Source organism: Rutidosis leptorrhynchoides, chromosome 4 (assembly GCF_046630445.1).
Source record: "Rutidosis leptorrhynchoides isolate AG116_Rl617_1_P2 chromosome 4, CSIRO_AGI_Rlap_v1, whole genome shotgun sequence".
NCBI classification, from domain to species: domain Eukaryota; kingdom Viridiplantae; phylum Streptophyta; class Magnoliopsida; order Asterales; family Asteraceae; genus Rutidosis; species Rutidosis leptorrhynchoides.
This window is the reverse complement of record NC_092336.1, coordinates 425391554-425463642: the sequence shown is the minus strand read 5'-3', so window position 1 is coordinate 425463642 and position 72089 is coordinate 425391554. Positions and strand designations below refer to the sequence as shown.

General features: G+C 33.7%; 2 protein-coding genes across 2 annotated transcripts; both read left to right on the top strand.

The window, feature by feature from the left end:
• Nucleotides 1-46363: 46363 nt before the first annotated feature.
• LOC139839415 (disease resistance protein RPS4B-like) lies at nucleotides 46364-56004 on the top strand. The gene is made up of 10 exons (XM_071829475.1): nucleotides 46364-46523; nucleotides 47001-47079; nucleotides 47371-47475; nucleotides 47588-47689; nucleotides 48355-48904; nucleotides 49723-50827; nucleotides 50967-51248; nucleotides 51489-52400; nucleotides 52547-52916; nucleotides 53519-56004. Exons 5-10 carry the CDS (start codon nucleotides 48384-48386, stop codon nucleotides 55816-55818), a joined length of 5490 nt encoding a protein of 1829 aa, XP_071685576.1. The 5' UTR covers nucleotides 46364-46523; nucleotides 47001-47079; nucleotides 47371-47475; nucleotides 47588-47689; nucleotides 48355-48383; the 3' UTR covers nucleotides 55819-56004.
• A 3171-nt stretch (nucleotides 56005-59175) lies between these two features.
• On the top strand, nucleotides 59176-63994 carry LOC139844260 (thylakoid membrane protein TERC, chloroplastic-like). Its single transcript, XM_071834478.1, has 14 exons — nucleotides 59176-59441; nucleotides 59514-59594; nucleotides 59940-60076; nucleotides 60166-60242; nucleotides 61075-61162; nucleotides 61301-61381; nucleotides 61850-61906; nucleotides 62114-62198; nucleotides 62365-62414; nucleotides 62695-62751; nucleotides 62872-62950; nucleotides 63038-63096; nucleotides 63201-63258; nucleotides 63676-63994. The coding sequence occupies exons 1-14, from the start codon at nucleotides 59288-59290 to the stop codon at nucleotides 63765-63767; spliced, it is 1155 nt and encodes a 384-aa protein (XP_071690579.1). The 5' UTR covers nucleotides 59176-59287; the 3' UTR covers nucleotides 63768-63994.
• Nucleotides 63995-72089: the final 8095 nt, after the last annotated feature.

Here is a 72089-nt window from a genome sequence, read left to right as displayed (position 1 = left end):
AACAAATATATAATTAATAAACTTGTTTGATTATTATTTGGTATTAATAGATATACAAATGATTTAGGTTCGTGAATCCGAGGCCAACCTTACGTGTTCAAGGATGTTATATGTATTTTTACTACAAAATACATTAGGTGAGTATATAGTCCCACTTTTAAACTCTAAATATTTCGGGATGAGAATACATGTATTTTATGTTTTACGATATGGACACAAGTAACTGAAAAATATATTCTACGTTGAGTTGTACCACTGGCATACTTCCCTGTAGCTTGGTAACTAATATTTACAGCGGTATTGTAAACGCGAATCCTGTTGATAGATCTATCGGGCCTGACAACCCCAACCGGACTGGACGACCAGTATTCAACGGTTGCACAGTACTTCGTTTCGTGACTACACTTGGTACGGTGTAGTAAGATTTCATAATAAAGGGAATATGCGACGTGATTAAATGTTAAGTATGGTTACCAAGTGCTCAACCACTTAGAATTTATTTTTATTAAAATGTTTACATATGAAATCTTGTGGTCCATAGTTATAACGCTGCTAGCATCAAACCTATATCTCACCAACTTTATGTTGACTTTTTAAAGCATGTTATTCTCAGGTATGAATTAAGTCTTCCGCTGTGCATTAGCTCATATTAAGGACATTACTTGGAGTCGATCATCGCGATGGGACCAACTGTTGATGATATCGTCCGGGAGGATAAGGACGGGTCTTTACAAAAGGCGTTGTTCGATTTGGTAAACGAGGGAAATTAAATCCAAGGTATATTGGACCATTCAAGATTATTGATCGTGTCGGACCAGTAGCTTACCGACTTGAGTTACCTCAACAACTCGCGGCTGTACATAACACTTTCCACGTCTCGAATTTGAAGAAATGTTTTGCTAAAGAAGATCGCACTATTCCGTTAGATGAAATCCAAATCAACGAAAAACTCCAATTCATCGAAGAACCCGTTGAAATAATGGATCGTGAGGTTAAAAGACTTAAGCAAAACAAGATACCAATTGTTAAGGTTCGATGGAATGCTCGTAGAGGACCCGAGTTCACCTGGGAGCGTGAAGATCAGATGAAGAAGAAATACCCGCATCTATTTCCAGAAGATTCGTCAACACCTTCAACAGCTTAAAATTTCGGGACGAAATTTATTTAACGGGTAGGTACTGTAGTGACCCGAACTTTTCCATGTTTATATATATTAATTGAGATTGATGTTTACATGATTAAATGTTTCCAACATGTTAAGCAATCAAACTTGTTAAGACTTGATTAATTGAAATAGGTTTCATATAGACAATTGACCACCCAAGTTGACCGGTGATTCACGAACGTTAAAACTTGTAAAAAAAAAAACTATATGATGACATATATATGGTTATATATATAGTTAACATGATATTATGATAAGTAAACATATCATTAATTATATTAACAATGAACTACATATGTAAAAACAAGACTACTAACTTAATGATTTTGAAACGAGACATATATGTAACGTTTATCGTTGTAACGACATTTAATGTATATATATCATATTAAGAGATATTCGTACATCATAATATCATGATAATATAATAATTTAAAATCTCTTTTGATATTATAAACATTGGGTTAACAACATTTAACAAGATCGTTAACCTAAAGGTTTCAAAACAACACTTACATGTAACGACTAACGATGACTTAACGACTCAGTTAAAATGTATATACATGTAGTGTTTTAATATGTATTTATACACTTTTGAAAGACTTCAATACACTTATCAAAATACTTCTACTTAACAAAAATGCTTACAATTACATTCTCGTTCAGTTTCATCAACAATTCTACTCGTATGCACCCGTATTCGTACTCGTACAATACACAGCTTTTAGATGTATGTACTATTGGTATATACACTCCAATGATCAGCTCTTAGCAGCCCATGTGAGTCACCTAACACATGTGGGAACCATCATTTGGCAACTAGCATGAAATATCTCATAAGATTACAAAAATATGAGTAATCATTCATGACTTATTTACATGAAAACAAAATTACATATCCTTTATATCTAATCCATACACCAACGACCAAAAACACCTACAAACACTTTCATTCTTCAATTTTCTTCATCTAATTGAACTCTCTCAAGTTCTATCTTCAAGTTCTAAGTGTTCTTCATAAATTCCAAAAGTTCTAGTTTCATAAAATCAAGAATACTTTCAAGTTTGCTAGCTCACTTCCAATCTTGTAAGGTGATCATCCAACCTCAAGAAATCTTTGTTTCTTACAGTAGGTTATCATTCTAATACAAGGTAATAATCATATTCAAACTTTGGTTCAATTTCTATAACTATAACAATCTTATTTCAAGTGATGATCTTACTTGAACTTGTTTTCGTGTCATGATTTTGCTTCAAGAACTTTGAGCCATCCAAGGATCCATTGAAGCTAGATCCATTTTTCTCTTTTCCAGTAGGTTCATCCAAGGAACTTAAGGTAGTAATGATGTTCATAACATCATTCGATTCATACATATAAAGCTATCTTATTCGAAGGTTTAAACTTGTAATCACTAGAACATAGTTTAGTTAATTCTAAACTTGTTCGCAAACAAAAGTTAATCCTTCTAACTTGACTTTTAAAATCAACTAAACACATGTTCTATATCTATATGATATGCTAACTTAATGATTTAAAACCTGGAAACACGAAAAACACCGTAAAACCGGATTTACGCCGTCGTAGTAACACCGCGGGCTGTTTTGGGTTAGTTAATTAAAAACTATGATAAACTTTGATTTAAAAGTTGTTATTCTGAGAAAATGATTTTTATTATGAACATGAAACTATATCCAAAAATTATGGTTAAACTCAAAGTGGAAGTATGTTTTCTAAAATGGTCATCTAGACGTCGTTCTTTCGACTGAAATGACTACCTTTACAAAAACGACTTGTAACTTATTTTTCCGACTATAAACCTATACTTTTTCTGTTTAGATTCATAAAATAGAGTTCAATATGAAACCATAGCAATTTGATTCACTCAAAACGGATTTAAAATGAAGAAGTTATGGGTAAAACAAGATTGGATAATTTTTCTCATTTTAGCTACGTGAAAATTGGTAACAAATCTATTCCAACCATAACTTAATCAACTTGTATTGTATATTATGTAATCTTGAGATACCATAGACACGTATACAATGTTTTGACCTATCATGTCGACACATCTATATATATTTCGGAACAACCATAGACACTCTATATGTGAATGTTGGAGTTAGCTATACAGGGTCGAGGTTGATTCCAAAATATATATAGTTTGAGTTGTGATCAATACTGAGATACGTATACACTGGGTCGTGGATTGATTCAAGATAATATTTATCAATTTATTTCTGTACATCTAACTGTGGACAACTAGTTGTAGGTTACTAACGAGGACAGCTGACTTAATAAACTTAAAACATCAAAATATATTAAAAGTATTGTAAATATATTTTGAACATACTTTGATATATATATGTATATATTGTTATAGGTTCGTGAATCAACCAGTGGCCAAGTCTTACTTCCCGACGAAGTAAAAATCTGTGAAAGTGAGTTATAGTCCCACTTTTAAAATCTAATATTTTTGGGATGAGAATACATGCAGGTTTTATAAATGATTTACAAAATAGACACAAGTACGTGAAACTACATTCTATGGTTGAATTATCGAAATCGAATATGCCCCTTTTTATTAAGTTTGGTAATCTAAGAATTAGGGAACAGACACCCTAATTGACGCGAATCCTAAAGATAGATCTATTGGGCCTAACAAACCCCATCCAAAGTACCGGATGCTTTAGTTCTTCGAAATTTATATCATATCCGAAGGGTGTCCCGGAATGATGGGGATATTCTTATATATGCATCTTGTTATTGTCGGTTACCAGGTGTTCACCATATGAATGATTTTTATCTCTATGTATGGGATGTGTATTGAAATATGAAATCTTGTGGTCTATTGTTACGATTTGATATATATAGGTTAAACCTATAACTCACCAACATTTTTGTTGACGTTTTAAGCATGTTTATTCTCAGGTGATTATTAAGAGCTTCCGCTGTCGCATACTTAAATAAGGACAAGATTTGGAGTCCATGCTTGTATGATATTGTGTAAAAACTGCATTCAAGAAACTTATTTTGTTGTAACATATTTGTATTGTAAACCATTATGTAATGGTCGTGTGTAAACAGGATATTTTAGATTATCATTATTTGATAATCTACGTAAAGCTTTTTAAACCTTTATTGATGAAATAAAGGTTATGGTTTGTTTAAAAATGAATGCAGTCTTTGAAAAACGTCTCATATAGAGGTCAAAACCTCGCAACGAAATCAATTAATATGGAACGTTTTTAATCAATAAGAACGGGACATTTCAGTTGGTATCAGAGCGTTGGTCTTAGAGAACCAGAAAATTTGCATTAGTGTGTCTTATCAAGTTTGTTAGGATGCATTAGTGAGTCTGGACTTCGACCGTGTTTTCTTTAAAAATGATTGCTTAACAATTTTGTTGGAAACTATATATTTTTAACATATGAATATTATGTGATATATTAATCTCTTAACGTGTTTGATATTATGTGATAGATGTCTACCTCTAGAACAAGTCCCATTGACTCACCTAATAATAATGAAGAGTCAAATGTAAATTGGAATGATTTGTGGACTGATTCACAAGTTCCCGAAGAGGAACCGGAAGAAGAGTCGGAACCGGAAGAAGAATCGGAACCGGAAGAAGAATCGGAACCGGATGAAGAAATAGAACCGGTGGGGGAAATAATAAAACGGTTAAGTAAAAGAAAATCCTCAACCAACCGACCAAAGTTAATTATGGTCAATGGTGTTTCCGCCAAGGAAGCAAAATATTGGGAGGATTACCAATTCTCCGATGAATCGGATTCCGACGAGAATTCCGATGATGTTATAGAAATTACCCCAACTGATTTTAAAAAGGCAAAAGAAAATAATAAGGGAAAGGGCATAAAAATAGAGAAATCTAATTCCAACCCCGATGAACTTTATATGTATCGTCAACCCCCGAAGTCCTTAAGTTGTAACAATGACCCGGGAACCTCTAAACCACCAGGTTTTTCTAAACCAATGTGGACAACGACGGCTCGTATTAGGGGAACATCATATATCCCTAGAAACTTGGCAAAACGAACCAAAACCGAAGAAGAAGAAAAGAGCGAGTCGGAATAAGATAGTTGTATTCGTGTGGTGTAATATATGGAATATAGTGTTCTTATGCTTTATGATATATGTAAAAATCGCTTGTATTAATAAGTATTTTTTTATGAATCTAACTCTTGTCTATTTTACAGTTTAAAAACACAAAATGGATAGACAACCCAATATTTTAAGAGACCTACCCGGAGACATGATTGATGAAATCTTGTCTAGAGTCGGCCAGAATTCTTCGGCACAACTATTTAAGGCGAGATCAGTTTGTAAGACATTCGAAGAACGTTCCAAGAATGTCTTGGTTTATAAGAGACTTTCATTTGAAAGATGGGGGATATCACATTGGGAAACCCATAAGTTACGATGTGTTTACTTTGACGCATATATTGCGGGGAACCCAAATGCTATTTTACGCAACGGGTTAAGAAATTATTTTGACTCAATATATCCGAATATTGGACTTCGTGATTTAGAAAAAGCGGCTAACATGCAACATAAAGAAGCATGTTATGCTTACGGATTAGTAATGTTCGCTTCTCACCAAAGTGAGAACAAGAACATCGGGCTACAACTATTAAACAAAACGTTTCCACAAGTGACGGAGTCGGTAATTGGGGTAAGAAATGAGGTTTTTAGATTATTACGGGACTGTTGGACATTACGTAACCCTCGTCCCTTTGATGACGTTACAACACGCTGTCTTATCAACGGCCATAACGGTTATGTTGCACAAGACCAAGGATGGGAAGTAGTCCTAGTAAAACCAGAATGCATGACTTGTTTCTGGACGTATGAATTACGTGTCTTTATTGCCTTTGCTGAACGACTTGTGTACTAGCTAGAATTGTCTTCACAACTATCTTGTATCAAAGTTATTGTGTGCTATATTTCATGCTTTATGTAAAATAAGCGGTATTGTAAGTTTGTAAAATATTGTATAAAAGTTTGAACGCGAAATATTATTATAATCAGTTTTTCATATAGAATTGTAGTAGTTGAATTGTATATTAGCTACTAAGTATGAACTTAACGGGTAGGTACTACCCGAATTTAAACTTATAAAACGCTAATATGAAGAAAAAGCTTTTATAAATGAGTTCATATTATGCTACGAAATACTATTAACTACTCTTAATATTCTGTATGATTAACTTGTTCCATTTAACTATTTTGAAGGAAATGGCACCGACTACTCGACACACCGTGAATATGAATGAAGAGGAATTCCGTACTTTTCTAGCTTCAAACATAGCCGCAGTACAGGCTGCGCTACATACCAACAATAACCTTGGATCTAGCAGTACAGGAAATCGTGTAGGATGCACCTACAAAGAATTCACTGCCTGCAAACCTTTGGAATTTGATGGAACCGAAGGACCGATCGGATTGAAACGGTGGACCAAGAAGGTTGAATCGGTGTTTGCCATAAGTAAGTGTACTGAAGAGGACAAAGTGAAGTACGCTACGCATACCTTCACAGGTTCTGCGTTAACATGGTGGAATACCTATCTAGAGCAAGTGGGACAAGATGATGCGTACGCACTACCGTGGTCAGCATTCAAGCACTTGATGAACGAGAAGTACCGTCCCAGAACCGAGGTCAATAAGCTCAAGACAGAACTTAGAGGGTTACGAACCCAAGGATTTGATATTACCACGTACGAAAGACGATTCACAGAATTGTGCCTATTGTGTCCGGGAGCATTCGAAGATGAGGAAGAGAAGATCGACGCGTTTGTGAAAGGATTACCGGAAAGAATCCAAGAAGATATAAGTTCACACGAGCCCGCCTCCATACAACAGGCATGTAGAATGGCTCACAAACTAGTGAACCAGATTGAAGAAAGAATTAAAGAACAGACTGCTGAAGAGGCCAATGTGAAGCAAGTCAAAAGAAAGTGGGAGGAAAACGGTGATAAGAATCACCAATACAACAACAACAGCAATTACAACAATAATCGCAACAATTATCCCAACAATCGCAACATCAATCGCAACTACAACAAACGGCCCAACAACAACAACAACAACAACAACAACAACAACAACAACAGCAACTACAACAATCATCCCAACAACAATAATAACCGCAACAACAACAACAATCAGAAGCAACTATGCCAAAGGTGTGAAAAGAATCACTCGGGGTTCTGCACCAAATTTTGCAACAAGTGTAAAAGAAATGGTCATAGCGCGGCGAAGTGTGAGGTCTACGGACCAGGGGTTAATAGAACGAAAGGAACAAATGGTGTCGGAACGAGTAATGGCGGAGCAAGTAGTGTCGGAGCAAGTTATGCCAATGTAGTTTGTTATAAATGTGGAAAACCAGGCCACATTATTAGAAATTGCCCGAACCAGGAGAACACGAATGGACAAGGCCGTGGAAGAGTTTTCAATATTAATGCGGTAGAGGCACAGGAAGACCCGGAGCTTGTTACGGGTACGTTTCTTATTGACAATAAATCTGCTTACGTTTTATTTGATTCGGGTGCGGATAGAAGCTATATGAGTAGAGATTTTTGTGCTAAATTAAGTTGTCCATTGACGCCTTTGGATAGTAAATTTTTACTCGAATTAGCAAATGGTAAATTAATTTCAGCAGATAATATATGTCGGAATCGAGAAATTAAACTGGTTAGCGAAACATTTAAGATTGATTTGATACCAGTAGAGTTAGGGAGTTTTGATGTGATAATCGGTATGGACTGGTTGAAAGAAGTGAAAGCGGAGATCGTTTGTTACAAAAATGCAATTCGCATTATACGAGAAAAAGGAAAACCCTTAATGGTGTACGGAGAAAAGGGCAACATGAAGCTACATCTTATTAGTAATTTGAAGGCACAAAAACTAATAAGAAAAGGTTGCTATGCTGTTCTAGCACACGTCGAGAAAGTACAAACTGAAGAAAAGAGCATCAATGATGTTCCCATTGCAAAAGAATTTCCCGATGTATTTCCGAAAGAATTACCGGGATTACCCCCACATCGATCCGTTGAATTTCAAATAGATCTTGTACCAGGAGCTGCACCAATAGCTCGTGCTCCTTACAGACTCGCACCCAGCGAGATGAAAGAACTGCAAAGCCAATTACAAGAACTTTTAGAGCGTGGTTTCATTCGACCAAGCACATCACCGTGGGGAGCTCCTGTTTTGTTTGTCAAGAAGAAAGATGGTACATTCAGGTTGTGTATCGACTACCGAGAGTTGAACAAACTTACCATCAAGAACCGCTACCCACTACCGAGAATCGACGACTTATTTGATCAACTACAAGGCTCGTCTGTTTATTCAAAGATTGACTTACGTTCCGGGTATCATCAAATGCGGGTGAAAGAAGATGATATTCCAAAGACTGCTTTCAGAACACGTTACGGTCATTACGAGTTTATGGTCATGCCGTTTGGTTTAACTAATGCACCAGCTGTGTTCATGGACCTTATGAACCGAGTGTGTGGACCATACCTTGACAAGTTTGTCATTGTTTTCATTGATGACATACTTATTTACTCAAAGAATGACCAAGAACACGGTGAACATTTGAGAAAGGTGTTAGAAGTATTGAGGAAGCAAGAATTGTACGCTAAGTTTTCAAAGTGTGCATTTTGGTTGGAAGAAGTTCAATTCCTCGGTCACATAGTGAACAAAGAAGGTATTAAGGTGGATCCGGCAAAGATAGAAACTGTTGAAAAGTGGGAAACCCCGAAAACTCCGAAACACATACGCCAGTTTTTAGGACTAGCTGGTTACTACAGAAGGTTCATCCAAGACTTTTCCAGAATAGCAAAACCCTTGACTGCATTAACGCATAAAGGGAAGAAATTTGAATGGAATGATGAACAAGAGAAAGCGTTTCAGTTATTGAAGAAAAAGCTAACTACGGCACCTATATTGTCATTGCCTGAAGGGAATGATGATTTTGTGATTTATTGTGACGCATCAAAGCAAGGTCTCGGTTGTGTATTAATGCAACGAACGAAGGTGATTGCTTATGCGTCTAGACAATTGAAGATTCACGAACAAAATTATACGACGCATGATTTGGAATTAGGCGCGGTTGTTTTTGCATTAAAGACTTGGAGGCACTACTTATATGGGGTCAAAAGTATTATATATACCGACCACAAAAGTCTTCAACACATATTTAATCAGAAACAACTGAATATGAGGCAGCGTAGGTGGATTGAATTATTGAATGATTAGGATTTTGAGATTCGTTACCACCCGGGGAAGGCAAATGTGGTAGCCGATGCCTTGAGCAGGAAGGATAGAGAACCCATTCGAGTAAAATCTATGAATATAATGATTCATAATAACATTACTACTCAAATAAAGGAGGCGCAACAAGGAGTTTTAAAAGAGGGAAATTTAAAGGATGAAATACCCAAAGGATCGGAGAAGCATCTTAATATTCGGGAAGACGGAACCCGGTATAGGGCTGAAAGGATTTGGGTACCAAAATTTGGAGATATGAGAGAAATGGTACTTAGAGAAGCTCATAAAACCAGATACTCAATACATCCTGGAACGGGGAAGATGTACAAGGATCTCAAGAAACATTTTTGGTGGCCGGGTATGAAAGCCGATGTTGCTAAATACGTAGGAGAATGTTTGACGTGTTCTAAGGTCAAAGCTGAACATCAGAAACCATCAGGTCTACTTCAACAACCCGAAATCCCGGAATGGAAATGGGAAAACATTACCATGGATTTCATCACTAAATTGCCAAGGACTGCAAGTGGTTTTGATACTATTTGGGTAATAGTTGATCGTCTCACCAAATCAGCACACTTCCTACCAATAAGAGAAGATGACAAGATGGAGAAGTTAGCACGACTGTATTTGAAGGAAGTCGTCTCCAGACATGGAATACCAATCTCTATTATCTCTGATAGGGATGGCAGATTTATTTCAAGATTCTGGCAGACATTACAGCAAGCATTAGGAACTCGTCTAGACATGAGTACTGCCTATCATCCACAAACTGATGGGCAGAGTGAAAGGACGATACAAACGCTTGAAGACATGCTACGAGCATGTGTTATTGATTTCGGAAACAGTTGGGATCGACATCTACCGTTAGCAGAATTTTCCTACAACAACAGCTACCATTCAAGCATTGAGATGGCGCCGTTTGAAGCACTTTATGGTAGAAAGTGCAGGTCTCCGATTTGTTGGAGTGAGGTGGGGGATAGACAGATTACGGGTCCGGAGATTATACAAGAAACTACCGAGAAGATCATCCAAATTCAACAACGGTTGAAAACCGCCCAAAGTCGACAAAAGAGCTACGCTGACATTAAAAGAAAAGATATAGAATTTGAAATTGGAGAGATGGTCATGCTTAAAGTTTCACCTTGGAAAGGCGTTGTTCGATTTGGTAAACGAGGGAAATTAAATCCAAGGTATATTGGACCATTCAAGATTATTGATCGTGTCGGACCAGTAGCTTACCGACTTGAGTTACCTCAACAACTCGCGGCTGTACATAACACTTTCCACGTCTCGAATTTGAAGAAATGTTTTGCTAAAGAAGATCTCACTATTCCGTTAGATGAAATCCAAATCAACGAAAAACTCCAATTCATCGAAGAACCCGTTGAAATAATGGATCGTGAGGTTAAAAGACTTAAGCAAAACAAGATACCAATTGTTAAGGTTCGATGGAATGCTCGTAGAGGACCCGAGTTCACCTGGGAGCGTGAAGATCAGATGAAGAAGAAATACCCGCATCTATTTCCAGAAGATTCGTCAACACCTTCAACAGCTTAAAATTTCGGGACGAAATTTATTTAACGGGTAGGTACTGTAGTGACCCGAACTTTTCCATGTTTATATATATTAATTGAGATTGATGTTTACATGATTAAATGTTTCCAACATGTTAAGCAATCAAACTTGTTAAGACTTGATTAATTGAAATAGGTTTCATATAGACAATTGACCACCCAAGTTGACCGGTGATTCACGAACGTTAAAACTTGTAAAAAAAAAAACTATATGATGACATATATATGGTTATATATATAGTTAACATGATATTATGATAAGTAAACATATCATTAATTATATTAACAATGAACTACATATGTAAAAACAAGACTACTAACTTAATGATTTTGAAACGAGACATATATGTAACGTTTATCGTTGTAACGACATTTAATGTATATATATCATATTAAGAGATATTCGTACATCATAATATCATGATAATATAATAATTTAAAATCTCTTTTGATATTATAAACATTGGTTTAACAACATTTAACAAGATCGTTAACCTAAAGGTTTCAAAACAACACTTACATGTAACGACTAACGATGACTTAACGACTCAGTTAAAATGTATATACATGTAGTGTTTTAATATGTATTTATACACTTTTGAAAGACTTCAATACACTTATCAAAATACTTCTACTTAACAAAAATGATTACAATTACATTCTCGTTCAGTTTCATCAACAATTCTACTCGTATGCACCCGTATTCGTACTCGTACAATACACAGCTTTTAGATGTATGTACTATTGGTATATACACTCCAATGATCAGCTCTTAGCAGCCCATGTGAGTCACCTAACACATGTGGGAACCATCATTTGGCAACTAGCATGAAATATCTCATAAGATTACAAAAATATGAGTAATCATTCATGACTTATTTACATGAAAACAAAATTACATATCCTTTATATCTAATCCATACACCAACGACCAAAAACACCTACAAACACTTTCATTCTTCAATTTTCTTCATCTAATTGAACTCTCTCAAGTTCTATCTTCAAGTTCTAAGTGTTCTTCATAAATTCCAAAAGTTCTAGTTTCATAAAATCAAGAATACTTTCAAGTTTGCTAGCTCACTTCCAATCTTGTAAGGTGATCATCCAACCTCAAGAAATCTTTGTTTCTTACAGTAGGTTATCATTCTAATACAAGGTAATAATCATATTCAAACTTTGGTTCAATTTCTATAACTATAACAATCTTATTTCAAGTGATGATCTTACTTGAACTTGTTTTCGTGTCATGATTTTGCTTCAAGAACTTTGAGCCATCCAAGGATCCATTGAAGCTAGATCCATTTTTCTCTTTTCCAGTAGGTTCATCCAAGGAACTTAAGGTAGTAATGATGTTCATAACATCATTCGATTCATACATATAAAGCTATCTTATTCGAAGGTTTAAACTTGTAATCACTAGAACATAGTTTAGTTAATTCTAAACTTGTTCGCAAACAAAAGTTAATCCTTCTAACTTGACTTTTAAAATCAACTAAACACATGTTCTATATCTATATGATATGCTAACTTAATGATTTAAAACCTGGAAACACGAAAAACACCGTAAAACCGGATTTACGCCGTCGTAGTAACACCGCGGGCTGTTTTGGGTTAGTTAATTAAAAACTATGATAAACTTTGATTTAAAAGTTGTTATTCTGAGAAAATGATTTTTATTATGAACATGAAACTATATCCAAAAATTATGGTTAAACTCAAAGTGGAAGTATGTTTTCTAAAATGGTCATCTAGACGTCGTTCTTTCGACTGAAATGACTACCTTTACAAAAACGACTTGTAACTTATTTTTCCGACTATAAACCTATACTTTTTCTGTTTAGATTCATAAAATAGAGTTCAATATGAAACCATAGCAATTTGATTCACTCAAAACGGATTTAAAATGAAGAAGTTATGGGTAAAACAAGATTGGATAATTTTTCTCATTTTAGCTACGTGAAAATTGGTAACAAATCTATTCCAACCATAACTTAATCAACTTGTATTGTATATTATGTAATCTTGAGATACCATAGACACGTATACAATGTTTTGACCTATCATGTCGACACATCTATATATATTTCGGAACAACCATAGACACTCTATATGTGAATGTTGGAGTTAGCTATACAGGGTCGAGGTTGATTCCAAAATATATATAGTTTGAGTTGTGATCAATACTGAGATACGTATACACTGGGTCGTGGATTGATTCAAGATAATATTTATCAATTTATTTCTGTACATCTAACTGTGGACAACTAGTTGTAGGTTACTAACGAGGACAGCTGACTTAATAAACTTAAAACATCAAAATATATTAAAAGTATTGTAAATATATTTTGAACATACTTTGATATATATATGTATATATTGTTATAGGTTCGTGAATCAACCAGTGGCCAAGTCTTACTTCCCGACGAAGTAAAAATCTGTGAAAGTGAGTTATAGTCCCACTTTTAAAATCTAATATTTTTGGGATGAGAATACATGCAGGTTTTATAAATGATTTACAAAATAGACACAAGTACGTGAAACTACATTCTATGGTTGAATTATCGAAATCGAATATGCCCCTTTTTATTAAGTCTGGTAATCTAAGAATTAGGGAACAGACACCCTAATTGACGCGAATCCTAAAGATAGATCTATTGGGCCTAACAAACCCCATCCAAAGTACCGGATGCTTTAGTACTTCGAAATTTATATCATATCCGAAGGGTGTCCCGGAATGATGGGGATATTCTTATATATGCATCTTGTTATTGTCGGTTACCAGGTGTTCACCATATGAATGATTTTTATCTCTATGTATGGGATGTGTATTGAAATATGAAATCTTGTGGTCTATTGTTACGATTTGATATATATAGGTTAAACCTATAACTCACCAACATTTTTGTTGACGTTTTAAGCATGTTTATTCTCAGGTGATTATTAAGAGCTTCCGCTGTCGCATACTTAAATAAGGACAAGATTTGGAGTCCATGCTTGTATGATATTGTGTAAAAACTGCATTCAAGAAACTTATTTTGTTGTAACATATTTGTATTGTAAACCATTATGTAATGGTCGTGTGTAAACAGGATATTTTAGATTATCATTATTTGATAATCTACGTAAAGCTTTTTAAACCTTTATTGATGAAATAAAGGTTATGGTTTGTTTAAAAATGAATGCAGTCTTTGAAAAACGTCTCATATAGAGGTCAAAACCTCGCAACGAAATCAATTAATATGGAACGTTTTTAATCAATAAGAACGGGACATTTCATAAAATTCGTCCTGAGTTGAAGACTAGGTCGTTGAATCGAAATTGCTTTACCCAAGGGAGGGACGAGAAATTTTGTTATCATTATTTTTAATCTTATTGAATTAAAGTATGCCAAAAACATTAAAAAAAACCAAAAATCTTTGCTTTTAAAACGATGTTTAAAAAGTGACAAATTTTAAAATTTTGTCGAGAGACGGATTAGGACAACGATCCGAAATGCCCTCATTCTTAAAAGAAACAAATTTTTAAAATTTATTAATTTATGTTTTATTAGTTAAAGGTTTTTATTAAAAAAAAAATACCTGACCCCATGCGATCGCATGGGGTTTGAACTGTCAAGCCATGCGATCGCATGGTGATAACAAACTGGGCAGGATAAAATTTCACAGCTCGCTGTTCTGTCTCACACAACACACATACACAAACACGAACACACACACTAAAACACTCCTTAAATCACCATTTTTCAACCAAATTTCACCAAATTTGTCACAATAATCCGCTACAATCATGTCTTTCTTCAGATGGGGAAGCAGAAAGGTAAAGATTTCACCCCTAAACTCATAAAATTCCTAATTTTTATGATAATTACAAATATTTGTCCTAATTTGATTTTGTTAATTTTTAGTGTAATTAGAGTTAAATTGTTAGTATATTATGCATGTATAACCTAGATTGATGCTATTTAACATGATTTGAAGCCAAAAACTTCAAAAAATTTAGAAATATAGGGTTTGTGTTCTTGAGCAATTTGGGGCTTTTTGATATAAACAGGTTATGGCCGATTTTTTCATGAATTATTGCTAAATTAAGTAGTGTAACATGTTTAGGTAGCTAAATGATCCAAACTTTGATCCTAAACATGATTTTTGAGAATTAAAGTGGACTTTTTAAGTCTAAAATTCATGAACTTGATTAATTTGATATAAATGCCATTTGAAACTTGTTCAATTGCTAGTAATGGTTATTTTAACATGTTATTTGAGTTGAATGCTTATAAACTTTGTAAACATTTTCATATATGCTTATTTGAAAAAGTGTAGAATTGATAAAAATATGAAAATGAGTATAAGTTTAATATGAATTAAACATGTTATTGTAATTGTTTTAATTTGTTATTTTGCTAACACTAATACATATATGGATGCACAAATTTTGTGTTTAATGTGTTTTGCAGAAATATACCGAATCTGGGGGTGCATCATCATCATCCAGACAACCTGAAAATGAACCACAGCCAGAAATGCAATATGAGCCACAATATGAACCAGAACCTGAACAAGAACAACCACGGGAACCACAACAACAACCTGATCAACACATACCATACTATGATCCGCAACAAGAATATGTTAATGCCTACGTACAATTTCCGATTCATCCAATAATAGAACACCCAACGATTCATGAAGAACAATTGCATCCCAATTTGAGATTTGATAGAAGCTGGAGAGATTGCCTGACGTACCAAAGTAACAAATTTAAATTGGTACCGAAAAATGTAGAAGTACCGAGGGTAATCGATTGGGAGCCTTTGGAAAGGGTCTAACTAGTTAACTCAGTTAGGCAGCATCTGATCTAAAGGTATGGGAACTCTTCTTTTCTCGATTGGGAACGTTTATTCACCATTCGTAGGCCTGTATATAAAGAGTGGTGTGTTGAGCTTATGAGTACTATATCACTTGATGCGGATGTAGTTAGGTTAGACGATAGGAATTTTCTTAGATTTTTACTTGGCCGTAGGATGTATAGGATGTCCATGCTGGACATGGTCAGGGCTTTACAGATTTACACTCCTGGTGAATTACTACTACCTAATTGTACAAATTTGATTTATCATGGTGAAAGGGTAGATAGGAATTTTGACGCTGATGCCATCTGGAGGCGTATGTCAAATTATAATGTTTTTACGCGGGGAGGAAGACACTCCTATTTAGATATTAACAAAGCAGAGCTTCGTATTATACATAGATTTTTAGCTAATTCGATTACACAAAGAGGTAACAACAAGGAGAAAATGACTCTACACGATTTATTTTACCTTAAGTGTATTCGAAACACTAGAAGCTTTGTTAATATTCCCTACTGGGTTGGTTTTTATCTGTCTAAAATGGTGGAAGGAATACAGGACGGGGGAATAATAGGAGGAGGTATTTTTGTTACTCTCATTGGAGAGTATTTAGGTGTAGATAGGGATCAAGGGGGTCCACTGATGGTATGTAGGGAACATGTTGAGACTTTAGAATTGCGGGTCTATCAGGGTGCAAAGGTATTAAAGAGCAGACGCAATCAGGCAGTACCATATGAGGGTCGTCATCCACAGGTAGAGAGAGGTTCAGATGAGGAAATGAAGGAACTGGATGACATTAGGGATGCCATTAGGGAGGCTGTTACTGACGTTTACCAGCGTATAGATGAGGTAGAATTGACAAACGAGGCTAGACATAGTCAGTACGAGCAGTGGCATGCCGAGAATGTGTACGAGCATTCCAGGCAACGACAGCATGATAGATGACACTATCATCAGTATCAGATCATGAGCCAGCTATCACCTCAGGTACCAAATAACTGCGTACCGACCCGACCTGCTTACTATCGGCCACATCAGCCCGATATGCGACCACCATTTACTCTCTACGACCCTAACCAGACCTATCAGTACACCTATAACCAACCGTGGAACCACCGACGACATGAACTGGAACCCCTATCCAGATTGATACAGTCCCCGTTGGTGATTTTTATCTTTTATTATTTTTATTTACTTATGTTTAAAACATATAATATTGTGATACTTTTATGTAAGTTTTAACATTTTTATTATGTTGTACTAATATTTCATATTTGATTTGAAAGTGAGATGTTAAGTTCCATTTCAAATTACCATGCATGTTATTATTTGTATTTATGTATATTGTCAATTGTACACAACAGGGTAAAACAGCGAACTTTCAAAGACTGACATTAAGTTCAGCAAAAGCTATTAATTTTGACGACAAAATGAAAAACAAATGTGATGTAACAACAAGACGGAATGAACAAATGATGTGCACTATTTATCATTCAACAAACAAACGCCAATATGTTTGGAAACTTTGGTAAAATTTAATCATTTTTCTACGCTAATCACCCTCAATAATTTAAATTGTTACTGATTTCTTGCAAATTAGGGCATTGCAAGATCTTAAGTGTGGGAAGGGGTTAAATTCTTTCGGATTTTTAAAATTTTAATTTAAACACTTGGTTACCATTAAAAATACTAATAACGCAGTAGTTGTATTAGAATCTAGTGTTCTCTGATAATAAAGAACAGCCCTAGTCTTATATACTGACTACCCAATTCTAGTAAAAATTTTCAAAATTTTCAACTAAATGAACTCAAAATCATGTTTATACATATTTATGAACGATAAAACTAGGTGTTAACACCGAAATTATTGCTATCTCGAAAAAGACATAAATTGAGAAACAACCTAAAATGTTAGAATTCATTTAAAATGGAATAGAGGAAACTAAAAAGGCAAAGAAAGGAAAATAAAAGCCAAGTGTGGAAAAAATTTACCAAGTTATTTAGAACATATATCACATATTTTTGTACAAATAATTGAAGATACTTTTGTTTTGGACGATTTTAATCAAGTTTTACCCAGTTTATTGTAATATAAATGAAATTTAAAAGGAAGTAAAGTCTTCTGAGAAAAAGACACGCGCTTCTTGATTTAGGTCAGGAAGTTGTCGTCCAGAACAGTTGTAGAGACTACGAAAAATCTTGAAAAGTTTTCTCGAAAATCAGCTGGAAATCCACGGACCTCAGCATCAAACAGGGTCGCCAAGTGGTCAGACTTATCTTAACCATGAGAGGATATGTCTCGTAAAATGGGGGGCACCGTGCAAATTAGCTTATAAGACTAATGAATCAGATCTCCAAAAAGGATAATCTCATTAAAGATCAAAAATCGGCTTTTAAGCCTGATATTACTCAATCCTTGAGATTGACCTTAAAGATTGAGAATTACAAACTCATGGAATTCAATGATATCTAAACTCGAGCTTGAACGAGAAAATATTTTGATCAAAATTACAAACCGATTTGTTTTCTGAAAACCCATTTTCAATGCGTTCGTTACCATTGAACGTAAAATCCTAAGAATTCACCGAAATTCATTAGGTTACTTGAACCAAATCGGGTGTCAACCGTAAGAACGATGGTTGCATAGCATGGTCGAAGACAGGACCTTGTGCCAGACTGAAAAACTATAGGGTGATTTTTACTATTGCTCCTACAAAGGATAGTAATTGCATCCGACACGATATAGACCATAATCAAAAGCATGTCACGAGACATTGCCTCAACAGTTGCTTGTTCAACGCTTTCCTTTACAACCGGACGGTAGTTTACTAAAAGGTAATATACGGAGCAAGTATACTGGACGAGTTGCTTTCCCAATACAAGGTTAGCAAGTGGGTGACACAAAACCGCAAGTTTTAAGCTAAAATTTTCAAATCTGAAACCCACAAAACCCACAAAAATAATTTCGCAAACACCGGTGAAGGGTTATTCTGGAAAACTTATCTAGGGTAAAAGCTAGATTGAATTTTTAAAAGATCAAATGTTTTCATAAAGATCCAATTTTCTAAAGGATCTAAATTTTCATAGTCATGTCGGACTGTAAACCACAACGTTACTATCATTGTTCATACCGCCAAATCGAAATCACTGATGTACAAAGTGTGAAGAATAAAGAAGTGATTCTTGTATTTTTTATTTCAAGACTATATTGCTTGAGGACAAGCAACGCTCAAGTGTGGGAATATTTGATAATGCTAAAAACGAACATATATTTCATAGCATTATCTGTAGAGACCCGTCCTAATCCATCCGGACGAAGTCCATATCGATTACAAACGATTCACAACAGTTGATTACATCGCGAGGTAATTGACCTCTATATGATAAATTTTACAAACATTGCATTCGTTTTTAAAAGACAAACTTTCGTTACATCGACAGTTGACAGGCATGTAAAGCATTTCATAATATATCCAAATATAATTGACTTAATAATAATCTTGATGAACTCAACGACTCGAATGCAACATCTTTTGAAATATGTCATGAATGACTCCAAGTAATATCTCTAATATGAGCAAATGCACAGCGGAAGATTTCTTTCGTACCTGAGAATAAACATGCTTTAAAGTGTCAACCAAAAGGTTGGTGAGTTAATTAGTTTATCATAAAGAATCATTTCATAATTTTAATAGACCACAAGATTTCATACTTCCATTTCTCATAATCATACGTCCCATGCATAGAGACAAAAATATCATTCATATGGATTGAACACCTGGTAACCGACATTCACAATATGCATATAAGAATATCCCCATCATTCCGGGATCCTCCTTCGGACATGATATAAATTTCGAAGTACTAAAGCATCCAGTACTTTGGATGGGGCTTGTTGGGCCTGATAGATCTATCTTTAGAGTTCGCGTCAATTAGGATGTCTGTTCCCTAATTCTTAGATTACCAGACTTAATAAAAAGGGGCATATTCAGTTTTGATCATTCAACCATAGAACGTAATTTCGATTACTTGTGTCTATTTCGTAAAACAGTTATAAAAGTTGCGCATGTATTCTCAGCCCAAAAATATAAAGGGTAAAAAGGTAAATGAAACTCATAATACTGTATTTTGTAGTAAAAATACATATGACGACATTGAACAATGCAGGGTTGACCTCGGATTCACGAACCTATATCAAGTATTAACACATTATAGTATAAATCAATTAAGTTTATATATTTGTTATGTATTAATTATTCTTATAATATATTATGATACTTATTTGATATTTAATTAATGTTATATCAATAATATTAGTTGAAACATAATTTTATGTAATAATATATTTACATATATATCTTTTGTTTTGTAAAATTAATAATTGTAGAAATTGTAGTGACCCGAACTTTTCCATGTTTATATATATTAATTGAGATTGATATTTACATGATTAAATGTTTCCAACATGTTAAGCAATCAAACTTGTTAAGACTTGATTAATTGAAATATGTTTCATATAGACAATTGACCACCCAGGTTGACCGGTGATTCACGAACGTTAAAACTTGTAAAAACTATATGATGACATATATATGGATATATATATATAGTTAACATGATACTATGATAAGTAAACATATCATTAAGTATATTAACAATGAACTACATATGTAAAAACAAGACTACTAACTTAATGAATTTTAAACGAGACATATATGTAACGATTATCGTTGTAAAGACATTTAATGTATGTATATCATATTAAGAGATATTCATACATGATAATATCATGATAATATAATAATTTAAAATCTCATTTGATATTATAAACATTGGGTTAACAACATTTAACAAGATCGTTAACCTAAAGGTTTCAAAACAACACTTACATGTAACGACTAACGATGACTTAACGACTCAGTTAAAATGTATATACATGTAGTGTTTTAATATGTATTTATACACTTTTGAAAGACTTCAATACACTTATCAAAATACTTCTACTTAACAAAAATGCTTACAATTACATCCTCGTTCAGTTTCATCAACAATTCTACTCGTATGCACCCGTATTCGTACTCGTACAATACACAGCTTTTAGATGTATGTACTATTGGTATATACACTCCAATGATCAGCTCTTAGCAGACCATGTGAGTCACCTAACACATGTGGGAACCATCATTTGGCAACTAGCATGAAATATCTCATAAAATTACAAAAATATGAGTAATCATTCATGACTTATTTACATGAAAACAAAATTACATATCCTTTATATCTAATCCATACACCAACGACCAAAAACACCTACAAACACTTTCATTCTTCAATTTTCTTCATCTAATTGATCTCTCTCAAGTTCTATCTTCAAGTTCTAAGTGTTCTTCATATATTCTACAAGTTCTAGTTACATAAAATCAAGAATACTTTCAAGTTTGCTAGCTCACATTCAATCTTGTACGGTGATCATCCAACCTCAAGAAATCTTTGTTTCTTACAGTAGGTTATCATTCTAATATAAGGTAATAATCATATTCAAACTTTGGTTCAATTTCTATAACTATAACAATCTTATTTCAAGTGATGATCTTACTTGAACTTGTTTTCGTGTCATGATTCTGCTTCAAGAACTTCGAGCCATCCAAGGATCCGTTGAAGCTAGATCCATTTTTCTCTTTTCCAGTAGGTTTATCCAAGGAACTTAAGGTAGTAATGATGTTCATAACATCATTCGATTCATACATATAAAGCTATCTTATTCGAAGGTTTAAACTTGTAATCACTAGAACATAGTTTAGTTAATTCTAAACTTGTTCGCAAACAAAAGTTAATCCTTCTAACTTGACTTTTAAAATTAACTAAACACATGTTCTATATCTATATGATATGCTAACTTAATGATTTAAAACCTGGAAACACGAAAAACACCGTAAAACCGGAATTACGCCGTCGTAGTAACACCGCGGGCTGTTTTGGGTTAGTTAATTAAAAACTATGATAAACTTTGATTTAAAAGTTGTTATTCTGAGAAGATGATTTTTATTATGAACATGAAACTATATCCAAAAATTATGGTTAAACTCAAAGTGGAAGTATGTTTTCTAAAATGGTCATCTAGATGTCGTTCTTTCGACTGAAATGACTACCTTTACAAAAATGACTTGTAACTTATTTTTCCGACTATAAACCTATACTTTTTCTGTTTAGATTCATAAAATAGAGTTCAATATGAAACCATAGCAATTGGATTCACTCAAAACGGATTTAAAATGAAGAAGTTATGGGTAAAACAAGATTGGATAATTTTTCTCATTTTAGCTACGTGAAAATTGGTAACAAATCTATTCCAACCATAACTTAATCAACTTGTATTGTATATTATGTAATCTTGAGATACCATAGACACGTATACAATATTTCGACCTATCATGTCGACACATCTATATATATTTCAGAACAACCATAGACACTCTATATGTGAATGTTGGAGTTAGCTATACAGGGTTGAGGTTGATTCCAAAATATATATAGTTTGAGTTGTGATCAATACTGAGATACGTATACACTGGGTCGTGGATTGATTCAAGATAATATTTATCGATTTATTTCTGTACATCTAATTGTGGACAACTAGTTGTAGGTTACTAACGAGGACAGCTGACTTAATAAACTTAAAACATCAAAATATATTAAAAGTGTTGTAAATATATTTTGAACATACTTTGATATATATGTATATATTGTTATAGGTTCGTGAATCAACCAGTGGCCAAGTCTTACTTCCTGACGAAGTAAAAATCTGTGAAAGTGAGTTATAGTCCCACTTTTAAAATCTAATATTTTTGGGATGAGAATACATGCAGGTTTTATAAATGATTTACAAAATAGACACAAGTACGTGAAACTACATTCTATGGTTGAATTATCGAAATCGAATATGCCCCTTTATATTAAGTCTGGTAATCTAAGAATTAGGGAACAGACACCCTAATTGACGCGAATCCTAAAGATAGATCTATCGGGTCCAACAAGCCCCATCCAAAGTACCGGATGCTTTAGTACTTCGAAATTTATATCATATCCGAAGGGTGTCCCGGAATGATGGGGATATTCTTATATATGCATCTTGTTAATGTCGGTTACCAGGTGTTCACCATATGAATGATTTTTATCTCTATGTATGGGATGTGTATTGAAATATGAAATCTTGTGGTCTATTGTTACGATTTGATATATATAGGTTAAACCTATAACTCACCAACATTTTTGTTGACGTTTAAAGCATGTTTATTCTCAGGTGAATATTAAGAGCTTCCGCTGTTGCATACTAAAATAAGGACAAGATTTGGAGTCCATGTTTGTATGATATTGTGTAAAAACTGCATTCAAGAAACTAATTTCGATGTAACATATTTGTATTGTAAACCATTATGTAATGGTCGTGTGTAAACAGGATATTTTAGATTATCATTATTTGATAATCTACGTAAAGCTTTTTAAATCTTTATTTATGAAATAAAGGTTATGGTTTGTTTTAAAAATGAATGCAGTCTTTGAAAAACGTCTCATATAGAGGTCAAAACCTCGCAACGAAATCAATTAATATGGAACGTTTTTAATCAATAAGAACGGGACATATCAGTTGGTATCCGAGCGTTGGTCTTAGAGAACCAGAATTTTGCATTAGTGTGTCTTATCGAGTTTGTTAGGATGCATTAGTGAGTCTGGACTTCGACCGTGTTTACTTGAAAAATGATTGCTTAACAAATTTTGTTGGAAACTATATATTTTTAACATGTGAATATTATGTGATATATTAATCTCTTAACGCGTTTGATATTATGTGATAGATGTCTACCTCTAAAACAAGTCCCATTGACTTACCTAATAATAATGAAGAGTCAAATGTAAATTGGAATGATTCGTGGACTGATTCACAAGTTCCCGAAGAGGAACCGGAAGAAGAGTCGGAACCGGAAGAAGAATCGGAACCGGAAGAAGAATCGGAACCGGATGAAGAAGTAGAACCGGTGGGGGAAATAATAAAACGGTTAAGTAAAAGAAAATCCTCAACCAACCGACCAAGGTTAATTATGGTCAATGGTGTTTCCGCCAAGGAAGCAAAATATTGGGAGGATTACCAATTCTCCGATGAATCGGATTCCGACGAGAATTCCGATGATGTTATAGAAATTACCCCAACTGAATTTAAAAAGGCAAAAGAAAATAATAAGGGAAAGGGCATAAAAATAGAGAAATCTAATTCCAACCCCGATGAACTTTATATGTATCGTCAACCCCCAAAGTCCTTAAGTTGTAACAATGACCCGGGAACCTCTAAACCACCAGGTTTTTCTAAACCGTTGTGGAAAACGACAGTTAGTATTAGGGGAACATCATATATCCCTAGAAACTTGGCAAAACGAACCAAAACCGAAGAAGAAGAAACGAGCGAGTCGGAATAAGATAGTTGTATTCGTGTGGTGTAATATATGTAATATAGTGTTCTTATGCTTTATGATATATGTAAAAATTGCTTGTATTAATAAGTATTTTTTTTATGAATCTAACTCTTGTCTATTTTACAGTTTAAAAACACAAAATGGATAGACAACCCAATATTTTAAGAGACCTACCCGGAGACATGATTGATGAAATCTTGTCTAGAGTCGGTCAGAATTCTTTGGCACAACTATTTAAGGCGAGATCAGTTTGTAAGACATTCGAAGAACGTTCCAAGAATGCCTTGGTTTATAAAAGGCTTTCGTTTGAAAGATGGGGGATATCACATTGGGAAACCCATAAGTTACGATGTGTTTACTTTGACGCATATATTGCGGGGAACCCAAATGCTATTTTACGCAACGGGTTAAGAAATTATTTTGACGCAATGTATCCGAATATAGGACTTCATGATTTAGAAAAAGTGGCTAACATGCAACATAAAGAAGCATGTTATGCTTACGGGTTAGTAATGTTCGCTTCTCACCAAAGTGAGAAAAAGAACATCGGGCTACAACTATTAAACAAAACGTTCCCACAAGTGACGGAGTCGGTAATTGGGGTAAGAAATGAGGTTTTTAGATTGTTACGGGACTGTTGGACATTACGTAACCCTCGTCCCTTTGACGACGTTACAACGCGATGTCTTATCAACGGCCATAACGGTTATGTTCCACAAGACCAAGGATGGGAAGTAGTCCTAGTAAAACCAGAATGCATGACTTGTTTCTGGACGTATGAATTACGTGTTTTTATTGCCTTTGCTGAACGACTTGTGTACTAGCTAGAATTATCTTCACAACTATCTTGTATCAAAGTTATTGTGTGCTATATTTCATGCTTTATGTAAAATAAGCGGTATTGTAAGTTTGTAAAATATTGTATAAAAGTTTGAACGCGAAATATTATTATAATCAGTTTTTCATATAGAATTGTAGTAGTTGAATTGTATATTAGCTACTAAGTATGAACTTAACGGGTAGGTACTACCCGAATTTAAACTTATAAAACGCTAATATGAAGAAAAAGCTTTTATAAATGAGTTCATATTATGCTACAAAATACTATTAACTACTCTTAATATTCTGTATGATTAACTTGTTCCATTTGACTATTTTGAAGGAAATGGCACTGACTACTCGACACACCGTGAATATGAATGAAGAGGAATTCCGTACTTTTCTAGCTTCAAACATAGCCGCAGTACAGGCTGCGCTACATACCAACAATAACCTTGGATCTAGCAGTACAGGAAATCGTGTAGGATGCACCTACAAAGAATTCACTGCCTGCAAACCTTTGGAATTTGATGGAACCGAAGGACCGATCAGATTGAAACGGTGGACCGAGAAGGTCGAATCGGTGTTTGCCATAAGTAAGTGTACTGAAGAGGACAAAGTGAAGTACGCTACGCATACCTTCACAGGTTCTGCGTTAACATGGTGGAATACCTATCTAGAGCAAGTGGGACAAGACGATGCGTACGCACTACCGTGGTCAGCATTCAAGCACTTGATGAACGAGAAGTACCGTCCCAGAACCGAGGTCAATAAGCTCAAGACAGAACTTAGAGGGTTACGAACCCAAGGATTTGATATTACCACGTACGAAAGACGATTCACAGAATTGTGCCTATTGTGTCCGGGAGCGTTCGAAGATGAGGAAGAGAAGATCGACGCGTTTGTGAAAGGATTACCGGAAAGAATCCAAGAAGATATAAGTTCACACGAGCCCGCCTCCATACAACAGGCATGTAGAATGGCTCACAAACTAGTGAACCAGATTGAGGAAAGAATTAAAGAACAGACGGCTGAAGAGGCCAATGTGAAGCAAGTCAAAAGAAAGTGGGAGGAAAACGGTGATAAGAATCACCAATACAACAACAACAGCAATTACAACAATAATCGCAACAATTATCCCAACAATCGCAACCTCAATCGCAACTACAACAAACGGCCCAACAATAACAACAACAACAACAACAGCAACTACAACAATCATCCCAACAACAATAACAACCGCAACAACAACAATAATCAGAAGCAGCTATGCCAAAGGTGTGAAAAGTATCACTCGGGGTTCTGCACCAAATTTTGCAATAAGTGTAAAAGAAATGGTCATAGCGCGGTAAAGTGTGAGGTCTACGGACCAGGGGTTAACAGAACGAAAGGAACAAATGGTGTCGGAACGAGTAATGGCGGAGCAAGTAGTGTCGGAGCAAGTTATGCCAATGTAGTTTGTTATAAATGTGGAAAACCGGGCCACATTATTAGAAATTGCCCGAACCAGGAGAACACGAATGGACAAGGCCGCGGAAGAGTTTTCAATATTAATGCGGCAGAGGCACATGAAGACCCGGAGCTTGTTACGGGTACATTTCTTATTGACAATAAATCTGCTTACGTTTTATTTGATTCGGGTGCGGATAGAAGCTATATGAGTAGAGATTTTTGTGCTAAATTAAGTTGTCCATTGACGCCTTTGGATAGTAAATTTTTACTCGAATTAGCAAATGGTAAATTAATTTCAGCAGATAAAATATGTCGGAATCGAGAAATTAAACTGGTTAGCGAAACATTTAAGATTGATTTGATACCAGTAGAGTTAGGGAGTTTTGATGTGATAATCGGTATGGACTGGTTGAAAGAAGTGAAAGCAGAGATCGTTTGTTACAAAAATGCAATTCGCATTATACGAGAAAAAGGAAAATCCTTAATGGTGTACGGAGAAAAGGGCAACACGAAGCTACATCTTATTAGTAATTTGAAGGCACAAAAACTAATAAGAAAAGGTTGCTATGCTGTTCTAGCACACGTCGAGAAAGTACAAAACTGAAGAAAAGAGCATCAATGATGTTCCCATTTCAAAAGAATTTCCCGATGTATTTCCGAAAGAATTACTGGGATTACCCCCACATCGATATGTTGAATTTCAAATAGATCTTGTACCAGGAGCTGCACCAATAGCTCGTGCTCCTTATAGACTCGCACCCAGCGAGATGAAAGAACTGCAAAGCCAATTACAAGAACTTTTAGAGCGTGGTTTCATTCGACCAAGCACATCACCGTGGGGAGCTCCTGTTTTGTTTGTCAAGAAGAAAGATGGTACATTCAGGTTGTGTATCGACTACCGAGAGTTGAACAACTTACCATCAAGAACCGCTACCCACTACCGAGAATCGACGACTTATTTGATCAACTACAAGGCTCGTCTGTTTATTCAAAGATTGACTTACGTTCCGGGTATCATCAAACGTGGGTGAAAGAAGATGATATTCCAAAGACTGCTTTCAGAACACGTTACGGTCATTACGAGTTTATGGTCATGCCGTTTGGTTTAACTAATGCACCAGCTGTGTTCATGGACCTTATGAACCGAGTGTGTGGACCATACCTTGACAAGTTTGTCATTGTTTTCATTGATGACATACTTATTTACTCAAAGAATGACCAAGAACACGGTGAACATTTGAGAAAGGTGTTAGAAGTATTGAGGAAGGAAGAATTGTACGCTAAGTTTTCAAAGTGTGCATTTTGGTTGGAAGAAGTTCAATTCCTCGGTCACATAGTGAACAAAGAAGGTATTAAGGTGGATCCGGCAAAGATAGAAACTGTTGAAAAGTGGGAAACCCCGAAAACTCCGAAACATATACGCCAGTTTTTAGGACTAGCTGGTTACTACAGAAGGTTCATCCAAGATTTTTCCAGAATAGCAAAACCCTTGACTGCATTAACGCATAAAGGGAAGAAATTTGAATGGAATGATGAACAAGAGAAAGCGTTTCAGTTATTGAAGAAAAAGCTAACTACGGCACCTATATTGTCATTGCCTGAAGGGAATGATGATTTTGTTATTTATTGTGACGCATCAAAGCAAGGTCTCGGTTGTGTATTAATGCAACGAACAAAGGTGATTGCTTATGCGTCTAGACAATTGAAGATTCATGAACAAAATTATACGACGCATGATTTGGAATTAGGAGCGGTTGTTTTTGCATTAAAGACTTGGAGGCACTACTTATATGGGGTCAAAAGTATTATATATACCGACCACAAAAGTCTTCAACACATATTTAATCAGAAACAACTGAATATGAGGCAGCGTAGGTGGATTGAATTGTTGAATGATTACGACTTTGAGATTCGTTACCACCCGGGGAATGCAAATGTGGTAGCCGATGCCTTGAGCAGGAAGGACAGAGAACCCATTCGAGTAAAATCTATGAATATAATGATTCATAATAACCTTACTACTCAAATAAAGGAGGCGCAACAAGGAGTTTTAAAAGAGGGAAATTTAAAGGATGAAATACCCAAAGGATCGGAGAAGCATCTTAATATTCGGGAAGACGGAACCCGGTATAGGGCTGAAAGGATTTGGGTACCAAAATTTGGAGATATGAGAGAAATGGTACTTAGAGAAGCTCATAAAACCAGATACTCAATACATCCTGGAACGGAGAAGATGTACAAGGATCTCAAGAAACATTTTTAGTGGCCGGGTATGAAAGCCGATGTTGCTAAATACGTAGGAGAATGTTTGACTTGTTCTAAGGTCAAAGCTGAGCATCAGAAACCATCAGGTCTACTTCAACAACCCGAAATCCCGGAATGGAAATGGGAAAACATTACCATGGATTTCATCACTAAATTGCCAAGGACTGCAAGTGGTTTTGATACTATTTGGGTAATAGTTGATCGTCTCACCAAATCAGCACACTTCCTGCCAATAAGAGAAGATGACAAGATGGAGAAGTTAGCACGACTGTATTTGAAGGAAGTCGTCTCCAGACATGGAATACCAATCTCTATTATCTCTGATAGGGATGGTAGATTTATTTCAAGATTCTGGCAGACATTACAGCAAGCATTAGGAACTCGTCTAGACATGAGTACTGCCTATCATCCACAAACTGATGGGCAGAGCGAAAGGACGATACAAACGCTTGAAGACATGCTACGAGCATGTGTTATTGATTTCAGAAACAGTTGGGATCGACATCTACCGTTAGCAGAATTTTCCTACAACAACAGCTACCATTCAAGCATTGAGATGGCGCCGTTTGAAGCACTTTATGGTAGAAAGTGCAGGTCTCCGATTTGTTGGAGTGAAGTGGGGGATAGACAGATTACGGGTCCGGAGATTATACAAGAAACTACCGAGAAGATCATCCAAATTCAACAACGGTTGAAAACCGCCCAAAGTCGACAAAAGAGCTACGTTGACATTAAAAGAAAAGATATAGAATTTGAAATTGGAGAGATGGTCATGCTTAAAGTTGCACCTTGGAAAGGCGTTGTTCGATTTGGTAAACGAGGGAAATTAAATCCAAGGTATATTGGACCATTCAAGATTATTGATCGTGTCGGACCAGTAGCTTACCGACTTGAGTTACCTCAACAACTCGCGGCTGTACATAACACTTTCCACGTCTCGAATTTGAAGAAATGTTTTGCTAAAGAAGATCTCACTATTCCGTTAGATGAAATCCAAATCAACGAAAAACTTTAATTCATCGAAGAACCCGTCGAAATAATGGATCGTGAGGTTAAAAGACTTAAGCAAAACAAGATACCTATTGTTAAGGTTCGATGGAATGCTCGTAGAGGACCCGAGTTCACCTGGGAGCGTGAAGATCAGATGAAGAAGAAATACCCGCATCTATTTCCAGAATATTCGTCAACACCTTCAACAGCTTAAAATTTCGGGACGAAATTTATTTAACGGGTAGGTACTGTAGTGACCCGAACTTTTCCATGTTTATATATATTAATTGAGATTGATATTTACATGATTAAATGTTTCCAACATGTTAAGCAATCAAACTTGTTAAGACTTGATTAATTGAAATATGTTTCATATAGACAATTGACCACCCAGGTTGACCGGTGATTCACGAACGTTAAAACTTGTAAAAACTATATGATGACATATATATGGATATATATATAGTTAACATGATACTATGATAAGTAAACATATCATTAAGTATATTAACAATGAACTACATATGTAAAAACAAGACTACTAACTTAATGAATTTTAAACGAGACATATATGTAACGATTATCGTTGTAAAGACATTTAATGTATGTATATCATATTAAGAGATATTCATACATGATAATATCATGATAATATAATAATTTAAAATCTCATTTGATATTATAAACATTGGGTTAATAACATTTAACAAGATCGTTAACCTAAAGGTTTCAAAACAACACTTACATGTAACGACTAACGATGACTTAACGACTCAGTTAAAATGTATATACATGTAGTGTTTTAATATGTATTTATACACTTTTGAAAGACTTCAATACACTTATCAAAATACTTCTACTTAACAAAAATGCTTACAATTACATCCTCATTCAGTTTCATCAACAATTCTACTCGTATGCACCCGTATTCGTACTCGTACAATACACAGCTTTTAGATGTATGTACTATTGGTATATACACTCCAATGATCAGCTCTTAGCAGACCATGTGAGTCACCTAACACATGTGGGAACCATCATTTGGCAACTAGCATGAAATATCTCATAAAATTACAAAAATATGAGTAATCATTCATGACTTATTTACATGAAAACAAAATTACATATCCTTTATATCTAATCCATACACCAACGACCAAAAACACCTACAAACACTTTCATTCTTCAATTTTCTTCATCTAATTGATCTCTCTCAAGTTCTATCTTCAAGTTCTAAGTGTTCTTCATATATTCTACAAGTTCTAGTTACATAAAATCAAGAATACTTTCAAGTTTGCTAGCTCACATTCAATCTTGTAAGGTGATCATCCAACCTCAAGAAATCTTTGTTTCTTACAGTAGGTTATCATTCTAATATAAGGTAATAATCATATTCAAACTTTGGTTCAATTTCTATAACTATAACAATCTTATTTCAAGTGATGATCTTACTTGAACTTGTTTTCGTGTCATGATTCTGCTTCAAGAACTTCGAGCCATCCAAGGATCCGTTGAAGCTAGATCCATTTTTCTCTTTTCCAGTAGGTTTATCCAAGGAACTTAAGGTATTAATGATGTTCATAACATCATTCGATTCATACATATAAAGCTATCTTATTCGAAGGTTTAAACTTGTAATCACTAGAACATAGTTTAGTTAATTCTAAACTTGTTCGCAAACAAAAGTTAATCCTTCTAACTTGACTTTTAAAATTAACTAAACACATGTTCTATATCTATATGATATGCTAACTTAATGATTTAAAACCTGGAAACACGAAAAACACCGTAAAACCGGATTTACGCCGTCGTAGTAACACCGCGGGCTGTTTTGGGTTAGTTAATTAAAAACTATGATAAACTTTGATTTAAAAGTTGTTATTCTGAGAAGATGATTTTTATTATGAACATGAAACTATATCCAAAAATTATGGTTAAACTCAAAGTGGAAGTATGTTTTCTAAAATGGTCATCTAGACGTCGTTCTTTCGACTGAAATGACTACCTTTACAAAAATGACTTGTAACTTATTTTTCCGACTATAAACCTATACTTTTTCTGTTTAGATTCATAAAATAGAGTTCAATATGAAACCATAGCAATTGGATTCACTCAAAATGCATTTAAAATGAAGAAGTTATGGGTAAAACAAGATTGGATAATTTTTCTCGTTTTAGCTACGTGAAAATTGGTAACAAATCTATTCCAACCATAACTTAATCAACTTGTATTGTATATTATGTAATCTTGAGATACCATAGACACGTATACAATGTTTTGACCTATCATGTTGACACATCTATATATATTTCGGAACAACCATAGACACTCTATATGTGAATGTTGGAGTTAGCTATACAGGGTTGAGGTTGATTCCAAAATATATATAGTTTGAGTTGTGATCAATACTGAGATACGTATACACTGGGTCGTGGATTGATTCAAGATAATATTTATCGATTTATTTCTGTACATCTAATTGTGGACAACTAGTTGTAGGTTACTAACGAGGACAGCTGACTTAATAAACTTAAAACATCAAAATATATTAAAAGTGTTGTAAATATATTTTGAACATACTTTGATATATATGTATATATTGTTATAGGTTCGTGAATCAACCAGTGGCCAAGTCTTACTTCCCGACGAAGTAAAAATCTGTGAAAGTGAGTTATAGTCCCACTTTTAAAATCTAATATTTTTGGGATGAGAATACATGCAGGTTTTATAAATAATTTACAAAATAGACACAAGTACGTGAAACTACATTCTATGGTTGAATTTTATCGAAATCGAATATGCCCCTTTATATTAAGTCTGGTAATCTAAGAATTAGGGAACAGACACCCTAATTGACGCGAATCCTAAAGATAGATCTATCGGGTCCAACAAGCCCCATCCAAAGTACCGGATGCTTTAGTACTTCGAAATTTATATCATATCCGAAGGGTGTCCCGGAATGATGGGGATATTCTTATATATGCATCTTGTTAATGTCGGTTACCAGGTGTTCACCATATGAATGATTTTTATCTCTATGTATGGGATGTGTATTGAAATATGAAATCTTGTGGTCTATTGTTACGATTTGATATATATAGGTTAAACCTATAACTCACCAACATTTTTGTTGACGTTTAAAGCATGTTTATTCTCAGGTGAATATTAAGAGCTTCCGCTGTTGCATACTAAAATAAGGACAAGATTTGGAGTCCATGTTTGTATGATATTGTGTAAAAACTGCATTCAAGAAACTAATTTCGATGTAACATATTTGTATTGTAAACCATTATGTAATGGTCGTGTGTAAACAGGATATTTTAGATTATCATTATTTGATAATCTACGTAAAGCTTTTTAAACCTTTATTTATGAAATAAAGGTTATGGTTTGTTTTAAAAATGAATGCAGTCTTTGAAAAACGTCTCATATAGAGGTCAAAACCTCGCAACGAAATCAATTAATATGGAACATTTTTAATGAATAAGAACGGGACATTTTAGAAATACCTAAGGATAATAATAATAATATTAATAATAATAATAATTTTTAAAAGTATAAAACTACCTTAGGAGTCAGTTTTAAAAAAATTGCACCAAGCCGGGCTCGAACCCGAGACCTCTCGTTCACTCATCAACACCCTTAACCATTCCTCCATTTCAGTTTTTCTGATTTATAATACAAACCCAAATACTTATCTATTACATGTTTCAACTCACTTCATCTTCTTCACCAAAATCTAAACAATCAAACAACTTCATTCTTAATAGTCAATCATCAAAATGGTTTTAGGACTTCTAAACAAACATAAAACAAAAAATAAAAATGTGTTCATGATATAAAAAAAATGAGAAAAAAAAAACAAAAAAATCCTACTGCTTGCTTGTAGCCAAGAAAAAAAAAATTTTGTTTTCAATTTTGAGTTCGTTTTGGACAATCTTTACAACATGAAACATGTTTCAAATCATTCCTAAAAACTATTGAAATCATCAATTGAACTTAAAACATCAAAACAAGCTCTAATTTCTCCAAGAACAAAACAGTTGACTTTTGACAATTTAACTTTGACTCGCAAATTCGAATTCGTTATCAAGAATTGGAACTTGAGATTTTGCAGGAAGTTTAAGTAAATGATTCCTAACAACTCTACATTTTTAGTTTTTGAAATTTGTTTCGAATTCACGTTAGTGTATATCACTGTGAAGAACTCAAGAACTCAAAAATTGATTTTTAGATTAAGAGTGTTATAGGTTATGATTAAAACATGAATTGTGTTGTAAATCATTCCTATAATCTTTATGGATCATCAAATTAACTGAAGATATCAAAACAAACTCGAATTTGATTCAAGAACACTTAGTTGACTTTGAAAACCAAAACTTTGACTCTCAAATTAGAAATTAATAGAAAGAATTGAGGATTGAAAACTTACAGATAGTTTAGATAGACGATTCCTAACATGACTTCATTATTACATTTTGAAAATTTGTTCTAAATCAAAATATGGTGAAAAAGATGAATGTACAGAGTGTCGAGCTTATTTTCTGGGTTTTCTTTGTTTTCAACTCAAATTGCAGTTTGTAACTTATATAGAGTGATTAGGTACATGATTTAACAGTTAAATTGATTTCCAATTGATTTGTGAAGTAGACTTGTAACAAACTGGAGACATGAAGTACGTAAATTATTTTCATGTGAAGAAAAAGAAAAAAAATTGATAGTTACTTCTAACATAATGGGATTCCCTATTTTTATTTTTAATAAATATTAATAGTAAATACCCTAATAATATTAATAATAATTCTAATAAAATAACTAAATAATATCATAAAAATGATAATAAATAAAAATAAGAATTCGTTTAAATCATAAATAAATTTTAATCTTAATTATCTTGTACATTGTTTTACATTTTCAATTCAAATGATTATTTTGTATTTTATTAATACAACTTAATATGCACTCTTATATTTATACATGTATATATATTTACATATTTATTTACACACAATTGTTCGTGAATCGTCGGAAATAGTCACAGGCTAAATGAATCTATATAAATAGTTCAAACATTTCGAGACTCAACATTACAGGCTTTGCTTATTGTGTTGGAACATATAAAGATTAAGTTTTAATTTGGTCGGAAATTTCCGGGTCGTCACAGTACCTACCCGTTAAAGAAATTTCGTCCCGAAATTTGAGTGGAATGGTCATGGCTGACAATAAGTATGTTTTCATGACGTATCCGAGCTAGAAATTAGAGTTTTATCATCAGTGAGTAATATAGGTAAAAAAAAGTTGATTACGCGAAGAGTATAATCAAAGCTATCGCAAGAGAGGCAACTGATGACGTAGTTATGATTGATTTCCGGAATTCATGGGATTTAAAGAAAATCTTCGTAATAAGATTTGGTTCTTCGGCGATATAGGAAATCAGATCTTCTTTGATTAAATGCAATAATCTGTTTTGATTGCTCTGTCGGATATTTTACTATAAATCCACTCCCTTCGTTTCCTTATTTTCACAGCTCACACCTTCCATTATTTCTCCCCTAATTCATATTTTTAAAGCATTCATTAATATGCTCCATCCAGTTCTGATCCTTGATATACTCTTAACTTTCATATCTGTCATTCTTCTCTTTCATCTACCACCGGAGGATTATATTTACTTCTACTATTATCTTGGGGTTATAGTGTTTTTAATTTTCTCGTGCCTTTACGTGGCAATACGTATTGATATGCACGGTTTGTAATTTATGTGTTGTTGTCGAGCTTTATATTTTTTTTATATTCAAGAGTTCCATACTTTCGTCTCCTCTTCCCGACTTCAAGTCAAGCGAATAATGGTCCGGAATTCGTAGATATGGATTTTGAAATGAACATAGTTAATGTTCTAGAAGGAAATCGTAATGGCACGATCTTGATTTTTCAAATTACTAGAATATCTGAAAAGATAGAACTATTAAGAATATATGTTCTTGATATACTTGGAGATTGGGTAGAATGTAAGAGTCGTGTAACATGGCACATGATGACGTTATGATCTGTGAATCATCACGTTCCATTAGAAACTCAGCATGACTTACTGTAATATAATCACGTTGATCAAATGTCATTATATTATACTAACTCATGCATCAGTTCCCAACATTACTTCAATAACATTCATATTTCAAGCTCGAAAGTTTACAGAATATAGAAACTAACAGTTTCTATATGATGAAACACTGATAGCACGAAGAGATTAATGATTTCAGATAAGAATTGTTATGAAAATATTCTCGAAAATATCAAAGATATTTATGATGATATTTTCAGAATTTCTGAGATCGAATGTTGATGAAGAAAATCCTTTCGCAAGGATTTAGAATAAATAAGGAGCAAGATATTCACTAAAGACTTCATCAGAAATAGAATCATCAGGGTTCTTTATGTACAAGTTTAGTCCTTGTGATTTGCTCAGAGTCTCCTTCATGGTTTGCTCAATTCGTTTTTCAGTACCAAACTTCCTTTTGAGCTTTTCCAACGTATCTTTTTTTTTTATCAAACTTTTGACTGTTAAAATCATCCATAGTTTTTGTTGCTTCATTCAACTTTTCAAAATTTAGAGCATTAATTCACAGACTGGGTGCTTTTCTGAATTTCAGAATGGAAGATCATAGTTCTAAGAGATAAATGTTATATGGATACATATAACTGTTGATGTGGAAACATTGCGAGACTCAAAATACAAATTTGCTGATTCCCGGTAATTGGTATGGTAGTTCTCGTTACAAGATGCGGATGAGTATATGATAGGGTTTCAATGAATAAATATAATGATTTGTCAGAGAGATTTAAGCCAAAAAAAACAACGAGGCTGCTGGTACGTCTTCTGGTAATATGGTAGAATATAAAAGAATTCTCTGTTATAAAAAGGGTAATTGTATATATCAGGATTATAGTAAGGCTACTTCGAATGAAAAGTCGAAGTTGACTTGCTGGAGCTGTGACAAAATTGGCTACTTTGAAAAGGGATCGCAAAGTTATTTTTGCTAATAAATGCCAAAGGATCTGATGCGGCTACATGTTAAACTTTTACTCAGTTGGCGAGAGTTTCTCAGGTGCATAACTATATGCATAAACCTTTCCTTCCGTAGATGAAGTGTGGTTGATTCATCCTATCGATTGAGGTGTTTTCAAGAATCATGAAAGGTTTGAACGCGGATTGTAATCGTCAAGATACAGATGAGGTTTAAGATGAGATCAAGTGGCAAACTTGAAGATATGTTTAGTTTCATATGTTATAATCAATATTTTAATTCATTTTAATTATCCAATGTCGACAGTCCATATTTGATAGTCCACAATTAACAGTCCGATAATACATATATAGCTTAATATAAAATATCCGAATTAATTAATACGTATCGGGACCCGTGTACATGTCTCAGACTCGATCACAACTCAAAGTATATATATTATTATAGAATCAACCTCAACCCTGTATAGAGAACTCGATCATTACTGCATATAGAGTGTCTATGGTGATTCCAAATAATATATATAGATGCATCGATATGATATGTCAAAACCTTGTATACGTGTCCCGATATTTAAAGTGCGTAAAATAAATAACAGGAATTAAATAACGATAACTAAAGTGCGTAAAGTAAATAACAGAAATTAGATGACAATAAATAAAATTGCGGGAATGTAAATTGCGATAATTAAATTGCAATAAATAAAATGCGATAAATAGAATGTAATCAGTTAGCTAGGAACAGTTAGCTGGAACAGTTAGCATGGTTTCTTAACAAAATTCCATATTGTTAATTAGTCTGTTTCTAATCAATTTTTATTGTGTCCATTATTTCTTTATTATGCCACTTGTTGGATTCTGGTAAGTAAAAATCCAAATATGAAATTGAATTTGAATGAAAATGGTTATTCTGTGGTGAACGGATTCATATATCGATAGATGTAGGTAGGATGGTAATCGACCGTTGAATCCGATTCGAAGACTGTACAATGTAACTTATTAATGTGAAATCTTAAATATTTCTCGGGTATTACCTACCCGTTAAAATATTTTTACCATTAACAGTTTGTACGAAAGAATTTTTAATCACAATCTTTATGAAAATATATTTACATATATATTTTCTTCAGATGTAATTATGGATTTAATGAGTCAATGTGATATTAAACTCATCAGATTTACGATTAGAACTATGATACATAATCTCTAAAACATTAGAGTTTACATAATCGTCATGTCGAACGAAGATAAATGATGTAGAATGATTTGTGGAACGATAATTATACTCGAGGTACAGAATGAGATGTTGAGGCATGGATTGTTGAAACTTGGGTTGTTGGTGGTACTGGTGCCATTGGTGCTAAGGCTGGTGATGTTACTGGTGTTGGTGATACTGTTGATGATTGCAAATTGTATACCGTGCTCTCTAAAGTTAATACTCGAGCTCGGAGTTCTCTAACTTCTTCTACTAACCCGAGTTGTTTATCAATGTGAGGTAGAGGTCGAATATCTTCTCTAGTTCCATTAATGGTAGTTTCAAGACGAAAAATTCTTGCAAATAGGGTATAAACGGTATTGCGAACGGGTTCGCCGGTGAGCGGGTCAAGTACTCCAAGGTTAGGTGGTAGATTTGATTCATGATATGGAGTACCTTCTTCCTTTCTCCATAGGGTGAGTATGTCGCGAACCCATCCCCATTTTCTCCAGTAATCACGGTAGTTGATTGGTTGGTGTGCTCCTGTCACGCTGTCTTCGGAGTCAGAGGAACTTGGTCGATTCGTAGAGGCCATCTTAAACGATCTCAGGAAAGATTTTTGGTATGAAGAGTTTAGTGGCATCAATTGATAGTTAGATGGTATTCTCAATGCATAATTTGCATAGATATATATAGTACCAGGATCCCTTAAATTAAGGAGAAATTTACGAGAGATATCAGGCAAGGTCTACAGTAACAGATACACTAAGATATGAATTGTCAGATACGCAAATATATGATTTTGTCTATACACTATTCATGCAGTCAATGCAGTAAAATGTGTCTAGACTAAGAATAATGAGTAGGTAATTTTCTAAGGATGATAAGCAGATGTTTTCCGATAAAAATGATAAGCAAAACTTTTGACATGCAGACACGGTCGAAGTCCAGACTCACTAATGCATCCTAACGACTATCAGTTAGGCACGCTAATGCAAGACCTAGTTCGCTAAGACCACCGCTCTGATACCAACTGTAGAGACCCGTCCTAATCCATCCGGACGAAGTCCATATCGATTACAAACGATTCACAACAGTTGATTACATCGCGAGGTAATTGACCTCTATATGATAAATTTTACAAACATTGCATTCGTTTTTAAAAGATAAACTTTCGTTACATCGACAGTTGACAGGCATGTAAAGCATTTCATAATATATCCAAATATAATTGACTTAATAATAATCTTGATGAACTCAACGACTCGAATGCAACATCTTTTGAAATATGTCATGAATGACTCCAAGTAATATCTCTAATATGAGCAAATGCACAGCGGAAGATTTCTTTCGTACCTGAGAATAAAAATGCTTTAAAGTGTCAACCAAAAGGTTGGTGAGTTCATTAGTTTATCATAAAGAATCATTTCATAATTTTAATAGACCACAAGATTTCATACTTCCATTTCTCATAATCATACGTCCCATGCATAGAGACAAAAATATCATTCATATGGATTGAACAACTGGTAACCGACATTCACAATATGCATATAAGAATATCCCCATCATTCCGGGATCCTCCTTCGGACATGATATAAATTTCGAAGTACTAAAGCATCCGGTACTTTGGATGGGGCTTGTTGGGCCCGATAGATCTATCTTTAGAGTTCGCGTCAATTAGGATGTCTGTTCCCTAATTCTTAGATTACCAGACTTAATAAAAAGGGGCATATTCAGTTTCGATCATTCAACCATAGAACGTAATTTCGATTACTTGTGTCTATTTCGTAAAACAGTTATAAAAGTTGCGCATGTATTCTCAGCCCAAAAATATAAAGGGTAAAAAGGTAAATGAAACTCACAATACTGTATTTTGTAGTAAAAATACATATGACGACATTGAACAATGCAGGGTTGACCTCGGATTCACGAACCTATATCAAGTATTAACACATTATAGTATAAATCAATTAAGTTTATATATTTATTATGTATTAATTATTCTTATAATATATTATGATACTTATTTGATATTTAATTAATGTTATATCAATAATATTAGTTGAAACATAATTTTATGTAATAATATATTTACATATATATCTTTTGTTTTGTAAAATTAATAATTGTAGAAATACCTAAGGATAATAATAATAATATTAATAATAATAATAATTTTTAAAAGTATAAAACTACCTTAGGAGTCAGTTTTAAAAAAATTGCACCAAGCCGGGCTCGAACTCGAGACCTCTCGTTCACTCATCAACACCCTTAACCATTCCTCCATTTCAGTTTTTCTGATTTATAATACAAACCCAAATACTTATCTATTACATGTTTCAACCCACTTCATCTTCTTCACCAAAATCTAAACAATCAAACAACTTCATTCTTAATAGTCAATCATCAAAATGGTTTTAGGACTTCTAAACAAACATGAAACAAAAAATAAAAATGTGTTCATGATATAAAAAAATGAAAAAAAAAAACAAAAAAATCCTACTGCTTGCTTGTAGCCAAGAAAAAAAAATTTTGTTTTCAATTTTGAGTTCGTTTTGGACAATCTTTACAACATGAAACATGTTTCAAATCATTCCTAAAAACTATTGAAATCGTCAATTGAACTTAAAACATCAAAACAAGCTCTAATTTCTCCAAGAACAAAACAGTTGACTTTTGACAATTTAACTTTGACTCGCAAATTCGAATTCGTTATCAAGAATTGGAACTTGAGATTTTGCAGGAAGTTTAAGTAAATGATTCCTAACAACTCTACATTTTTAGTTTTTGAAATTTGTTTCGAATTCACGTTAGTGTATATCACTGTGAAGAACTCCAGAACTCAAAAATTGATTTTTAGATTAAGAGTGTTATAGGTTATGATTACAACATGAATTGTGTTGTAAATCATTCCTATAATCTTTATGGATCATCAAATTAACTGAAGATATCAAAACAAACTCGAATTTGATTCAAGAACACTTAGTTGACTTTGAAAACCAAAACTTTGACTCTCAAATTAGAAATTAATAGAAAGAATTGAGGATTGAAAACTTACAGATAGTTTAGATAGACGATTCCTAACATGACTGCATTATTACATTTTGAAAATTTGTTCTAAATCAAAATATGGTGAAAAAGATGAATGTACAGAGTGTCGAGCTTATTTTCTGGGTTTTCTTTGTTTTCAACTCAAATTGCAGTTTGTAACTTATATAGAGTGATTAGGTACATGATTTAACAGTTAAATTGATTTCCAATTGATTTGTGAAGTAGACTTGTAACAAACTTGAGACTGAAGTACGTAAATTATTTTCATGTGAAGAAAAAGAAAAAAAATTGATAGTTACTTCTAACATAATGGGATTCCCTATTTTTATTTTTAATAAATATTAATAGTAAATACCCTAATAATATTAATAATAATTCTAATAAAATAACTAAATAATATCATAAAAATGATAATAAATAAAAATAAGAATTCGTTTAAATCATAAATAAATTTTAATCTTAATTATCTTGTACATTGTTTTACATTTTCAATTCAAATGATTATTTTGTATTTTATTAATACAACTTAATATGCACTCTTATATTTATACATGTATATATATTTACATATTTATTACACACAATTGTTCGTGAATCGTCGGAAATAGTCACAGGTTAAATGAATCTATATAAATAGTTCAAACATTTCGAGACTCAACATTACAGGCTTTGCTTATTGTGTTGGAACATATAAAGATTAAGTTTTAATTTGGTCGGAAATTTCCGGGTCGTCACATTATCCCTCAAGAAAGACAAGCTTTTAGTTGCAATTGTTCTATCTATAAGTGATATTCGTTTAAATAATAAAAGGTGAAGACAAAAGACAGATTCGACGATTTGAAGACGCAAACGACCAAAAATCTAAAAAGTACAAAGTACAATCAAAGTGGTTCAAATTATTGATGAGAAACGTCTAAAAATTACAAGAGTACGAGCCGCGAAACACAAAGTACAAGATATTAAATAGTACGCAAGGAGGTTCGAAAATTTGGAACCGGGACCAGAGTCAACTCTCAACACGCGACGCAATGGACTAAAAATTACAAGTCAACTATGCACATGAATATAATATAATATATAATTAATTCTTAAAATTATATATATATTATATTATATATTAAAACCGTCGGCAAACAAGAAAACAAAAGTTATGTGAGCTATCCCTAGACTCCATGCGATCGCATGGCAAATGCAAAGGAAGCCCATGCGATCGCATGGCCCTGAAATGCTGGCCACATCTATAAAAGGCGACGAATTCTGCACGAAAAATATCCATCCTTTATCAATCTCTCTCTCACAGATATATATATATATATATATATATATATATATATATATATATATATATATATATATATTAATTTTATATTTTAATTTTAATTTTAATTTAAGATTAATAATAATAATGTTATGTTAGCGAATGTTGTAAGGGTGTAAGTCGAAATTCTGTCCGTGTAACGCTATGCTATTATTAATCATTGTAAGTTATGTTCAACCTTTTTAAATTAATGTCTCGTAGCTAAGTTATTATTATGCTTATTTAAATCGAAGTAATCATGATGTTGGGCTAAATATTAAAGACGGGGTTATTGGGCTTTGTACCATAATTGGGGTTTGGACAAAAGATCGACACTTGTAGAAATTGGACTATGGGCTATTAATGGGCTTTATATTTGTTTAATTGAATGATAGTTCGTTAATTTAATATAAAGATTTACAATTGGACGTAATTATAAATAACCACATACACTCGATCGGACACGATGGGCGGGATATTTATAAGTACTAATAATCGTTCATTTAACCGGACACGGGAATGAATTAATAGTCAATGGACTCATTAAAACAGGGGTGGATTACATGCAAGAACACTTGGTGTAATTGATAATAAAGTATTAAAACCTTATTACAGTTTAAGTCCCCAATTAGTTGGAATATTTGACTTCGGATATAAGGATAATTTGACGAGGACACTCGCACTTTATATTTATGACTGATGGACTGTTATGGACAAAAACCAGATGGACATATCGAATAATCCAGGACAAAGGACAATTAACCCATGGTAATAAACTAAAATCAACATGTCAAACATCATGATTACGGAAGTTTATATAAGCATAATTCTTTTATTTCATATTTCATCGCACTTTTATTTACTGTCATTTTATTTATCGCACTTTTAATTATCGTACTTTTTAATTATCGCAATTTTATTTATCGTCATTTTATTTATCGCACTTTAAATTATTGCATTTTAATTATCGTCATTTACTTTACGCTTTAAATTAATTTATTTTTATTATTTTACATTAGGTTTTAATTGCGACTTAAGTTTTAAAATTGACAAACCGGTCATTAAACGGTAAAAATCCCCTTTCTATAATAATAATAATAATATTATTTGTATATTTATATATTTATACAAATATAAGTTTTAAAAAAATATAGCTTTAAACTTGGCTAGTTCCCTGTGGACTAACCGGACTTACTAAAAACTACACTACTGTACGATTAGGTACACTGCCTATAAGTATTGTAGCAAGGTTTAGGTATATCCACTCTATAAATAAATAAATAACTTGTGTAAAATTGTATCGTATTTAATAATATTTCGTAATAAAAATATAACTATTTCGTATACACCTCTGCGCACATCAGTACTACCGGCACGTGGTTCATACCATAACATTCACAAATAAATACGCCATATACACGTACGCATAATTATTCCACTCACCTTAAAGATTTGGTGATGGTTTTATCCTTCCGCAAGCTTCAAAGCCAAGTACCTAATGCAATAAGTACTCGATCAACAAACAAACTTGTTGGACTAAATACCAACACTTCACTCATGTGCATTTAATGACTTAATGCATTAAATGCCCCATTTTCACCAAAACCGCCCCTTAAGGGTCAAGACCATCATTAATCACTTAAAGGCTAGTGATTAAGGTCCATCAACACTAACTAACACACAATTAGGGTATTTCATACCCATCTTTCCCAACTAGGTCAATTATTACACACTTGCCATTTTAAAACCAACACACCCATTTCGGGTTATCCACTAACCCAATGACACCCATTTACATTAATAACTAGGTGTGCTAGTAATTAACTAACCAATTATGACTCATAAACCCATTCATCATTTTAAAATCCTAGGTTAGTCATTCTTGAGTCCTCATGACTCAATCTTACCCAAGAACACCCAAAATCATCAAATATGGGTTTTATGTTCTTCATTTGCCCAAACCCTAACCCTTACACAAAATCAAAGTAAGGAAATTAAAGTTAGAACATACCACTACAACCAAAACGTAGCTAGAGAGGAGATGAACAACTTTATAACTTGAGCTAAGACTCAACAATAGCTCCTTCTTCCTTTGCTTGAGCTTTCTCACACAAGAATCTCACTCTCTCTCTAAAATTGAAGTGGAAAGGATAAGGTTGTTGATAATGGAGTTATGACTCACCCCAAACCAAGGTTGGAGATCTTGGATCTCGGGGAGATCTCGTTTGAACATTTTTTGGGAGATCTCGGCATCTCGGAAAAATCTCGGGGAGATCTCGGACGTTGACTTTCGTTGTCTTTTTAGTTTTTATAATATAAATATATACAAATAAATCAATATATGTACATTTATATATATTTTAATAAGATGTTACATGAAAATTCAAGAAATTAGCGAGAAAATCCAAAAAATTATGAGATTTTATGAGAAAATTCGATAAATGAGTGAGAAATTTTGAAAAATCGTGTCTTTGACCAAGTTTGATCCCGTTGACCGAGAAATCTCGGGAGATGGACATCTCGTCTCGGCGGCCTTCCAAAAATGAGATCTCGCAGAGATCTCGGGGAGAAATAAGGAGATTTACAACACTGCCCCAAACTGACCTGGTAACCTTTAACTCGTCCCCAAGTGAAATTACCAAAAAGCTCATCAAAATATCTGATTAAAACAAGCAGAACTCGGCTACAGTGGATAGTGCGCCACGCGCACCATTAGGTGTGCGCTGAGCGCACCTTGCCCAGTTCAGCTTCTGACCTCAGTTTAAATACACAACGTCACCCACACTTCATGTACTCTATTTACACTGCTGTACAATGATGATTAGGATCTTACAAAATTAAATAACCAAATATGTTCTGTGACCCTTGTCACAAAACAAATCTAATAGCACAGTCACATAATTAGGAGTACCTAATTATAAAACCACTAATATTAATAAAATAATATTAACTAACGGTAAATGGGTCATTACCACTAGGCCCAATTTGTAGTTGTTACAATAATAATCCATCTATTTCAAATCATTTTTGTATTAACGTAGCATTAAATATATTTTTGTTCATCGATAAGTAGGTATATTTTTTAGGGATCGAGATTTGCATTTTGGTGATTTGTACGGATCTGGTTTTATACAACAACTGTTGATTTTTTTTTTTTTTTTGGATTCTTGCTTTATACAGATCCGGCTTTTTACAAGTCGCTAAACAAATGCTCGAAATAAATTTTTGTTGTGATATTTTTTTGTTGGGAAGAGATATGAGTTTTGAATTTTAGTTTAGTTTTAGAGTATTTAGATTTTAATTTAGTTTTAGGGTTTTGAATGGTATTAATTTTGGGGAAGATGAGAGATTAAGAAGATGAAGATGATGATATGGGAGATGTCAAATTATACATGTCAAAAGATGAAAAATACTCTCATCTGCATTGCAAATACTAAATTTTAACAGAAAAAATTAACACCGTTAGTGAATTGGATTATCCTAGCTTCTCTTGCAAACCCTAAACTAATAATTTGACTAACCGTGTAAATTGTACAATAATATGGTACAAATCATAAAGACTATCCGCTCAATTTTATCTTTAACTTATATTAAATATAAAAGAGAAAGGGAATGTAGCTGACCTTATTAAACTAACGTGTCTTATTTTGAATAAGTTATTATTAGTGTGTTATTTTCTAGTTATGAATTACTCTTTTCATCTTATATTAATAGTCCAATATTCTATTTTGAAATATTTCAAATTAATAGTTGAATTTTATGTGATGAAGGGAGTAAATATTTTAAGTTGTTTTTTATAAGTTATATCCAATAACCAATATTTCTTTCTTTGACATCTCTACAACTTTTCATTGAAACTCTCCACACACGCTTTTTAATTAGACTTTGTAGCTAACCTTTCATTCTCCAAATAACATTCAACATTTTTATACGTTCTTCTTTCATATTTCCATTTGTTAGTGACACAATTTTATGTTTTTATATTCAAGTATTTTGCTGCTTTCTACGCCTGGGTGCTTTCTTCAACGTACGGAGTATAATTTTGTTCAGATTCAAGGTAAATCGGAATTGTCTTCCGATGTAGCAGGTAATATATACAGTATAATGTTTCTTCTTTTAGTTTTTATATATTATCTACTGTTCCTTAACTTTTTTACGATGAGTTTTTTGATTGTGAATTCAGCCCAGTTTGCGGATGCTCATTGTGTGTGATGAAAAAGTAAAAAAAAAAAATAATAATAAAAAGTCAAAGATTTCGAGAGCTCATTTTTATGTGTAAAAAAGTTGGTTTAATATTAGCAGGTTCATCTATTTATTCTTGAATAGGGTATGTATTTAACCCAAAATAAGATTGATATGCGATGTTAAACTAATTTTGTGACCTAATTTTTGTTTTTGCTAAATAATAGTTTTGTTTTGGAGTTTTAAAAGATAGTCTTAATTAGAAGACCAATAAGCATGTGAAAACATCCCTTTCCGAATTTCATATGATTCTATTTTTAATAATCCAAAAACAAGCCATTTATTAGAGTCATATACTAACTTATAAATTTTTCTAATGAAGGTGTGCAATTGTTGAACGTTGATTTTTTCAAGTGCATGAAAGGTGTTTGATGAAATGTTTGTGAAAAGAGAGTTACATGGTATGGTTTCGTTATCGCTGCTTTCATGTACTAGATAGAGTTGTGATTTGTATATGTTTTTTATGCATTGTTTTGATCTATTGTTTGGCGAAATAAATAGTAAAAGATCAAAAGTATTTGCACAAACTTGAAGTTTTGAATGTCACATATTAACTTGTTTTGAAGTAATCTTATACTAACATGCTACTAATTATTTATAGTGTTCATTCACAGTATCATGTCGATTCACAGTATCATGTCATTGCTACTTGCTTAAACTTGTATTTGCTATTAAAATGGGTTGTTATGTAGATGTGCAGCTTTTTGAAATGCTTTTTTGTTGAATGATATTTGCTCGAAAGTGTTGACAAAGAGACAACCGAAAGAGTTGTCTAGCCGTTATTATAGTTAAAACGTGTAAGTTGAACTCTTTATGTTTTTTTAACCTGTGTTCAATACATAGTTAAGCTAAGAGTTCTAAGCGACATGTTTTACATTCATTTTTTTTTTTTTTTACCAAAATGTGTAGTTTCTTTTTCACCAACGGATTCTGCAGATGAGTTATTCAGTGGGCAAAGTGTGACAGTGTGTATCTTATTAATGTCAAATACGGTGGAGTTAAGAACTTGTGGTATGTATTTCTCACTCTTTGAGTTATTTCTTGTTATGGAATTTTCGTTACATATATAGCACATTGGAGTGGGTATACTAGCACATGTGCGAGAAGACAATACATATAGTGTTATAATTAGCCTGTACTCATTGGCCTCTGAAACATGTTGTGCTGTGTTTTTTAGTATGCATGTATTGTATGAATATAGTATTATATGCATGGTATTCATAGTGGTGGATGGTAAATGATTGTTCTGTCTTTGCGTCAATTTGTTCAGATGCCAAGTACTCAAAGAATAAACCAACTGCATAATTAATTATTAATATAATTCATTTACATTGTTTGTTTATTTTTATTTTTTCAATAAAACGCTGTGTTTTCACGGGTCATAAAACTAGTTTAACTGGTTATTGCAATTAAATTTTTTACATCATCTATAAGAGTTTAAGGTTATGATGATAGATCATACATAATAGTAGTGAGTTGTAGAGATGATGTCATGTGTGTCAGCATCATTATCATTTTCCATAAGAGTTTTAAAAGGTTATGATATTTTCATATTTATTGATCTTACATAATTATATTGAGCTGTAGAGATGATGACATATGCATCGTTAACATCAATACCAACATCGTCTTGAATTAGAGTTTTAAAAGGTTATGATGTTTTCATATATATCTAGATCGTACACAGTCACAGTGAGCTGTAGAGATGATCTCATATGCATCATCATCATCATCATCATCATCATCATCAACATCATCTTCAATTAGAGTTTCAAAAGGCTATGATATATTCGTGAGCTTCCGAGGGGAGGACACTCGTACTGGTTTCACGAGCCATCTGTATGAAGCTTTAACCCGAAAACGCATCAGAACCTACGAAGATGACAAGTCACTTGAAACTGGGAGTTTTATTGCTACTGAGCTCCTACGGGCTATAGAAGTATCAAAATTTGCCATAGTGGTTTTATCGCGCAATTTTGCAACATCAAAATGGTGTTTGGGGGAAATTGTTAAGATTGTCGATTGTATGGAGTTAGGGAAGCTGGTTGTTATTCCTGTTTTTTACCATGTGTCTCCCTCGGATGTACGCCATCAAAGAGGCTGTTACGTACAAGGCTTCACCAATCATGAAGAAAATCCCGAAATTCCACTTCAGATGGTGGAAACGTGGAGAGCAGCTTTCAAAAAGTTGGGGGCTATATCAGGATTGCACGTGACACAAGATAGGTAGTTGTCTTATGACTTCTTTCTATTCTTATATATATATATATATATATATATATATATATATATATATATATATATATATATATATGTATAATATTATGCAGAGTTAAATTTCTATGTATTCAATGGAATATATATGGGGGTCTTTGAGTATTCAAAACATTGTTATTTCTCTAAGACCGCTATATAGATGATCACCATGCTTGCCATAACTATAACACCATAGGCACAATGATAGTTATATGTGATAGTTGATTTTGTCACGAAGAGGTTTGTGTATATTTGTGTGTTTGTGTGTGTTTATGTGTATTTGCGTGTGTTAGTGTGTGCGTATCTGTATATGTGTGGGTCAGTATGTGGCAGTCCTACTGTCACGATGAGCAGTGTTTAGTTATGAGTTAGTTATAGTGTCATGTGGCAGTTAAGAAGTTCCATTATAGTAGTTACGATAGTGAGAGGTCTAATTAGTCGTACAAATGATTCTGTAGTTTGCTACTTGTTTTTGAATCTCAACGTTTAAGAATGTAAGATTCGGCAAATTGCTTTAATTAACCTCTCTTTTGTATGAGAAGGATCATGGAAACCAAAGTGAAAGTGACCGAAATCAAAAGAAGAGAAATGAAACAGCTGTAAACATAAATCAGTTGCTGGACGTATAAGATTGATGAACTTGGATGTTATTCCAAAGTTTATAGTCTTTTTTTTTTTTTTTTTTTTTTTTTTTCCTTCCATTTAAGTAGATAACAGTAATGAATCCTTTGATTTAACTAGCACTATTCATCCATACACCAATCTCATGTCTAGTAATACATCTGCAGGAAAGAATCAGAAGTTGTAAATGAAATTGTAAAAAGAGTTCTTACGGGCTTGCAAGTTACATTACCGACGTCTCTTCCCGATGGTCTGGTTGGAATCGAATCACGATTAAATGAGATGAAGAGAATTCTAAATATGGAATCTTCTGAAGTTCGTTTTATAGGGATTTGTGGGATGAGTGGAGTTGGGAAGACTACTCTTGCTGAAGTTGTCTACCAGGCAATACAAAAGGAATTTCAAGAAAGTAGCTTTATTGAAAACATCAAAGACATTTCCAAGGAACATGATAGAGATTTATGTAAGTTTCAGCAGAAAATCCTTGATGACATTTTGAAAGGTGAAAGTATACCTGTACGAAGTGTTATTGATGGACAAACTTTGTTGAAGACCAAGCTACGTGATTTGAAGGTTATAATTGTTTTGGATGATGTAAATCATGCAGAACAGTTAACGTATTTGGCTGGTGGACGTGAATGGTTTGGAAATGGCAGCAGAATCATAATAACCACAACAAACACGGACTTGCTGAATCCACCTAAAATAGATGCAACGTATGTATGTGAAGAATTGGAAGGTGATGAAGCTCTTAGTCTCTTTTGTCAGTCAGCATTTGGAGGACATTCTACAAATGGTTATGAGAACTTGTCGAAAGATATTGTAAAGCTTGCTGGTGGTCTTCCATTAGCTCTTAACGTTTACGGTTCTCTATTATGTGGAAAAGAAGAAAGATATTGGAAAGAGATATTGAAGAAATTTCAAGAAAATCCACATAAAAAGGTGGTTGAGAGACTTGAAATAGGTTATGCTAGGCTAGATAAAAATGAGCAGGATACGTTCAGATATATTGCATGTTTTTTGAAAGGGAGAGACAAAGATTTGGTAAAAGATATACTAACAGATATTGGTTTGTACCCTGAGTGTGGAATCACTGATCTCATCAACAAGTTTCTTATAACTTTTGATTATGAGGATCGCGTGTGGATGCATGATCTTCTACAACAAATGAGCTGGGAAATACTTCGTAAGGACTCAGAGAGAGACAATGGGAAGTACATTGCAATTAAGCGTCGCCAAGATATTCAATATATCTTCTCATCCAAACCAGAGGTTGTGTTTAAATTTGTTACCGTATGTTTAACCCACTGTAGTAGTATTTTTATCGAGAAAATATGCAACACCTGGCACTCTGAAGTTTGCAGCATATATTTGTGTCTTACTTATGTGTTTCTATGCTTGTTTATACCAGAGGATGAGAACACTTGAAATCATCAATCAAGAGCCATATAAGGTTCAAGAGGAAGTTTGCTTTGATGATCCTACATGTTTTTCAATGATGATGAAACTCAGATTTCTCAGGATTAGTAATATAGGATTCTCTCAAGGTCTTGACTATCTTTCCAATGATCTACGGATTCTGGAATGGTATGGATGTTCTTTGAAGTCCTTACCTCCAACTTTTGCACCTAATCACATATTTGAACTTGATATGTGCTGTAGCCAACTTGAAACACTTTGGGATAAAGATCTGGTAAGAATGGTCACCCCTCTCATTACGTGTTTATATCATAGTAATTATAGAGTATATATATATATATATATATATATATATATATATATATATATATATATATATATATATATATATATATATATATATATATATATATATATATATATATATATATATATATATATATATATATATATAATATAATATAATATAATATTTTCAAGCTAGAATACTGAAAGTTATCTTCTCACTCGACAGGATCTGCCTAATTTGAGATCCATTAACCTCAGTTTCTCTACGAATTTGATCAACATTCCAAACTTGACATCAACTCCGAAACTACTGATATTAAATCTTGAAGGTTGCACAAAACTGAAAGAGCTACATGAATCGGTTCTTTTTCATAAAAGGCTACGATACATGAATCTTAATGGGTGTGGGCTTCTTCAAAGCCTTGGTGGCTGCAATATGGAAATGGACGCTCTTGAGGCGCTACATTTATCTGGCTGCTCTAATCTCGAGTATATTCCTGAATTTGGACTGAACATGAAACACTTGGAGCATCTGTATGTGGATGGAACCAAAATCAAGAAATTGCCAGAAAGCTTGGGGAAAATGTGTAATTTGAGGAAACTTGATGTGAGTGAAACATCAATAGAAGAGATATCATCTTCCATGTATCAGCTAAAGAGGTTAAGATACCTACGTGTTCATGGATGCACGCGTTTATCCCCAAGCAGAGGTTTTCTATATACAAATCTGGATACAATATCGTTTATACGAGAGCTTGATCTAAGTTATTGTAATCTATCGGCAGTTCCTGATGGTATTGGTTTGTTATGTCGCGTAGTAAAGTTGGATCTTTCCGGAAATAATTTTGTTTTACTCCCAGCAAGTATCAGTCTCCTTTCAAATCTTAGAATGCTTTATCTGAATAATTGCAAGAGGCTTCAATCATTACCGAAGCTTTCCATAGTAAACGAGGAGACGCACTATGGTCTTCAGATCAGATTCAATTACTATATTTCAAGAGGAGGGACAGTTTTGTCTAGGTTTCGTGCCCCGAACAACTATGGTTGTCCAACGGTGTCATGTTTGAACTGCCCTAGACTGGCAGAGAACGAAAATGGTAGTTATCTGGTGGACAAAATATTGAATAGTTACCTTCAGGTCTCTCTCTCTCTCTCTCTCTCTCTCTCTCTCTCTCTCTCTCTCTCTCTCTCCCCCTCTCTCTGTTGTGTGTGTGTGCGTGCACGCTTGTGGATATACATGAATTTTAAACCACTTGTAATAGACTCAACTGTTTCATCTTACAGTTACGAACAAAACACTGGATAACACCAGCAGCTGTATTTGAGATAGTTGGCGCAGGAAGCAACATTCCATCAAGCTTCAAGCTAATGACATTCGGTAAAAATGTGATCCATGAAGGGCCATGGATTGGGGTGGTTATATGTGCTGTTATTGCTGTCAACCAAATTGATGCTTTTATGGACGTCAAATACACGGTAACAGCTCATATTCATGTTGGGGAAAAACATTCGATGATTCCAATTCCCATAAACTTTTTGATGGCAAATGTGGAGAACCAGTTGATATTCTACTGGACAGATTCTGATGACTTACTAAGAACTGTAGATTCACACCAAAAGAACTTTAGTTTCTCATTTAGCGTGGATCCAGGAGGTGAGTAAATTTTTTGATGTATAATAATAATTCTAAACATCTTAATACGTAATGTCAGATAATAACAGCTGCTTATCCCAAACACCCCCTAATTGTGGGGGTGCGACGTCCTTGTGCACGGGGAGCTACATCAGAAATCCATCTTTCATTCCATTTTATTCCCCCTTCTTTTGCTTCTTTATTTTTTTTATAACCTGAACAGTACATTAAGGAATTTAGCCTCAAACCCCACTTGTTTTCCTCAGAAGTAAACATATACGACTAGATATTGTGTGCTAAAATATAATTTGGGAACCATCCATAGCTGCACCAGCGAGTCAATATAATTAATCTAGCGTTAAGGTTTACAATCGTATAGGATTTGTATTTGTATATATTCAAGTCAGTTATAATTAATCGATTGACTGACAACACTGAGACTTCACAAGTTCAAAAAGGGAGTATGTATTCAAATCATATAGGATTTGTATTTGATGGTCGGCCTTTGGTCCTTTTGGGTACTTACTAATTACTATATAATGAGAAATAGAAATGCCAAATAAGTAATACATAATTATTTGATTTATGTCTTAAAGCCTTTTGAATCGATTTGTTTGATGCAGATGGTAATGTGGAGGTTACTAAGTTTGGAGTTCGTTTTATACGTGAGGGAGACATATTTGAACTGAAACGACTTGAAGATTCTACTAGTAAGGTGGTACACTATCTGTTTGAATCTTGTTTTAAGGAGGGTCGTGTGCAACGGAATAACTGGGGAAAAGTTATCAGTTTACCTGATAGGCATTCGGCCATCAACGACCTTACCATCAGGACGACTAATATTTTTCTCAACTATAGAAAACGTCGATATTCTTTGAATGATATCCATAAAATCTTTAATTCTCTGAATGAAATCGCCCAAGAAGTTTTATGTGAATGCAAAGAAGAGTGGAGACACTCAGAGGTAATCACTTTGGTTCATGACTATTATCGAATCAGTCTTGAAACCTCTCAACTTTACAAATATTTTGTGAAGTTACTTAAAGACGTATCGTGTAGCTGGTTGAGTCTAAAGTTAGCATTGGTGCAAATTGTGGCAAAAGGTAGAGCAGGCGAGTGCACGTATCAAGAGATGCTACAACAGCTTAATGATCTTGATGCCCCTGGATGTGTCAGATTTTCTGATTTTTCTATCAGGTCGTTGGCTTATATCTGTAAGCAAATAGTTGATTTTTCAGGACATCTAGATTTATTTATTAAGGAAGCCAATAAAAAGTTTGATTTAGTCATGGGATTGGCAAAAGTATCAAGTGTAACACTTGCAGGAGTTTTCTGTATTCTGGCTGCATATGTGGGTAATGAAAAACTATTGCGAAAGATGAAAGATGCAACTTCATACTCGATGTTGTTGCATTTAATCAAAGAAAATAGAAGTGTTGGTCAAAGAAGAAACCATGAGACAGGATGGTATAGAAGGGAATTAAGGATCTGGGATTTCATTGATAATGCAGTTCTTGTACGTGAGTTGAAGATGAAGATGGCTCGACTTACTTCTTTTACAAATGAGGGTGAAGAGGAGATGATGACTGTGATAGATAAGCTTCATAACAAGACTGGTACCTTGGCAAAGACTATCGATGATATGAGTAAACATGCTGATAAATACAGTCATGATATAGGGCAGGTAGGGGTAACTTTGAATCAATTTATTCCAGGCAGTAAGTTACAGGTGGCTCTGTTTGGTGTTCATTCTGTACTTGTTGAAGACATAGTGCACCTGCAACAGTTTAATTATATCAAAGATAAGTTGGCACAGGGAAATTATGGAAATTCTATGTGTGAGGCGATGGGTATTTTGTATCGTGCTGTTTCATCTCTTCCCACTGATCTGCAGTGGTATATACGTGCTTGTGAATCTGCTGCCGATTCAACCCTCCTCTCCTGTCATTCAACCATCATCCATGACAACACCTGCAGTATAATTAAATTCATATCTGTAGGACGGGCAAGATCCGTGGATCAGATCCATAAAATCGTCAAACGTGTAATTGGAAACAACCTTGAAGCTTTCATGGTCTTAAGTGAATGCAAGGAGGAATGGGGGAGGCGTAGTACACCATTATTTACTATGGTCAGTGACTATTATCATCTCTGTCGTGAAACCTGCCAACTTTACAATGATCTTGTAAGGTTGCTGAAAGATGTATGTGACGGATGGATTAGTGTAAAGTTGGTATTGGAGCAATTTGTGGTGAAGAGCAGAGACGACAATTACACATTAAAACACATACTACTGCAGTTCAATGGTATTAATATCGATCCTTATGGAGTGATGCGACAGCTGAGTGCACGTATTAAAGAAGCTGCTAAAGGAGTTTGCTTTTCTGGTAACATTTTCAAATCATTTGCAGATGTATGTACACATACAGTTGCTTTTGCAAGATTGTTCAATGAAGAAATTCAAGAATTCAAGTCGGCGAAGATATTAGCACATGTTTCAAGTGGACTGGTTGCAGGTGTTTTTAGCATAATGTCTGCTTTGATGGTTGGTTACTTTGTAGGGGAAGGAAGACAAGACTTAGAGTCTATTTGGGTACATTTAATCCAAGGTTTTTCATTGAGGGTTTCTTTACGCCATTTTAATCAAAGTTTGGTGATTGAAGAGATTAATGCAATTCACTCTCTTCTACATGGATTGAAGTTGAACCCGGCTGATTTTGCTTCTTTCACCGAAGAGCGTAAGGTGGCTGTTATCGGTCATATAATATCACTCATGACGAAGATAGATAAAATGACGGTGAGTATTGAAAACATGAGTAGGCATGCTCATAAATATAATCATGATATAATGGAGGCAGGAACAAGTTTGGGAATAAGCCAGAGCCAAATTAGTCTGCCTCTGAAACGGAAATACTCGTGCTAGACAACATCAAAATTGTTTACAGTCAATTGTGTGTGCTACTTTAATTTTTCGGTACTATACGTCTATACTAGTCCTAAAACTTGTGTATACACAGACACAATGTATTTTATATATTTGTTTGGCATAAATTTTTTTTATAGAATCTTTGTATAAATCAGAAAGTTTTATATGAATATTGTATTGTTTGAAGGGAATTGCTAATTTGTGCCATTAAAAGTTTTTGATCTAGATCTAACTCCGCTTAAATCTAGCCATTCATTTTTTCATCTATCTATCTTTCTAATGGATCTCGCGGCGGATTTAAGGTCACAATATAGAATGGCTTCAATGGTTTTCTCGTCCTTTATCTTGTTAATTGCAACCTTTGCAATTCTCATTTAGGGCTTTTTGTAGTTTAGTTCTTCTTCACGTAGTTTAGTCCCTTTTCGTGTATTTTCGTTGTATTTATGGTTGCTTTGGTCAACCGTGTACCTTTTCGTGGTTTAATATAAGTCCTTCTTGCTTTAAAAATATATATATATATATATTATTTAATTTTATTATTGTTATTATTATTTTTTAATTGATACAATGTACAATATGGGCCGTGGCCCTGACGAGAATATTAGCCCAGTCTACTAGTACATGTTTACGTTACATTGAACTTTGAGCTATAATATACAAATTGGTTGATTACTTCAGTAAACTAAATGTGGACCGGAGCTTCAGAACTTCAACCGATGCCAACCCTTTGGTTATTCGAAGATGTGGTCTTTTAGAAATCCATTTGTAACTTTGAGTTTGGATGTCCGAGAATCTGAGATAATCGTATTAGATGACCATTATCTGTTCGAGAAAATTTTACTATTTCTGTTTCTCTAACTGTATCTCTCATTCTAAGCATTCTTCACGTACTTTTACTCCCTCCGTGCATCCCATATTATTTTTTCATGAGATGATATTAACTCCGTACATCCCTTATTACTTTTTCATGTGATGATATTCATAAGAAATAGAAGTTGTAAGATGGGTGATCTGTCTGGTTTAACACATGGAATTTTTAAGTTAATATGATATATAATATACTAGACTAGATTAATCGCTGTTTTAAAAAATATTATACATTTTTTTTTTTTTTGAGATTTTTGATAACTTTGTCGATGTTATCATTCACAAGTAATGAAGCAAAGTTTCTCGTATATAGTTAACTTGCTACAGGTACTAAAGTCACAAGTGCGTAACTCCCAAGACTTCCAGTATAAATTAGCAACTACGCTAAGAATACATTATATTCAAATTTCAACACTTCAACACTGGATTAACTTACAAAATACATAAAGCAAGTTAATTGTGATTAAAACTCAACTCATACACTCCGTATATTTTTATTTTTATTTTTTTACTTTTTTTTAACAGCACTTTGGGATCACCCAGGGGGACCAAACCACCCACGCGATCATCTCCTGCAGTTGCATAACCCGCCCCCAACTGCTACCCCTGGAGGAAACCCGAACCAATCCGAGGGGGTCGAACTTAAGACCTTTCTAAGATAACTTAACGACGCAACCACTCCTTCCGGACGTTACTTAGACCATCATGCCGCCACAATGCGGCGTGACGGGATGAAAAAATGGCTAGCGCGACGACAGTATCATGGGAAGTTTTGGTTCGTGATGGGTGACGTGGCGAGTTCTTATTCGCTGATAGCTTTTTATCCATTGATAAACAAAAAATGAAAAAGTTTTTAAAATAAAACGGTCATATGGAGCGCATAGTTTTTGTAATTTTAATAAATTTTATTTTTTTATAATAGGTTTTACCTATAAAAACCACACAACTCAACCATTTTTACATACATTTTTACAATTTCTCTACAGTTTATCAACCATTTCACACACTTTTACTCTATGGTTCCGATTAAGGTCTTGATGACGTACGATACGGGGTTACCCCGTAAAGTAGCGTATGATTGGAAGTCATACGCTGACAAGGAAAAAAATCATTTGATGATTACTGACTTTTATTTATCAAAGTTGTACAAGTTACTCGAAGAAGAAATACCGATCGTATTTTCGGATATTGTGTATTTCGACGATGACATGAAAGAATTTTTCTTCATGTTTCCGAATATTTTATGTGATGCTCAAAAAGAACGAGACAAGACACGCCCTTGTCTAATTGAGTTGTATCTTATACAATTAGACCAGTCGGGTCCCGAGTAGTCTCGAGTCAGGATATGTGAGTCATGACTCGATTGATAAATATTAAATTTGTATATATAATCATATTATTAACTTTTAGGACTTTAAATTATTGTAATTTATATTTCTAGAACGTTTTGATTTTCATATTTAGGACGTTTTAACTTTTGTATTTGTAGGACTATTAATAAACTGTGATCGTTTTAATATTTTATATATGTGTTTAGTTTTATAAAAAATGAAATTAGTAATAAATAACTTAAACAAAAAATGAAAAACAAAATAAAAATTTGTGAGACCTCTCCCTATCACATCTCATCACCATTACAAACTCAATCACTTCATCACAATTGCCACATACTATACTCCACAAAAATTCTATCACATCCTATCACGCTATCACCATTAAAAATGGTCTTATTCAAAGGGATTATGTGATATATTAACAACCAGGTGGCTTGCCCAAACTTCCATATTTCCAATGCAAACCCATTACAATGTAATTCTTAGTCTACTGCTAGCCCGCGGGAGCGTTGTTGGAGCTCCATTTAAGCTTCCTTCTAACGGCGCCGTTGCTAGGAAATGTGGTTAGAGCGTCGCTGGAAGATTGTGCTACCCACACGGTTGTCGAGCATATTAGATCAGAGTTGTTGGTACTTTTTTATTGTACATTATTCATTAAAAGTAGTACAATGTTTTAATTAGTTAATTAAGGTGGGTCTATTTGATGGTAAAAAGGAGTATGTCATGGATACTAGTGTAGTGTGATATGTTAGTGATGAGAAGGAAATGTTGAGCGACGCTGATGTGTAAAGACATATGTCATGGATACGAGTAGTCTAAAGCAAGATTTTCAATGCAAGTGTGATGGTGTGCTTCGAGGTTGCATACACTAAGATCGTCATTAAATATTTAACTAAGTATCTTAACTGCACAAATATGGTTAACATCCTCAAAGCTTATAAACTAATCAAAGCTTATAAACAAAGCTTTAGACATCAGTTGAATTATTCTTTAGTGCCAAAGTGACAGGCTTTGAAAACAAAGGTTTTGGTATACAGTATAAAGTACCTCATAAATAAGGGGCTAAAAATGAACAATTTTCATTTCCTTGAAGGATCATACACCAATGACCAAGGTGGTCATCTGAGCTCAAAAACTCCGTGGATCTCACAATTATATTCACTTGTAATCCATACTTAGAATACCATACAAAAAAATTCAGATTCAGATTCAAATTTAAATTATAAATACAATATATAACACAAAGAAATTGAAGGTTTGAAGCCATGAAATTAGCATCAATAATACAAAATGGAATGCAACCCCCACTAATTCAATTTGATGCGGGTCTCTTTAGGTTTACTTCAATTTCAACTTGTTCAACTCAGTTTCCCAAATGGGTTTATCTCCAAAAATCCCCTAATTTATCATACAGTTCAGGTATCACCAAAACTTACTGTGTGACTCTGAGTATTTGTCGTATTTTTAGTTAATTAATTTTTAATTTTATAGGTGTATGTAGAAATAGGAAGTTACGAATTGTATATGCTAAAGGAGTTGGACAACAAGAAGAAGAATCTGTTGTTTCTTCAGGTTAAAGTTTCAATCTTTATTACTATTTTTGTAATTTAATTTTAATATGGGATAATGAAATAGGGGTGTTAGGATATATTGTGATTGTAATGTTTAGGTTGTCAACAGTATATTATGGCCAGTACTAGGTAGGTAAGTTTATAGTTATAGTTACAAATCAGTGACCTTTATAGAGCAACTTTTTTCATACAAGATAAAACAATCCATAAATAATAATATGTGATTCTGTTGACATCAAAATATCAGAAAAATAAATGAATAAAAGTTTAAGAACTTGAATGATTATCAGTTATCATTTGTTAAATAATTACTCACTGTTGTTGTACAATGTGATCTTTCTATCAGAGAGAGAGACATCCTCTTCCAATTCATACGATGGAAAGGACAAATCAAATAATCATCTCATAATTGTTAACAATGTAGAAGAGAAGACCAAAGATCTTGAAAATTACAAGACATCTGTTAAAACTGTAGCCTTGTGTGTAAGTATAACCTGATTATTATGAACTTAAAGTCAATATGTTTTAATTACTCTCGTTTAAGAGTCAATATCGAGCTTTCATTGTATTAGGTGTTCTCAGCTGTAGCATTTGGTGTTGGTCTGGGACTGAAAGAAGGAATCGGCAAGGCATCAGAGTTCTTTGCTGGGTATGAGCTTGAAATTCTTTTTTTATATGCATATGAAAGTATATAAATTATTATATTGATCGTTACAAATAGGTGCACTAGTTCAATTAAAATGTTTGATTATTGATCATATGTCTAAAGTACCTTCAGTAACTATGCAATTGGGAATATTGTGCACCAAAAAGTGTAACATCTTAACATCATTGAATCATAGCGTTGATTGTTGAGTTGTTGACATACGGGCAATTCCGTATTTTAGCTTGCAAGTTTGTCAAACCCAAAAAAGGAAACACAATCTGCCAGAGACATTGTCTTTATAGGTGTAAAATTAGCAGAGAGGGTTTAAGGGTCAAATGGGTAATTTTTTGATCGGGTCAAATGTGTAATCTTTTAATCGGGTCAAATGGGTAATTTTTTAATCGGGTTAATGGGGTTGCTTGAGTTACATAGGTTTACTCATCAAGTAAAGGTAGAAGGTTTTCTCTGTTCGGGTTACCCGGGGGACGAGTAATCCGACCCCATACTCTGATGTATGATGCCCATCAGAATTACTTCCTGGTTGTTTCCAACTCATCCCTGGCCAACACAAAATATTCGTCCTAGACAGGATTCGAATCTGAGACCTATTGCAATGAACTCAGGGCCCCAACCACTTGGCTATCTTGTGATGGTTGACTCATCAAGTAAGTTATGGTCTAACTCTATGTATAAAGCAATTTATCTACCCATTTGACCTGTTAGCAATCAAATATAACCCAAATTGACCAATTTTCTTACAAATAGGTTGAAATGGCCCCGTGTAGACATCTCAACAGAAATTTCCATTTTCATGTGATAAAGGGTTTTCGTATAGGTACTTGCTTGAACAAAGCTTGTCTGTGGATAATCTTTTTGTCTTTGTTTTGATATTCAAATACTTCAAGGTGCCACTTGCTTATCAGGTGCGGTATTAACATCTTTTATTATCCAGATAATATTATAATTTAATACTTCCCTGCATATTCAGCAAATTACTTAATAGTATAACCCTTAATTAACAATTCAGATGCAATGTTTATTTTGTCATGTGGTGATCACAGAATAGGGTGCTTTCATACGGCATTGCCGGTGCTATAGTTTTCCGTTTGTCATTGATTCTTCTTGGAACCGCAACCCTTCAGGTCATTTCTTACATTAAATTTAAATGAAATATGAAATTAAATAAAAGTATAATAATTCTCCATCTTTCTTATGCAAATCGCATAGTTGACTTTACATTAAAGAATTTTTTTTTTGTTGTACTCGAGTACTTTTAATTATGACATAAACTTTTTGACACTTATAAATTATCGTATAAGAACCATATAAATTAAATAATAACTTTTTGTGCAAATCTTATATTGACGCATATCAATGTCATGATTTATGTGAACATCAGATTTTCAGAAAAGGAATTGATGAAATTTATATAGAACCTTCCAGAATTTAACTTAAGATGATTGTAGATAATTTTGTATAATTTTTTTTATTTACAATGATTACAATGTTTACCTACATCTATGATTATATCATGCTTTACCTTATGGCTTTTTATGTAATGGATGTATCATGTGTAAGATATAATTCTAAAACTTTTCAATTACGTTTAGAGGTTCGAGGCTGTGAACTTGCTGCTGGCATCAATACTTTTATTTTCGTCCTTTAAGGTACGTTTTTCTTACTTACTTTTATGAATTTTACCAAACAAGCCTTATCTCACATGAAAACTACAATTCAAATCACATAAACTGTTAAGATCACTAATCACCATGATGAATTTGGTGTTTGTTAGGCCTTGTATTTTGTTCTTTTCAGAAATTATTCCAGTTTTCACTTTAGTAATTATTTATGTATATTTCCATCTTTTTCTGTAGTTGTTTACTGCTTCTGAAGATGATGACGATGATTTATCCGACAATTTTATCGTAAAGACATGCCAAAAAGTCATTCCAGTAACATGTAATAAGTTCTGTCCATTTTTTGTTCATATGGTAAATCTGAGTATTGATAGTGTCTATATTTTCTAAAGCTCATTTTAATTGTTCTTCTTTATTGTAAAAATGGTTATGTTTACATAGTTTCGCCCTACTTGTTGATTAACTTGTGCTCATTTCTCGTTTGGCAGCTTCATATGATGGCAATAAGTTTTTTACAGTCGTGAATGGAGTATGGAAAGTAAGCAATAGATATGGATATTTCTAAAGTTTGTTAATACAGTTAATATTACATGCACAAGCATAAGAAGGAAACCTAAAATTGTTGTTTGTCATAGTTTTCTATAATGAGTTTAGAGGTGCCAAGATGGACGGGTTGGGTAACTGGTTGACTCGGGTCTGTATATAGTACCCGTAGTAAACAATTATGAATCTTTTATTGGTACATATTCTAAATTCGAAGTGTCATGTTGAATTGTTCCTTTATTTGGTTTCTAACAGGCATCAAACATTTTGGGCAGGCTACACCATTGCTTCTCACTGTAGCTGTCATCGAACTCAGTGATATTGCATTTGCCGTACGGTTAATTTTTCCCGACTCCACGTTTAACATATTGTATCATGTGTGTATATAATATATATTTATATTATATACTAACAATATCTGTCATTTTATACTTTATATCAATCTTTTCTAGGTTGACTCTATACCAGCAGTTTTTGGTGTGACAAGAGACCCCTTCATTGTTTTCTCGTCTAATCTGTTTGCCATTTTAGGTATAATTTGGTGCTCATTGAAATTAGGGCTGACTTTTATCTAATTGGTCAAATATAATTTCATGATACAGTTTGTGTTTGATGCAGGTTTAAGGTCTCTGTATACACTGATTTCAGAAAGCATGGGAGAATTGGAGTACCTCCAGGTAACTCTTCATCAACTAAAATACTTACTGCATTTTTTATTAAATTAAATGGTTAAATGGTAGTTTTATTGAAACCATTAAAATGTTACTCGTTTTGTTACCAGCCCTCCATCGGCATAGTTCTTGGCTTTATCGGAAGCAAGATGATCCTCGATTTCTTTGGTGAGTATCTTCGTTATCAGATTCTTTCTGCTCACACTAAAGATAATGTCCGGTCCCTTTAATATTGACTCATTTACCTATGAATGGGTCAATTTGGATCGTGCTTTTTCTCAAATGGGTCAAGTAAATTTTTTTTTCCTTGAAAAAGGAAACAGGTCAAACCGGCTGAAAGTTGCTAAAAGATGATTTATCATACATGCAACCTTTTAAATCATTAATCAGATAAATGATATCAATTGTGGCTTTCTTATTTTTTTATTTTTATAATTATAATAATAATTATAATTATAATCTAGTGCGAGCATAGTAAAAGAAAAGTTTCAATCTGAACTTGTTTAAATTATTTATCCAACACGTCCATCTTGCACCCTATAACTTACGATAATGACTAAAATCTTGCTTATATTTCATGTGCAGGGTACCATGTATCAACTGAAGTTTCCCTAGGCTGCGTGGCAACTACTCTAAGTGCCGGTGTATTGTTGAGTTTATTGAAGAAATCAGATTAGCATTCGGTCAATTAGTATGTACCTGAGTGAATCCAAAAGCTTTATTTTCTGTCAGATTATTGCCAGAAAATGAAACAGAAAGAGAGTAGAAATATACTTGTATTACAAGTGAACTTTATGATGTTGCATGTTGTATCTCTTCATTTTCTATGAAAGCATGTAAACATGAAAAATAACAACCATCTTTACTCTTCATCTTCTATAAAGAATACAATTTTGTTTGTTCATACGAAGCATACCTATTGCCAGACATATCTTAATACAAATTTGTTTGTGCTATATGGTTAATAAATGGGGCCATTTATTGAAACTTTTGTTCTCTTTCTTTCTGGGCTGTCAGGGTCGTCTCGCTATTTTTGGAGGCCCTGTTCGAAACTTAAAAATGACCTCTATAAATGTTAATTTTTTCAATACGTATAATATATAATACTATGATAGCGTAATCAATAAAATTAAAAAATTTCAAAACAACCATAAAGTATTATTCTCAAATAGTTGTCAACTCGTTATAGTTACACTATTGTTTATATAAAATCGTAATCCTAACATTTTTTGTAACAAAGTAATTAGTCAACTCTTTATAGTTAATACTCCTATTATATTGTTTTTAATACCTATAAACGTCAATCTATTAATTCTTTCTTGTTAGATGATAGACCGCAAGTAATATATTCCGTTACGATGTACGAATAAATAAATTATTACATAGGTTTTTCAAAATTTTGGGCCCCTAAAAAATTTGGGACCCTGTGCGGCTGCACACTTCGCACATGCACGGAAGACACCCCTGTGGGCGGTCATGGGGTCATCTCTTCTATCTTGGTTATGGGCCATGTCATCGATCTCGAGTCTTTGACAATAAAAATGACTCTTCTATATTGGTTATGGGCCATGTCATCGATCTCGAGTCTTTGACAATAAAAATGAACAACTTGTACGTCGGAGACAAAAGCTATTATGGTGCTTTATTATCTCATACTTGTCAAATTAGAATAAATTAGCTAAAAGATTTTTGGTTCGAATTAGTCAAACATGCCGAAAGCCTCGGAACGTCAATTTCTAATGAATTCATCTGAATATAAAAAGCAGAGATTGTTATTACAAACTGTAATCCCAAAGAAGACATTAATCATTTTTATCCTCTGGACAAACATTTACAGTAATTATTATGACATGCTTTAGTCTTGAAAGAAACATAACTAATAATGATACTACAATGAATTTATCTAAGAACAACCCGGCCCAATCCAAGCATGAGGGCGTAGAAGTCGTTTATGCTTGAATAAATCCCCAAAACTTCCTGGCATGTTGTCGTCTTCCAATGCGTGAAACCTCCCTGTTTCAAGTGAATAGAAAAGTATCGTGTCGTGTTGTGAATACGACTGATGAAAGTAGACTTTATTCTCCATTTTTGGTGTTGTAGCTTCAATGCATAAACATGATGTTTCACTAACATAAATCACATATTTTCCCAAGCTCTTTAGCTTCTCAAGTTTCGATGTAGATTTATTCAACTTGTGTACTTCAACCGATTTTTCAAACACATCCACGGAAACTAGTAAAAGATGTTGATCAGATTTTGTTAGGTAATATTTTGTAGAAGGCTTATCACAGTTATATGGAACGTAGCTTACAACAATTTCCCAAAAATTATTATTCCCTTCTACATGTCTCCAAAGAACAAGTTTTTGTTGGTTCAAGGCATAAATATTGTAACATCCCGCCTTTTTCCGTCTACTTTTCCGTTTAACTATTTTAAACTCCGTTATATGTTTATAACATCTCCCGTTAATACGCGTTTCAAATTATCTCGTTCAGGTAATTTAACGCACCCGACTACAACTTGTGTAACATCCCGCATTTTTTCCGTTAAATTATTTTTAACGCCGTCTTTTTTTTATATATTTTATTATTTAATATCCTCAGTATCTCGATTCGTATCCTCCATTAGCTACATTCTTAAAATATTTTCGTTATTGGATTTTAACATCTCTCGTACTCTCGTGTAATTCAAAATAATTCGTTTGGTTAATTCACGCACCCGCACCCGAACTAGAGGGACTAAACTTGCAAAGAGGTCAAAGATTTGACTAGGTCAACTAGTCAAACCTTCAACCTCCTCCTCTCATTTTCTCTCTTTCTCTCTTTTCATACTTCCATTTCCTCTCAAGAACTCAACCAAGATTCATCATCTAATTTCGGATTTGGAGGCTAACATCAAAACAAATTACATATTTGGAATCCTCTCTTCATCCTCTTCGACTTGATACCAATTTCATCTCATTTGGGTAACTTTCTAAAATTACTAGATTTTGTGTTCTTGATGTTTTTGAATTATAAAAGTGTTAATTAGTGTCTATGGCTCGTGTATAACATGAATATATGATTTACTTGCTCGATTTGTTGTTTTGAGTAACTAGTTTGAACATTTGAAATGGGTTTGCTTAATCTTGCATTTTGGAAGATTAAATGTTGTTTGATTGTTAAAGTTCATGTTTTAATTGTGTTACTAGTATCACTAGCTTCGTTTTGATGCGTAGGTTGATTAAGAAAACTTCAAAAACATGATTATTGATTTTGAGATGTTTGACTAGGGTTTGATAGTTCTTGACATGAATTTTTGGATGCTTGAATGCCATGGAATGTTAATTATTAGTGTTTAGTTGTAATGTATGTTTCATTACCTTCAAAACGGCATATTATATGTGTGAATTAGTTTCCCGAAACTCAAATTGCATTTGAAGAACTTGAAACCTTAAAAATGAACGTTTAATGATCACTTGATGAGTTTTCGGCTATTATAAATGATGTTTTTGTTTGGTGAAACATGTTTAGTTGTGTTCCTTTTCAAAAGAGCTTTCCAACGGTATAAGATACGTCTTCTAGTTGTTTACGGTTTGAGTTTTGCGTTTGTTTGAAAATTGACCAAGCCTTGAACAAGTGAAACAGGCCTGGGACCAGGCCACGGCCATTGTCGCGGCGCGACAGGCCTGGCCGCGGCGCGGCATAAGCCGTGCCCAGCTTCTGTCTCCGGTGTCCATTTTATGAAAAATGTTTGGCACGTTCTAGACCTCCAATTCACATGCAACTTGTCCCAACATGATTATATATGAATAAAAACCTCAGAAAAATAGTTCGGAACCCGACCCGAACGTGTTGACTTTCGTTGACTTTGACCGACCAAAGTTTGACTTTTAATCAAACTTAACCAAATATTTGTGCAATCGTTCTAACATGTTTTTATACTTGTACCTTGCATGAAACATGACAATTTGATTCACATGCTATTATGATCGAGTCTTAACGAGCCATAGGACTAATTGAACATCTTTGACCTATCGTGTTTACCGTTATTGATACAACCTATTGTTTAGGTCAAGACTAGCATTGTTCTTTGCACACGTTTACTTGTTGAAGTACTTTACTACTCGTGCACTCAAGGTGAGATCATAGTCCCACTTTTACTCTTTTTGAACTTATATTGGGATGAGAAAACATAAACGATTCTTTTGAACTAAGTGAACACAAGAACGGGAAAACAAACATTCTACATACGAGTTTAGAACAAAATCCTCAATTCGATTATCATTAGTTACACTTGCCGGGTGTAAGCGAGAACTTATGTTATATGGCCATATGGGTTGACAACCCTCATCTTTGACGGTTCGCTACCGTCTACGGATGAAATATATTTTCGAGAATCAGTGTTTGTTCTAGCACTAAGTGATGGGGTATACAATGGAAGGAATGTTAAGCTTTGATAATTGGGTGCTCGTGAAACAAACTTTTGGAATGTATTACTATTATTTCATTGATGCAAATCTTGTGGTTCACTTGTACTTACTTACTTAAACCTATGATTTCACCAACGTTTTCGTTGACAGATTTCTATGTTTTTCTCAGGTCTTGCACGATATGTGAAACATGCTTCCGCTTACTAATTGATACTTGCATCCGATGTCGAGTATACATGCATTTCATGGAGCGTCTTTTGACTTTACTTTAAACCGTGTCGCCTAGATTTCAATCGTATCTATAACGTTGTAACTTAACTTTTGGTTGAACAATTCTTGTAAACTTTGAAATAATCTTTATTTTGAAATGAAGGCGACATATTTTGGTCAAACGTTATCTTAAAGACTTATAATCAGGTAATGGGACCCACGTAGCCGACGCCGTCACTTGACGATTTGTCGGGGTCGCTACAGGTGGTATCAGAGCTGGTTTAACCTTAGCCGTAAAGGTAGTCACGCGCGCCGGCTGTCAGGCCGGGCACCCGAACAGACTATGCTTTTTGGCGGGTTAATCGTAGAGGGGGTTCTCACAGTGTTACCTGTGACGAAGCATTGGCTCTTACCCCTTGCGATCCCTTGGAATTTGAGGGTTGGCAGTTTGGCAGAAATGCGGGCTGTAAAATCAGTGTCTGAGGTACACTCAGTGGTCACCAAGCGGTTAGCTGGAAAGGCACTGGGTGGGTTTCTACCCCATCTGTCGCTACAGGTGGTATCAGTGTAGTGACCCGAACTTTTCCATGTTTATATATATTAATTGAGATTGATATTTACATGATTAAATGTTTCCAACATGTTAAGCAATCAAACTTGTTAAGACTTGATTAATTGAAATATGTTTCATATAGACAATTGACCACCCAAGTTGATCGGTGATTCACGAACGTTAAAACTTGTAAAAACTATATGATGACATATATATGGATATATATATATAGTTAACATGATACTATGATAAGAAAACATATCATAAAGTATATTAACAATGAACTACATATGTAAAAACAAGACTACTAACTTAATGATTTTTAAACGAGACATATATGTAACGATTATCGTTGTAAAGACATTTAATGTATATATATCATATTAAGAGATATTAATACATGATAATATCATGATAATATAATAATTTAAAATCTCATTTGATATTATAAACATTGGGTTAACAACATTTAACAAGATCGTTAACCTAAAGGTTTCAAAACAACACTTACATGTAACGACTAACGATGACTTAACGACTCAGTTAAAATGTATATACATGTAGTGTTTTAATATGTATTTATACACTTTTGAAAGACTTCAATACACTTATCAAAATACTTCTACTTAACAAAAATGCTTACAATTACATCCTCGTTCAGTTTCATCAACAATTCTACTCGTATGCACCCGTATTCGTACTCGTACAATACACAGCTTTTAGATGTATGTACTATTGGTATATACACTCCAATGATCAGCTCTTAGCAGCCCATGTGAGTCACCTAACACATGTGGGAACCATCATTTGGCAACTAGCATGAAATATCTCATAAAATTACAAAAATATGAGTAATCATTCATGACTTATTTACATGACAACAAAATAACATATCCTTTATATCTAATCCATACACCAACGACCAAAAACACCTACAAACACTTTCATTCTTCAATTTTCTTCATCTAATTGATCTCTCTCAAGTTCTATCTTCAAGTTCTAAGTGTTCTTCATAAATTCCAAAAGTTCTAGTTTCATAAAATCAAGAATACTTTCAAGTTTGCTAGCTCACTTCCAATCTTGTAAGGTGATCATCCAACCTCAAGAAATCTTTGTTTCTTACAGTAGGTTATCATTCTAATACAAGGTAATAATCATATTCAAACTTTGGTTCAATTTCTATAACTATAACAATCTTATTTCAAGTGATGATCTTACTTGAACTTGTTTTCGTGTCATGATTCTGCTTCAAGAACTTCGAGCCATCCAAGGATCCATTGAAGCTAGATCCATTTTTCTCTTTTCCAGTAGGTTTATCCAAGGAAATTAAGGTAGTAATGATGTTCATAACATCATTCGATTCATACATATAAAGCTATCTTATTCGAAGGTTTAAACTTGTAATCACTAGAACATAGTTTAGTTAATTCTAAACTTGTTCGCAAACAAAAGTTAATCCTTCTAACTTGACTTTTAAAATCAACTAAACACATGTTCTATATCTATATGATATGCTAACTTAATGATTTAAAACCTGGAAACACGAAAAACACCGTAAAACCGGATTTACGCCGTCGTAGTAACACCGCGGGCTGTTTTGGGTTAGTTAATTAAAAACTATGATAAACTTTGATTTAAAAGTTGTTATTCTGAGAAAATGATTTTTATTATGAACATGAAACTATATCCAAAAATTATGGTTAAACTCAAAGTGGAAGTATGTTTTCTAAAATGGTCATCTAGACGTCGTTCTTTCGACTGAAATGACTACCTTTACAAAAACGACTTGTAACTTATTTTTCCGACTATAAACCTATACTTTTTCTGTTTAGATTCATAAAATAGAGTTCAATATGAAACCATAGCAATTTGATTCACTCAAAACGGATTTAAAATGAAGAAGTTATGGGTAAAACAAGATTGGATAATTTTTCTCATTTTAGCTACGTGAAAATTGGTAACAAATCTATTCCAACCATAACTTAATCAACTTGTATTGTATATTATGTAATCTTGAGATACCATAGACACGTATACAATGTTTCGACCTATCATGTCGACACATCTATATATATTTCGGAACAACCATAGACACTCTATATGTGAATGTTGGAGTTAGCTATACAGGGTTGAGGTTGATTCCAAAATATATATAGTTTGAGTTGTGATCAATACTGAGATACGTATACACTGGGTCGTGGATTGATTCAAGATAATATTTATCGATTTATTTCTGTACATCTAACTGTGGACAACTAGTTATAGGTTACTAACGAGGACAGCTGACTTAATAAACTTAAAACATCAAAATATATTAAAAGTGTTGTAAATATATTTTGAACATACTTTAATATATATGTATATATTGTTATAGGTTCGTGAATCAACAGTGGCCAAGTCTTACTTCCCGACGAAGTAAAAATCTGTGAAAGTGAGTTATAGTCCCATTTTTTAAATCTAATATTTTTGGGATGAGAATACATGCAGGTTTTATAAATGATTTACAAAATAGACACAAGTACGTGAAACTACATTCTATGGTTGAATTATCGAAATCGAATATGCCCCTTTTTATTAAGTCTGGTAATCTAAGAATTAGGGAACAGACACCCTAATTGACGCGAATCCTAAAGATAGATCTATTGGGCCTAACAAACCCCATCCAAAGTACCGGATGCTTTAGTACTTCGAAATTTATATCATATCCGAAGGGTGTCCCGGAATGATGGGGATATTCTTATATATGCATCTTGTTATTGTCGGTTACCAGGTGTTCACCATATGAATGATTTTTATCTCTATGTATGGGATGTGTATTGAAATATGAAATATTGTGGTCTATTGTTACGATTTGATATATATAGGTTAAACCTATAACTCACCAACATTTTTGTTGACGTTTAAAGCATGTTTATTCTCAGGTGAATATTAAGAGCTTCCGCTGTTGCATACTAAAATAAGGACAAGATTTGGAGTCCATGTTTGTATGATATTGTGTAAAAACTGCATTCAAGAAACTGATTTCGATGTAACATATTTGTATTGTAAACCATTATGTAATGGTCGTGTGTAAACAGGATATTTTAGATTATCATTATTTGATAATCTACGTAAAGCTTTTTAAACCTTTATTTATGAAATAAAGATTATGGTTTGTTTTAAAAATGAATGCAGTCTTTGAAAAACGTCTCATATAGAGGTCAAAACCTCGCAACGAAATCAATTAATATGGAACGTTTTTAATCAATAAGAACGGGACATTTCAGTTGGTATCCGAGCGTTGGTCTTAGAGAACCAGAAAATTTGCATTAGTGTGTCTTATCGAGTTTGTTAGGATGCATTAGTGAGTCTGGACTTCGACCGTGTTTTCTTTAAAAATGATTGCTTAACATTTTTGTTGGAAACTATATATTTTTAACATATGAATATTATGTGATATATTAATCTCTTAACGTGTTTGATATTATGTGATAGATGTCTACCTCTAGAACAAGTCCCATTGACTCACCTAATAATAATGAAGAGTCAAATGTAAATTGGAATGATTTGTGGACTGATTCACAAGTTCCCGAAGAGGAACCGGAAGAAGAGTCGGAACTGGAAGAAGAATCGGAACCGGAAGAAGAATCGGAACCGGATGAAGAAATAGAACCGGTGGGGGAAATAATAAAACGGTTAAGTAAAAGAAAATCCTCAACCAACCGACCAAAGTTAATTATGGTCAATGGTGTTTCCGCCAAGGAAGCAAAATATTGGGAGGATTACCAATTCTCCGATGAATCGGATTCCGACGAGAATTCCGATGATGTTATAGAAATTACCCCA

Bases quoted from the DNA above. Each gene is read 5' to 3' on its own strand.
- LOC139839415 (XM_071829475.1), top strand. From the start codon at position 48,384: ATGATCTCATATGCATCATCATCATCATCATCATCATCATCATCAACA. The intron at 50,828-50,966 runs GTTGTGTTTAAA...TGTTTATACCAG, and splicing joins TCTTCTCATCCAAACCAGAG to AGGATGAGAACACTTGAAAT. The intron at 52,401-52,546 runs GTCTCTCTCTCT...TTCATCTTACAG, and splicing joins TATTGAATAGTTACCTTCAG to TTACGAACAAAACACTGGAT.
- LOC139844260 (XM_071834478.1), top strand. From the start codon at position 59,288: ATGAAATTAGCATCAATAATACAAAATGGAATGCAACCCCCACTAATT. The intron at 62,415-62,694 runs GTAAGCAATAGA...CATTTTGGGCAG, and splicing joins TCGTGAATGGAGTATGGAAA to GCTACACCATTGCTTCTCAC. The intron at 62,951-63,037 runs GTATAATTTGGT...TGTTTGATGCAG, and splicing joins TAATCTGTTTGCCATTTTAG to GTTTAAGGTCTCTGTATACA.